The sequence below is a fragment of the Sorex fumeus genome, unplaced genomic scaffold, assembly GCF_029834395.1.
Source record: "Sorex fumeus unplaced genomic scaffold, SorFum_2.1 ptg000122l, whole genome shotgun sequence".
NCBI lineage: Eukaryota > Metazoa > Chordata > Mammalia > Eulipotyphla > Soricidae > Sorex > Sorex fumeus.
Window position 1 is genome coordinate 62,755,121 of NW_026606179.1, and position 60,948 is coordinate 62,816,068.

At 66.9% G+C, this 60,948-nt stretch overlaps 2 protein-coding genes across 3 annotated transcripts; both read right to left on the reverse strand.

Annotated features, from left to right (window-relative positions):
- Positions 1–43,211: 43,211 nt before the first annotated feature.
- CUNH16orf95 (chromosome unknown C16orf95 homolog) lies at positions 43,212–47,117 on the reverse strand. The gene is made up of 7 exons (XM_056136152.1): positions 46,991–47,117; positions 46,717–46,840; positions 45,822–45,867; positions 45,185–45,325; positions 44,556–44,678; positions 44,063–44,331; positions 43,212–43,315 (listed from the first exon to the last, which is right to left on the reverse strand). Exons 1-7 carry the CDS (start codon positions 47,115–47,117, stop codon positions 43,297–43,299), a joined length of 849 nt encoding a protein of 282 aa, XP_055992127.1. The 3' UTR covers positions 43,212–43,296.
- A 569-nt stretch (positions 47,118–47,686) lies between these two features.
- On the reverse strand, positions 47,687–56,669 carry FBXO31 (F-box protein 31). Of its 2 annotated transcripts, none has more exons than XM_056136991.1 (9): positions 56,350–56,669; positions 53,658–53,729; positions 52,537–52,613; positions 51,512–51,679; positions 51,208–51,282; positions 49,322–49,431; positions 49,085–49,199; positions 48,696–49,003; positions 47,687–48,622 (listed from the first exon to the last, which is right to left on the reverse strand). In XM_056136991.1, exons 1-9 carry the CDS (start codon positions 56,654–56,656, stop codon positions 48,400–48,402), a joined length of 1,455 nt encoding a protein of 484 aa, XP_055992966.1. In that variant the 5' UTR covers positions 56,657–56,669; the 3' UTR covers positions 47,687–48,399. The 2 variants fall into 2 exon arrangements, with proteins under 2 accessions (XP_055992966.1, XP_055992965.1); XM_056136990.1 differs by having other exon boundaries at positions 49,085–49,238.
- Positions 56,670–60,948: the final 4,279 nt, after the last annotated feature.

Below are 60,948 nucleotides of genomic sequence, written 5' to 3' on the forward strand. Positions count from 1 at the left end.
CATGTGGTCTGCGAGCGGCACTTCCTGCCGTTATAAAAAGCAAAAGCAGGGCCCAGCGCAGGCTGAGAACACCCACGTCGGCCCAGAGCCTAATCCGTTCCATATGCAGCCGCACGCACGCCCCTCCCCGCCCGCCAGCGCCCGGCCCCCACGCCCGCGCCAGGCCCCTGGGAACAGGAGACAGACGCCCCCGAGCCCCACGCGAACTTTCCACGGGTTCTGTTTGGGTTTGAGAGCCGCTGGCGTTGCCGCGGCCCCGCTCCACTTTGAAAATAAACTCGAGGAAGCATTAATGCAAATACAACGTAAACACTGGGAGATGCTGACGGCTCCCCGGGTGTCTCGCCCAGCCTGATGCGAGAACCAGATGGACCTTTGAACGGGAAGCTCGCGCCCTCAGCGCCAACAGACAGCTGTCCAGATGGGGGCCAGGCCCCGAGAGCCGCGCTTCATAACGCTCCCATTGTCCTTCTCGGGACCCCGGGCCCGGGAGGTCGACTGGGGTCCTTTCTAGCAATCCTGTCAAAACACGGGGCGAGGCCCGGGCGCGGATGGGGCAGGTTTCCGGGCCTCCGTCCTGCATTCCGGGCAAACGTCCGAGCCGCTGGCGAGAGGGGGGGCAGCCCCCGGCCGCGAACACTCACGGCCACGCACGGCCACGCATGGCCTCCGCACTCACCGACCGCCCTCGCCCTCCCGTCCCCGACTTCCCGTTCCCGGCCACGGGCGCGATGAGAGAGGCCTGGGCTCTGTGGCCTCGAGGGAGCCGGGCCGTCTCACGGGGCCCTTGGCTGGGGCTTCCCACCGCCGGGCCGACTGACTGTGCTTCGGTTGTTCTGGGTGACTTGACAAATGAGAAGAGTAAATTTTAGGTGTCTTAGTACTAAATTAGGTCATTTGTTTCAGGAGCCGACCCGCTGCCCAGAGCCTGACCCGCCCAGCGGGGCTCAGTGGGGCCAGGTCAGGGCCCACCGCCCCCACCTCCCTCCTCTCCGACTGCGCCCGCCGCCTGCGCCTCCATCTGCCGGGACCAAGGGGCAGAGGAGCCCCATCTCGGGGCCGCCCTTCCCGCTCTCGCCAGCACTGACTCCCACCTCCCTGCCACCACCACCACCACCCCTGGCCAGTTCACTGCCCCCCCACCCGCACCCACTGCCCCTCCCCCCAGAGCCAAGGGAGCGTTTCCTTCCTCCTTTCCAAGCAGGGGAGCAGCCTGAGAGCGCCGACCCCTGCCCTGCCACCTCAGCCTGCCCTCGGCCTCACGCTGGCCCGTCACTGTCACTCTTATTCGAGACGTGAGGCGGACAGCCCTGTCCTTGATGGGGTTCAGCCCGGTCGCGGCTCTCCTGCCCACACCTGGACATCCCAGTCCTGTGGGCAGCTCCCCGGCCTGGCTGGCCCTCAGCCCCGACACGGCTAAAAGCCTCAGTGCGGGGGCCGGGGAAGCCGAGCCTGACCCCTGAGGTGGGATGGGCACGGGGTCGGATGTGGGACGGTGACTCTGGGTGCCAAGGTCCACCAGGGCCTACGGGCACAAACCCCAGCCCCGCCCACCAGGCTCCCGGCTGCTTCTGTGCCACTGACCCGGGGCAGGGGGCACTTCCCACGTCAGACAGGGCCGAGTGTGGGGGCTCACGGGAGGATCCGCAGGCCAACCCAGGGAGTCTGGGGGCTACTGCGACCTCCAGCCTGAGGGCACTGCCCTACGCTCTTCCTAGCGTGAGCCACAGGCGACACATACACAGCACCTCACATGCACACACACATATATGCACACACACGTGCACGCACACACACACTCACATGCTCACATGCACACATACACATGCACACACACATGCACACAAACCCACATACACACACATACCCACATGCACACACACATGCACACATATGCACACAACCCCCCCACACACACATGCACAAAACCTCACACACACACACTCAAACCCCCCCACACACAGCCCCGGGATACACACAGTCACACCCCCAATGAGCGCGCACACACACACACACACACACACACACACACACACACACGACCCCCAGGCACACTGGACGGCTTCCCACCGAGGGTCTCGGTAGTCACTGTCAGTGGAGTCCCCTGTGCCGGCCTCCAGAGCTTGCAGACCCCAGCACCCGCCCCCATTTAAGAGCCGACCGCGGCTCAGTGGGCACCTGCCCTTCTCGTGCCAGGACCCACTTCCCCGAACCGTCAGGGTGGCCAGCGCAGCGTGGGCGCCCTCTGCATGCCCCTCATCCCACGTGCCCACGCCCAGTGGGCCTGCCTCCGCCCAGCTGGGCGTAGGGGCTCGGAGGCCCACGGAAGGACGAGCAGGGCCCCGCGGCACCAGGAGCAGGAGGAAGGTCACGCTGGTGCTGCCCGGGCAGCTGCCCGGTTTCTCACTGACCGCTCCCCGTGGCCCCGGGCCAGACCCTCCCGTGCTGAACTTTGCCCCCAGGCAGGTCCAGGCTGCTGTGACCAGGTCGGGGAGCCCACAGGAAGTGAGTCAGGACAGGGCTGGCCTCGTGGTTCCTTTCCCAGCCCAGCTCTCCGCGCCGTGCCAGCCGGCGAGAATGTGGGGAATGCGGCCCCGCGCCAGGGGAGCAGCTGGTTCCGGCCATTGTCTCCGATAAGACCCCTGGGAAGGCTGGGGGTCCCCGGGACGGCGTGGCCGTGGGGCTCCATCCCGCAGGGCAGAAAGAGGCCTCGACCCTGCTTGCGCGGCTGGTAGCCCCGGGACTGTGGAGCCCTGCTTGACCTGTGACTCGGGCTGCAGCGGCCGTCGGGATGGCGAGCCTGTATACTCTGCCCTGGGCCCTGCAGTGACTGGACTATGGGGGTCACTACAGCCTCCAGCCACGGGGCTCTCTGGACCACAGGGACACGCCCAGCATTTGGAGAAAGTCCCGCCCACTGCCCTCAGAGCCCCGCCTACCGCCCTCAGAGCCCCGCCTACCGCCCTCAGAGCCCCGCCTACCGCCCTCAGAGCCCCGCCTACCGCCCTCAGAGCCCCGCCTACCGCCCTCAGAGCCCCGCCCACCACCCTCAATGTCCCGCCCACCAATGCCCTGTCCACAACACTCAGAACCCCACCCACTGCCCTCAGAGCCCCGCCTACTGCCATCAGAGCTCCGCCCACTACCCTCAGAGTCCGCCCACCGCCCTCAATGCCCCGCCCACCATCCTTGGCACCTGGTCCACCCTCCTCAGAGCCCCCTGTGCCTTTCCAGACTGGGGCTAGGGCCCAGCAGGAGCCTCCTGTGGCACCCAGCACGAGCTGCGTCTTTTCAGGGTTCAGGGGGCTTTCTGCTCTGGGGTGATTCCACCCCATCGTCCCAGAATTGAGGATGTTCCTTTCTGTCCGCATCCCTAAGGCCATCTTGGTGGTCCTCAAGTTTGGGCCTCAGGCCCGCGTACAGACTTCCGGCTGAGGAGTCAGTTCTGTTGGGTGTTTGGGGGGATCTCTCCGGCTGCACCCCCGTCTCTGAGCAAACTCCCCAGGAAGTGCATGGGAAGTGGGGTGCTGGGACCCTCTCCTGCTCGGTGCCCCCTGCCAGCCCTGCCTGCGTCCGCCCCAACCTCCCTCTCCTGGGTTGGCACGGCCACCGGGAGAGGTGACCCCTTGGCCACACCTGGGCTGCAGACCTCCAGGCTAGGCGAGGCACACCTGCTCGCTGTGTCCAGTCATGCCCGGACACCCAAGGCCCACAGACAGCGAGGCAGTGCCCTGGTCAGCCCTGCACCCCCAGGACTTAGGGGAAAGGGGAGGGGCGGGCCGCTCTGTCTGTCCCCGGGTCTCCAGGGCTCAGCTGGGCATGCTGGGCTGCTCTGGTCAGCGGGCACCCCTGCCCCGTGTGGAATGGGGTTTCAGCTCGCCCCAGCATACGACTCCAGCCTCCGTGGGCAGTTTGGGTGGCAAGGTCCTCCCTGAAGCCCCCTCCCTGCTGCCCTGCCCAGCTCGTACCACATTCACAGCTGAGGGGCCTGAGGTAGGGAGGGGGGCGTCCCGGGGGCAAGCCAAGTGCCCCTCCAGCCGGGGGATGGGCAGGACCCGGTGGCCGCAGTGAAAGTCGTTTGGCTCTGCCCAGCTGGCCGGCACTGCCGCTCCCAGCTGCCGAGGCTCCGGAGGGGGCAGCTGACCCACGTGCCTGTTTGGGGGCGTGAGTGGGGCCCAGCACCTGCGGGCCCCCGCTGCCTGGCCTGGCCGTGGTGGGCTCCCCAGGCCAAGCGTGAGGCCGTTTGACCCTATTGGAGTGACACCCAGGCTCTCTGCGGCTGCTGGTGGGATCCTCCAGAAGAACTTCCAAGTGTCCCCCTTCACGTGTGACGGGCCCTCTGTCCCTGTCACTGCGCGTGGCACAAGACGGACAGCCCCTGTGGACGGCCGCAAGCCAGCAGATGAAGGGGCAGAGTGAGGTCCTGCCCTCCTGGTGGCCGGCGGCTGGCTGGCTCACACCCGCCCAGCAGGGGCCGAAGCGAAGATCCAGCGCGGCCAGCAGGCCAGCCGTCAGCGCCCAGCCCGGCAGATGGGACCCTGTCGGCCATAAAGACGCCCCCCACCCCGCGGCCAGCCGGGAAGGGAGGGTCGGCGCCAGGCACGCCATAAAAGGCTCCGGCTGTCACACGCGGTAAATCTTCACGTGGTAACAGGGGGAGCTTGGGGTTCCCAGTCTCGGGTCACAGGTGGGCCGGGCACTGATGGACACTTGGGCGGGGAGGTCGGAGGGAGCCGGCCCCCCGCCCGGCCTCACTAAGGCCTCCTCCTGTGCAGCAGGAAACGCAGCGCTGGGGACAGAGGGACCTGTGGCCTCCCTGGACAGCGCAGACAGGCGGCGCGTGCAGCGGGAGGGCCAGCTTCAGCGGAGAGGACCCTGGGGCGCTCGGAAAGGCCTGATCTCCACAGGCTCCTCCACGCTGGCCTCGGGAGCCGGGACACAGGGGCACCGGCCGCTCGGGAGAGCCGAGCCCGGCGCCTGGGCCTACCCCGCCCCCAGGGCTGCAGGCAGCTCTCCATGCCAGCCCATGTGCCACCAAGGGACGCCCGTCCAGCACCCCCATGCCACAGCGGGCAGTGCTGGGAGAAGGCGCTGAGACAGTAGGGGCCCGCTACGGGACTCAGGACTTGGGCCTGGGGCGTGGGTGGCGGGCAAGGGCTCTGGAGGCCGACGGTGGTTCCCAGAATTTCCACCAGCAGAGTGGCGGGTGGGGAGTGGGGCCCACCCACGGGTGCTCGGGACGCGTCAGCTTGGATGAGGGGACACACGAGCAAATGGAGGGAAGGTGAGGCCCGGCTCGGGAGCACGAGGGCACGCGGGCACCATCTCCAGGCCAGCCAGGGCCAGCACGGGCTCCCCGGCGCCCGGCGGCTGAGCAGGCGGGCAGCGGCAAGCTGGCCCTGGGCGCTGTCCGGGGGAGGCGCGGGCGTGACGGATGGCGAGGGCCGCGGTAATGAAGCCGCATAAATCTCACGGCTGGCCGGCGGCGGGTCCCCCCTCGCGGGCCTGAGAAAGAGCAGCGTCCAGGTTCAAGGCGTCAGAGAAGCTGCCCCGACGCTCAATCAAAGCCCCCCGGGACGGAGCCGGCTGGGAACACGCGGGGGCTGCGCTGCGGGCGGGCCGGGGGAGGGGACCCCACGCGGAGGACCCCGGAGGCCCCTCGGGGTGATCCCAGGCCACAGGCCTCGCCCACGGCCCCCCAACACCCGGGGAGAGCCCCCCAGGCAGCGGCACCCCTGCCCGCCCCGGGCCCCCGCCCCGTCCCACAGCCGCCCGGGGGCTCGGGCCCTCCCAGGGGCTGTCTCTGTGCCTGTCATGAGACCCCCCTCTCCCGCTCCGAGGGTCTGCAGGAGGCTCGGGGGTCCGTAACCTGAGCCGGAGCCGGGCCTAGGGGCCGAGGGAGGGACCCTAATGCTTCTAGCAGATGCCGCAGGCGACCCCCAGCTGCCCCCAGAGATAACCCCTGACCCGTCCCCCTCAACAGTGAGTCCAGCAGTTGGGCCCCAGGGAGGCCATAAATCCTGGGGTGTGGCTGCGAGACCCCCGCCACCCAGGAGGAGGCAGCCGGGCTTCAAAGGCCCCCGGGCGCCACAGGAAGCCGTTCAGTGGGGACCCACCTGGGGTCCTGCTGGGGCTCTCGGACACGAGAAACGGTGGAGTGGACGCTGCCTGCCGCAGGACAGTCGGGCGGGCTGGGCACCGGGGGCGAGGGGCGAATTGTGGAGTCAGACCACGTCAGGGACACGCGTCAGCAAACACGCTGTCCTCCCCTCCACTCCCCTCCCTATCGCCTCCCCTCACCCACCACAAAGCAGGCCCTCAGGCCCAGAGGTGTGCAAGCATGTGTGTGTGTGTGTGTGTGTGTGTGTGTGTGTGTGTGTGTGTGTGTGTGAGCACAGCGTGGGCTCCTGTGACTCTGCCCTCACGGCCACACGCTGCCCTGCAGAGTCCATTTCCAGCCAGCTAGCGAGGGCCAGCACTGGGCCCTCCCGCTGTCCATCTCCTGCCTTGCTGTCCTGGCAGTGACCCTAACTGGTCACTTGCCGTCATGTCCACCCAGGCGGCAGGTGCTGGCCTCGCGGGGCCAGGTGGAGGCTGCAGAGCTGCTGGACTCCGCAGAGTCCCGGCCGGTGGGTGGGCACGCTGACCCTTATGCCAGTTGGACAGGCCACTCCCGCTGGACCCAGCCCTGGGTCTGCCCTCGCTCCTCCCACCCAGGGTCTCGTGACAGCGTGGGCTGGGTGTAGCGGCCCCCCGGACCCCGGGCCTCCTCCCAGAGCCCTTTGCCCAGCTGCCTCTGCTGGCCCTGAGCTCTGGGCTCCCCCGCCCTCTCCCACGGGGACCGTGGGGCTTAGCTGGGGGGTCTGAACTCTGTCCGCGTCCACCCAGGCCTTAGCTGGCCTTTGCTCAGACACGCGTGGCCGCGGCCAGCCGGAAGCTCCCGAGGGCAGCCCCCGTGGGACGCGCAGGGAGGGCAGGGCTGGGGGTGCGCCCCCTGGTGTCCATCTCGCCCAGCGACTTCCTGACGCCCGGGCCGGGACTCCACAGCCTGCGATAAGGCTCAGACATGCTCGGGCGGTTCCTCCCGGCTCACACCCCCGCAGCCTCCCCTGCCTCCTCTGCAGCCTGTCCTCAGCGATGACCAAGATGCCGCATGCTGGACCCTCCCCACACGGTGCCCACATCGAGAGCACTGCCCAGGGAGCCCAAAGGGTCAGCGGTGATGAGCACTGAGCAGGGAGCAAGGGGGGAAGGGCAGGAGGGGTGGGGAGTTGAGGGGAAGGACGGTTGAAGGGAGGAGGGGCAGGGGAGGTCGTTGGGGAGAGGGCAGATGCATCACACAGAAAGTCACGGAAGCCCAGGAGAGAGGCCGACACGCTGCCGACCCAGCCTCAAGCCCAGCACCCCCTGGGGTCCCCGAGCCCCCCAGGAGTGACCCATGAGCACAGAGCCGGGAGTCATCCCTGAGTACAGAGCCAGGAGTCAGCCCTGAGCACTGCCAGGCAGGGCCCCAAAGCAAAACCCAAAGAGAAAGTCTGTGACCCCGTGGTGCCGGGCCCGGGCAGACCCGCAGCACCTCAGAGACAGACCAGGGCCCCGTGGGTGCAGCCCCCGACCCTGCCCCCTCCCTTACCCCCAGGACACCCCACAGAGCACCCGGCACAGCCCCCCCCCCCGCCCTTCGGGAAGGTTCCGCGGCTCCAGCGCCAGGTCAAGGCCAGACCCGCTGCCAGTTCTGTTTCCTGGCACCTGCCGGGCCGGACGGGGCCACGGGGCCTCGGGCAGCGCCAGGGCCCCGGGGACACACGCTCCCACGGGCCCTTCAAAGCAGCCGATGTTTTCACAAACAAGGGGTCATCGGCCACAGGCCTTTGAAACCGCCCAACAACAGAAGCGCCTGTTTCCACAGGAGCAGAGCAGGAAGGGCCGCGGAGAGCGGCCAGCCCGGCCGGCCACGGGGCTGGGGGTCTGCCGTGCCCCGGTGGCACCGGCCGACAGGCGCGACCCTGGAGGCTGAGTTCGGCCCGGTGCTGGGGCAGGACCCGGTTCCCCACATTCCAGACGGAGACGCCCCCGGGCCTCCGCCGTGCCGGCCTGACGGGAGAGGGGGAGGGGGTGACGCGGCAGGACTCGGGGCCCGGGAGAAGGGGCCACTGCCGGCCGTGCTCCGCCAAGTGGAGCACACATCGATTGGTGTGAGAGGACGGAGGGGCACTGAGCCTTCCTGGAGGCGCTACAGCAGTGCCGGGGGGCGTGGGAGGAGCGGGAGGAGGGGGGTGAAGGAGCGTGGAGGGGTGCTCGGGGGGAGGCGTGGGGTGTCGCAGGGGCGAGGGGCCGGGGCTCTTGGCCCGAGAGTGCCCGGGAGACGGAGAATGAGCCGTGCCCTTGTGGGCCCCGCGGGGACGAGGCGCAGGGCCGCCCACTGACCCCGTGCGCTGCCCATTGCGTTTCCCCTCTGGGTCCGGGGGCTGAGGACGGGGCAGAGCACTGGGCGCCAGGGACGTGCGTCCGTGTCGGAGGGGCCAGGACACGGCCCGCTGCCCACCGGCAGGCTGCATGTCCCCACCTGGTACCTCACCCCGGTCCCTTGCTGGGAGTGGACAGGCGGAACCGGGCTCGGGCCTGGGAAGGTCGTGCAGGCGCTTTGGGGAGAGTGGCCGGCACCAGCTCTGCCGACTGGTCCAGATCGGCTCAGCAGTGCCCGGCGCGGGAGGGGACGGCCGCCCGCTTCCTGCCTCCCTCTCAGGGCCCCCCTGCCCCGGCTGCCCGGCAGACACGGGCCTTTCCGGAGAAACCTTGTCCTGAGGCGGGATCGAGAGCCGTTTCCACCTCTGCCGGGCTGGGCCCCTCAGCGCCGCCCCACCCGCCCGTCCCTGCAGGTGACTGCAGAGAGATGGCCGAGAGCCAAGGGCCCCGCGGGGCCTCCGGACGGTGCCGGGCCTGCCAGTCATCAGCACCCTCCCCGGCCTGGCGGTTCCTGAGGCGCATCCTGGGACCCTTTGTGGACTGTTGCCTCTGTGACGCCAAGCGGCCAGGCTTGCTCAGCCTGGCACATCCCAGACGTGGAAACCAGAGTGAGTGCCAGGCTCCGGGCAACGCGTCCCACCAACCCTGGACCCAGCAGCACCAACTTCATGGCTCTGTGAGCCATGGCCCCGTGAGCCGTGGCCCTGCGAGGGCGCCATGGCCCCGTGAGCCGTGGCCCTGCGAGGGCACCGTGGCCCCCACGCAGGTGCCCTTGCTCTGATAGAAACAGCAGTGGGGCGGGACTGAGGCTCCCCACAACCAAGTCTGGCTTCCCCAGTCAACCACCCTGGGCTGTGGGGCTCGGGCAGTGGACACGCACCTGGCCGGAACCCTGGGCACTGAGCCCCAGGCAGGAGGCGGGGCCCGGAGCACCCGTGACCACCCCCTTCAGATACCCCTCCCCCAGTCCCAGACCCTGAGAGGCGGACACAGGCGGAAGCTGCAGCCTGCACCCCATCACGGCCCTGTGCACAGGCTGTGCCCATGTCACCACGTCCTCATTTCAGGCAGAGGAACAGCTGTCTCCTTGGCAGGCCCGCGCCCCTCAGCCGGAGCAAACTGCAGGGAGCCCGGGGGTCCGAGTGTGACCCAGGGGCGCGACAGCCACAGCCACACGGTCACCGAGTGGCCCTGGCGAGCACTGCAGGGAGTCCTGACACAGAAACCCACAGTCCGTCCGGGGCTGGCTCCCGGCCTCCCCCCACCACCACCACTTCTGGAAGGTTCTGACTCTGCCCAGCAGGAGCCCCGGCTGCCCCAAGATCCTGTCTGAGCTGCGCCGTGGCAGCACCCCGGGACCCCCGTCAGGATCTGCCCCTCCGCCCGCCGTCCCGGCCCCCAGGGAGAGACACCAGAGGCAGGCCCACGGCACTGCCAGGCAGCTGCGTCTCAGTTCCTGGGAGACCGTCCCCCTGCTGACCACCCCAGTGAAAGGTCAGCCCTTCTGGGGCGCCCGGGGGACAGACGCCGCTCGGACAGGGACAGGGCTGCAGGGGGGCCGCAGGCCCGGAGCCTCCTGCCTGCTGTCGCTGAGTGGCCCATCAGGCCCTGTCCCCAGGGGCCACGTGGGACAGACACCCCTGGGCAGCAGCCAGCCGCCCCTCTGCAGAGACGCGCCAGGGGACGCCCTTTCCCAGGGCCTCGGGACAGGGGACGCTGCAGCAGGTCCGTCCTGAGGGAGGCGGCAGCCGGTGCTGGGCTGGGCCCTCGGGGCCTTGAGGAAGAAGCGCCGGCCCTGGGCTCGTCCTCTCCCTTCGGCCCCACGTCCTGCGAGCTGGTGAGGACCCGAGGGGCGACCCAGGGGGCAGCACGCAGAGCGTCCGATGCACTTCCCTGCGGCCAGGGCTGGAGGCAGGGTCTGTGGAGCAAGGCTGGACGGGGCGATGGCGGGACAGTGGGTGGGTGGGTGGGTGGTGGACGGCGGGTGGACGGCGGGCGGATGGTGGACGGTGGATGGAGGATGGGTGGGTGGGTGACTGGCCCATGCGGGGAGCTTGCAAGCTCAGGAAAGGCCCGTGGGTCCGGGCGCTAAGGGCCTGCGAGCAGACAAGATCCTACAGGCAGGGCCCGGCAGGAAGGAAACGGGCCAGGGGACAGACACAGACACGCCACAGACACACCGGGCTGCCGGATGGGGTGCCCGCGGGTCACGCAGGTCATGCGGATGCTGGAGTGAGTGACCACACCCTGGTCCCCTGAGTGCAGACACCGGAGGGCCTGACCTCTGCAGGGCGGCCTGAGGCCCCACCGCAGGCCGTGCACCCAGGCCTCCCGGTGACTGTCTCAGGCCTGTGCCCCCACCTGGCAGCAGTGGCCGCTCAGTGTCCAGGCACTGGAGGGCAGCCCTGGTCAGGCCCCTCCTTCGCTCTGCCCTTCTCCCCTGCTGCTCTGTGCCCGCCTCCCCACCCACCTACCTCCTGTCAGGGCTCAGTCCTGCCCAGGGAGGCGCCTGCTCACAGCCCTGCGTTGAGCAAGGACCCTTCTCTGGACATGCCACCGCCACTAAGGCCAGGCCCGCTAAGGCCACCTGTCTATGGCCTCTCCCTTAAGCCACGTTCACTAACACCATGTCTGCTAAGGCCACGCCCACGGAAGCCACGCTCACCAAGGCCGTGCCCACTAGGGCCACGCTCATAAGGCCATGCTCAAAAGGCAACACTCACTAAGGCCACGTTCACTAAGGCCACGTTCACTAAGGCCACGTTCACTAAGGTCACGTTCACTAGGGCCACATTCACTAAGGCCACGTTCACTAAGGCCACGTTCACTAGGGCCACACTCATAAGGCCACATTCACTGAGGCCACGCTCATAAGGCCACGCGCACAAAGGTTACGTTTAAGGGCTCTGCAGTAAGGACTTGTACCTCATCGGGAGACAGGCCCACACTTAGTCTCCCGTGGAAGCCCAGACCCTGCTGGCCGTGGCCCTGGCCCTGAGTGTCCTCATGCTCACTCGGGGACGTCCCAGGCCCAGTGAGGCAGGGGAGAGGCCAGGCTCAGTCTGGCCTGAGCTGTGGGGTGGGTAGTCACAGGCACAGACCAGAGCACCCTGGCACCGAGAACCGCCCGGAAGGCAGACAGGGAGCTCCAGTCCCAGCACCACCACCCCCTGCAGCCCTCTCAGGGCCTCAGTTTCCCCGCTGGGAGCATCGGCATCCAAGGAGCGCCTCGCACCCAGGGCTGCCGGGCAGAACGTACTGGGACGGCCAGCTCGGAGGTCCCTCCAGTGGGGCAGCCACTGTCCCCGACTTGTCTCCTGCCAGGCCCCAGCCCACCGCACTCTCCTGCCCCTGCCTGTGGCAGCCACCACTAAGGCGTCGCGTCCACCCCCAGATCCAGTCACAAATGCGCACTGGCCCGCAGCCGCGCCTGACAGAGACCCACCTGTTGCTCCCCCAGCAGTGCTCGGGGGCTGCCTTGCTGTCTCTAACCCGGTGTGCGCCTGCCCGGGGCCGCCGGTGGGGCCATGGGGCTTGCTCCGCGGTGGACATGATGTCACACGGCTCTGTCCCCCGGCGGGGCAGGGAAAGCGCCGAGACGCCGTCGCTGGCCCCGGCCAGTGGTGGGGAGTCGGCGGCAGGCGGGAACAGACTCCACCTCTTCACAGCTGCCCCCACATGTCTGCAGACGAGCGGGCCTTTCGCGGGAGGGGCGTCTCCCCCATGGGGCCGGGTCCCCCAGGGCTGCCCTCACGCCAGCCCCCGGCCGCCACAAGGGCACCCCAGCAGGAACCGACTCCCCTCGGCACTCCAGGCCCCGCGTCTGGCCCGGCCTCCAGCTGGCCGTGCCCGAACCTCGCCTCCCGCCCACCCCACACACACTGCCGCCACCGCAGCGTTTTGGCGAAGCCCCCAGGCAGGCCGGAGAATGTTCTGGAATGCTGGCCGCCACCCAAAGTGACCGCTGAGTCCCCGGCAGCCCCGGCCAGCCCTGCTCTTTCCTGGGCGGGAGATGCCGAACCCGTGCCCCCAGCTGGTGCGCAAACACCCAGAGGGGAGCGGCCCCGGGTAGGCCCAGGGAGGGCGGGCAGCTGGCACCCAGCGCCCTCGGGGGCACCCGCCCACGCCCAGCGAGTCCTAGGCAAGGCGCTGCGGAGGCATCTGGAAGCAATCTGGGGGGGGTGTGGGCTCCGTCAGGGCCGGCCAGGCAAGGCAGAGCCGACCCGACAGGAACCCCGAGCGGCGGGGCTGGTGTCAGGGCCAGTTTCCAGGGAGCTCCGGGCCCAGCTCTGCCAGGGAATGGGGCAGGTGGGGAGGCAGTGAGCAGGGAGGTGTCGGAGGTGAAGGTTGGTGGGGGTTGAGCGTGGGGAGGGCGAGGAGAGGTGTGCGAGGGGAAGTGAGTGGGGGAGGTGAGTGAGGAAAGCTGCCTATGGGGAGGGAAGAGGAGACGTTTGTGGGCGGAGGTGAGTGTGAGGTGTCCCCAGGGAGGTAAGTGGGGAGGTGTGTGAGGGTGAGTGAGGAAGATTGGGTGAGGGGAGGTGAGTATGAGGAGGTGAGTGTGAGGAGGTAGGTGAGGGGAGGTGCATGGGGAGGTGTGAGAGGAAATGTCTGAAGGAAGAGATCTGAGGGAAGGTGTCTGAGGGAGGTGAGTGTGAGGAGGTGAGTGAGATGTTTGTTGGGAGGTGTGTGGTGGGAGGGGTTTGAGGGAAGATGTGTGAGGGGAGGTGTGTAAGAGGAGTAGTCAGAGGGAAGGTGCCTGAGGAGGGGTGAGCATGAGGCAGCGAGTGTGAATGTCTATAGGGAGGTGAGTAAGGAGAGGCCGGTGAGAGGAGGTGAGTGAGGAGAGATGTCTGAGGGAAGGTGTCTGAGGTGAAGTGTCCGAGGGGAGGTGAGAATGAGGAGGCGAGTGTGAGGTGTCTTAGAGATGTCTGTGAAGGCAGCTGTGTGAGGGGAGTTGAGTATGAGGAAGTGAAGTGAGGAGGTGAGTGTGAGGAGGTAGGTGAGGAGAGGTGTGTGGGGAGGTGCGAGAGGAAATGTCTGAAGGAAGAGATCTGAGGGAAGGTGTCCGAGGGGAGGTGAGTATGAGGAGGTGAGTGTGAGGCAGTGAACCTGAGGAGATGCCTTCGGGAGGTGAGTGGGGAGAGGTCTGTGAGGGGAAGTGAGCGAGGTGGGTCAGAGAAGAGATCTGAGGGAAGGTGTCTGAAGGGAGGTGAGTATGGGGGGGTGAATGTGAGGAGGCACCTTTAGAGGTGCGGGGTGGGGGGAGGCGTGAGGGGAGGCGTGCGGGCAGCTTTCTGCTCTCCCAGCCAGGCCTCTGAAACGCCTTGTGAACAGTGGCCACGGCCGGAAGTGGCGCTCTGGCTTGCAAGAGGAGCCCTACTGGGAAGTGCGGTCCCCCCCAGGAAGGGACGCCACCACCCACGCCCCCCGGAGGCTCGTGGAAGTCACCTCCTCCCGCAGCACCCTTGGGCCCCAGCATCGAGAGTGCCACGAAACCCAGTTCCCACGATCTGTGGCCCCTGAACGCCCAGTGCCAGGCCCCAGATTCCCTGAGGATGTTTGTCCATGAGGGTAGGGCACGCGGTGCTGTCCACCCGGGCTCCCCGCGCCGGTGACACGCAGCCATAAACTGTGTCGATGGGGCCACATGGGCCCCAGAGAGGCAGCACGTGCGGGGCCCCCCGACAGCTGGAGGGGCTCGCGCCGGTTGCCACCGGGTCCCCAGGGCCACGGCTGCCCTTCCTTGGAGCCCAAACCCTGCGTGACCCGCAGGAGCCCCAGAAACTGGCGGAATCAGAGGCCACGCAGGCCGAGGGGCTCGAGCGCCCCGAGTTCCCTCCTGAGGAGCCCAGTGCGGCCACGGCAGGACACGGGGGGGGGGGGGGTGTGGGCGGGCGGCGCCCCTACCTGCAGCCTCGGGCGAGCGCGGCCTGTAGGTTGGCGCTGGGGTGGGGGGGGCGTCTCGGACGTGCAGACACCGGCCGTCCCCGCGAGCACCCCCAACCCGCGCCCACACCCTCTGCAGCCTCGAGACGGGGCGCGGGTTCCGAGCAGGAGGGCCGAGCCCCAGACCCCCCGACCACCGCCTTTGTCCGACTGCGGGGACTCGAGACCAAGTGCAGATGTGGAGAGGCCAGAGGTCAGGGGTCAGCTAATCAACTTAGCAAGGTCACGTATACTTGACCGGGCCCTGGGCGGGCGGGCAGCCTGGAGACCCTCTGTGCTATATTTAGACCCGGGGGCCACGTGGTCTGACCACGACCCCCGGGTGGCCTGCGGGCCGGGCGGGGGACCGGGGGGGGGGGCACACGTCTGCAGCCCCCCTGGCCCGTCTCCTGCGGTCTTGGCTGTGAGCCAGCTCCCAACCGTGGGGAACTGAGGCACAGCAGAAGAGGCAGGAGCGGCCCCAGAAGCAGAGTCCAAGGACTGTGTCGGGGCTCGCATGGGGATGCTCTTGGAATAGGTGACGGGGCGTCACTGGGCGGCTCAGAGGGGCTCCCTGTCGAACCCACCGCGGCCTCTCGGCCCGCCCTGACTGCCAGGTGAGGGGCAGCGCTGGGCTCAGGTGCGCCAAGACCTCGTGGGACGGCAGCAGCCACATGGCAGACGACGGGTGCCCACCCTCGGCCTCTGGGCACAGCGACAGAGCTGGGTCCCCGGGCTCCATCAACAGCCCCCGGGCCGCCCCACAGGAGGGCAAAACCCAGCTCCCGGGGGCTTCCTCCAAACAGCCGCCTCACCATGGGGGGAGAAGGAGGAAGGAGAGACCAGGCAGAGGAGAGAAAGAGGAGCGAGGAAGAAGAGGGAGCCGAGGGAGGAGGGGGAGGAGGGAGGGGAGGAAGGAGGGGAGGGGGAGGGGAGGGAGGGGAGCGAGGCCGTGGCCTTATCTGCTCCGCTGCCTTCGGGGTCGGCCTGAGCCCACAGCCCGCGTCCCTGTTATTCTAGGAGGCTGACGGAAGCCCACCCAGCAGAGACCCCCAGCGCAGGCATATGGACCCCATTAGCTGGCCCTCACACCTCCTGTGAACCCGCGGCCCAGCAATTTCTGAAATGGGCCTGATGAGGCACGGCCAGGCAGCGGTCGCCAGCTGGGTGTCACCCAGGCGCAGCCTTGGCAGCTCTGTGCCTCAGTTTCCCCTCCAGCCCTCTGAGCTCAGCCATGAGCCTCAGCACTGAGGCCCCACAGCCCCGGCCCCGCTCAGGGCCTCACCTTCCGCTTCCGCCTCATTTTCCCCCAAGTTTCAGCGCCGCCGCCAGAGGAGAGAGGCCATGGACCGGAGCCCCAGCCTCCTGGGAGACCCGGACACGAGCACCCCTGGGTCCTTGGGCGGGGCAGGGGGCCGAGAGGCAGAGCAGGTGCCGGGTGCAGACCCCCGAGGGCCAAGAGGAAAAGGAGAAAGGACTCGGCAAGGCGGAGGGTCTCCTGGAAGAGCACGGCCTCGACAGAGCAGTGCAGGATGAAGGAAAGAAGGTTCTAGAAACACTCGAGTCCTGTTCAGATCACAGGTATCTGACCCGGTCAGTGCCTGTGCAGGCGTGTGCAGGGGGTTGCAGGCGTGCGTGGGTGTGCCCCGCGTGTGCAGGTGAGAGCACACGAAGCCCTGGCAGGTCCATCGCCTCTCCCGGAGGCTGACACAAGCCCCTGCGTCCGTCCACCCGCAAGTCTCGCCGCGGTGAGAGCCGGCAGGGGCGCTGTCGGCGCGGGGAGCCCGGCCTCGGCCCGGGCAGCGCCGCTGTCCTTTCTATCTATTTTTGGTTCTGATCCTTGAGGCAACTAATATCCATGTTCAGGAAACCCAGCTATGAAATCAGGCCAGCTTTCGTGCTCGGAGCGAGGCGTGCGTGCGAGCCCCCCCGGATTCCTAACATCTGTGGCCGCGGGAGGCCAGTCCTCCAGGAAAAGGCCCCTGCCCTAATTAGATTTCTCTTGGCTTATTAGTAAATCTCATTCAGTGATTTAATGAGAAACAAAAGTTGTGTGATAAAAGAGTCACAAGCAATAAAACGTGAGCTAAATTTATACGGCAGAGGGCCGAAGCAGTCCCGTCGCACCAGCGAGCAGCCGGCGCGGTGGAAACAGGAACTGCCGAGCCGGCTCTGCCGCGTGGGGCTTCCCCGCGCGGGCGCAGCTCCAGCCCACAGTGTGCAGGGAGGACCCGGACCCATGGGCATGCGTCGGCCACATCACAGAAGGGAAACTGAGGCCCAGAGTGCAGCACGGGTGCGGGGCAGGGCGGGCTCCACGGGGGCTCTGGGCGAGCAGTGTGGCCCACGGCCCCTGGGGGCGGCTGGGGGAGCCCCCGTGTCGTGCGGACCCCAGAGCTCTGAGCAGGCAGCAGCCAAGCCCAGTCGGCGGAGCGTGGACCTGGGTGGCCGTGGGGCTGCGGGCAGTGCCCACCCCACAGGCCGAAGCTTCTGAGGCCTGTCCTCCCGGGCTCTGCAGGGACTTCTGGGAGCCGGACCCGGGGAGGGTCCTGGGGAGGAGGGTCTGAGGGAAGGTCCCGGGGGAGGGTTCGGGGGAGGGTTCAGGGGAGGGTGGGGGGTCCCGGGGATCCCTGCTGGGAGGAAGTCAGTCTCTGGCCAGAGTCTGAGGTGAGTCCCTGAGCCCATCTCGTGACCCCAGGACAGCCCAGCTGTGACCGGCCCGAGGCCCCCCACCCCACCCCAGGCCTGGCTCACTCCTGGACGCTCCCAGCTTCGCGTTTTGGTTTGAATGTCGCATCCGAAGGTGCTTCCCACGACGACCCTGGTGCTGATGGGCTCTGGACTCAGACCAGGCGGGTGGCCGCTGCCGGCCTCGCCCACTCCGCAGTGCCCTGGCCATGCGCCTGCCCAGCCTGCAGGGGGGTGGGAGGGACGGCGCCTGCAGGGCTGGTGGAGACGGGCTGGGCGGGCGGCACTCCTACCCCGCCAAGGCCAGAGGGAGACCTGGGCTGGCGGCTATTTCTGGAAGGATCTGGACGGATCTGGAAGGATCTGGAAGGAGGGTCACTCCGGCCGCGGGGACAGCGAATTCCGCCGGGAGGGAGCCCGGCCCCCACGGCCAGCGCTGTCCCGGGAGCCGCCGCGGAGAGGGAGGGCCGGGCCTGCACCTCCGACCCCACATTCCCAGGCCTGACGTCACCGCGGAGACCACCCGAGGGAGGGAAACCGGGTCACGGGGAGGGCGCGGGGGGCGGGGGGCCTGTCTGCTCGGCGCCGGCTGAGGAGCAGCAGCTTCTGCGGGAGGCTGCTTGGAGCCCCAGGCCGCACCCGAGCAGAGGGTCCCTCTGTCCCCGCGACGGCCCCTGACCCTCTCCCACCTCGCTGGGCCGGCGCCCGGCCTGCACCCTCCAAGCAAGGGAAAGTCGGTCTGGAGCAGATGGGGTCAGGATGGCCATGTCGAGCGGGGCCCGTGGACAGAGCGGGGGCGGCCACCGCACTTCCGGCCCAGGACAAGCCCGTTTCACTTGGGACCTTCTCGTGACGAATGTTCCTTTCTGGAAAAAAAAAGAAAATTTAAAAAAGTCCATGTTTCTTTCCAACTCATCCAAAGGTGGGGGGTGGGGTGGGGGAACCAGGATGTAATTTCAAATGTCAAATTCAAACCCAGGACTAGTGAGCCTAGTTTTCTAGCCTGAGTTTGTCTGGAACGGAGGGTATTTTTGGGCCGTCGTGAGCACGCGGATGCAGACGCGTTTGGACTTCAGGCTCAGCAGCAGAAAACCCGACACTTCTGGGCAGCCAGGGCTCCCCACCCGCCCCCCGCCCGCCCCCCAGGCCCTGGGAGGAGGTGTGGCCTGCCCGCTGGCCCCTCGGCACCCCTCGGGCCTGGTGCAGACGCTGCGGGCCAAGGAGACCCGGGTTCTCACACGAGCCTGCACAGGCAAAGTGGGTCTCGCAGGGTCACGTCTGAACCAGGGGCTGTTACTCCGCACGAGGAGCGACAGGAAGAGAGGCCCAGGCCCCTCTGAACGATGCGTGTGCCGAGAAGGGGGTCTACACAGTCTGCGAGGCTTGGAAAATACTCAGAAGTCGACGATGGGACCCAGGGCCCAGATCTGGCCCCCCACTTGTGTTTATAAATAAAGTTTTATTGGCACAAAGCCGCACGTGCTCACACCCATGCCATCTGTGGCTGCTTCCTGCAGCCAGCCAGAGCACGGAGCCCACCAGGTCCCACGTGCTGCCTCACTGGGCCTGTGCCGGCCAGTCACTGACTCTGGGCCGAGACCGTGGCGGCCACCGGACATCGCAGCACCTCAAAGGCCCAGAGGCTCTGCGGCAAAGAAGCAATTCCCGTCAGGCCTGCCCGGGTCCACCCTCGCCGCGCCTGCCTGTCCCCACCACTGGGGAACCAGAGGCAACCGCATGGGCCAGACCCACGTCAGCAGCTCCAGAACCAACCCCAGAGGGTCGGGACACCCAGAACCAAACGGCCGCAGCTCCGGGAAGGGCCGGGGGTGCGTGAGAGGGGATGGAGGGGCTGCCCTCAGGGCCCCGCACCCGGGCAGGACAGGGAATAGGGAACTTTCTTCACGTGTCATCTGGTGGATTCACTGGGCATAGGCGGGCACGGGGCTGAGTGTCCCCGTGGCAGACACAGGGCGGACGCCTGCCGCATGGGTGACAGTGTGTCACTCACAGCATGACAGAGCCCGGCCACCCCCACGTCAGGCCTGTGCCGTTCCAGGCTTTTTGGCTGGGGCCCACACCTCCGCACCCCTGCACCCCTGCACCCGTGCATCCCACACCCCCACACCTCTGCACCCAAACCCCACATCCCTGCACCCCTGCACTCCCACAACCCCATACCCCCGCACCCCCACACCCCTGCACCCTCGCGCCCCTGTACTCCCCACACCCTACACACCTGCACCCTGCGCCCCTGCACCCCTGCACCCCTGCACCCCCACAACCCCACACCCCTACACCCTCGCACCCCTGAATCCCTGCACCCCACACCCCCAGACCCCCGCGCCCCACACCCTTCACAGCCCCTCTGCACTCCACACCCCTGCACCCCTGCACTCCTGCACCCCACACCTCTGCACTCCCCACACCCCTGCACCCCAACAACCCCACACCCCGCACCCCACACCCTGCACAGCCCCTCTGCCCCCCACACCACACACAGTCCATCTGCACCCCACACCCCTGCACCCCACTCACCTCATACCCTGCACCCCTGCACCTCTGCAGCCCCTCTGTTCCAAGCAGGAAGCCCCTCACACTGTGCCTCGGCCCCACCCTCAGACCCAGCTCACAGCACTCGGTGACGCCCACAGCTCACCCCGTGCACCCGCCCACACCCCCAACACTCCTCCTCTCCCCTACACCTCCTGTCCGCCCCCTCTGTGGCCATCAGGGCCATGGACGCTGTCCGGGCGGGGGCACTCGTCCCCGTGGGCAGATTCCCCAATGCTCTCCCGGCCAGGGAGTCTGTGCCGTACTGGGTGGGGTTCTGCCACAGGCCCCCCGGGAGAGGATGCACACGGGGAAACTGAGGCCCTGGGGCAGGGCCCCTCACCAACCTCCCTTGCTTTCTCCTGGCTGTGGGGTCTTCCCTCCTGCAAACAGCCGCTCTCAGGTGGGGTCCACACCAGCTGTCGGGGGCGCACGCCCACCTCCCTCTGACAGGTTCCCGGTGCTGGGACACAGAGGGGCTGGTCTCCTGCCCCACCCCGGAGCCCCCCCCCCCCCCCCCAGGGAGGCCCAGGAAGCAGCAGGCACTTTTCTGGCCGAAAAGTTGTTCTTTTCGGCCTTTGTTCGCTGTGTCTGCATTTCACACTTGAGAAATCGGGGCCCAGAGAGGCAAAGCAACTGGTTCAAGGTCACACAGCAACGGATGCTGGATGGGGACTCGAACCTGGGTCTTTAGACAGCTTGTCACAGACACATGCGGCCGACTGGCTGGCCTGGAGTCTGTGGGCCCACTGAGCCCCCCAAAGGGAAGTGGGGTGACAGGAGTCCCGGGAGGGGGCAGGGACCTTGTTCTCCAGAGCCCACGCAGGAGCGAGACCTCGGCCCCCCCGCCCCGCCCATGGCTGTGTGTCCCCTGGCTGGGCTGACCGCAACAGGCTGGTCCGACCGCCGGCACTCTGGCCCCCGAGCGAGAACAGGGGTCGCCGGGCTGAAGCCCTCGGGGGTCCTGAGCACGGCCCGTCCCAGGGCTGGGGCCCGCCAGCCGGGTGGGGGTTAATCTGGGGTTCGGAGGTGCTGGCGGCCCCCGCGGCCCCTCTGCGGCTCACGTTCGCACTTAATCACCCGGGCAATCAGGCACCGCGAGCGCCCACAGCTGTGAGCTGTTTATTTTTTTTCCTCGGCCCGGGAATGGCTGCAATTTAAGGGTTCAGATCTCGCCCCCCCGCCCGGCGCAGACCCGCTTAAACACTTCCATATTGCAGGGGTGCGGCTGCGGAGAGCAGGTGCTCCTGGTTACCGGCTCCCGGCGCCCGGCCCCCTGCACGGGCGGCCCCGACCCGCACCAAATGGGGTGATGGCCCAGGTGCGCTGCGCTAAGGGCCGCCCGGCCAGCTGCCCGCCCGTGAAACCCGAACCCACGCTGGCCACCGGGAGGCCAGCCTTGGACTCTGCAGCCCTGACAAACGGCCACACAAACGGGCGACCCCCGGCTGGGACCAGCCCAGAGCCCCTGATGGGTGGGGGGGGGGCACAGGCAGGACCCCCACCCGGCCGCGGCCTCCCACCAACGTCCCCTGAGCCCACGACTGCGAGAGGTGGGGGTGTGGGCAGCACAGCCCCCTGCCCGGAGACCCTCTGTCCCAAACCAGTCCCTGAGCTGACTGTTCCACTCAGAGGAACCCAGACACAGCTCAGAGAGGCCGAGTGACTTTCCCAAGGCCACACAGGACGTCAGGGACAGCGCACGGCAGGGCCGGGAGCGAGGGCTGGCCCGAGGCCCTGGGGGTTCAAGACGTGCTTCACTCTGCGGTGCGTGGCAAGGGTCCCCGCACTTCCCGACAGACGCAGACACACACAGCCCTCGGCGGCCACCTCCTCCTCCCCGTCCCTCCCTGCTCCTGCCACTCCAACCTCGCGGCCACAGGGAGCCCCGACACCTATTCATGGCCCGAAAGGAGCCCCACCCCCACCCATGCCCAGACCCACCCCCCAAATCCCCCACCCCCACCCGGACCCAGACCCACACCCACGCCCAGACTCACACCCAGACCCACACCTCACACTCCACACCCCTGCCCAGACCCCAGCCCTAGCGGGGGCTGTGGGGGCTGCAGGCAGAGGCCGACTCTTCTTCCCGTCCGAGTCAGGGGTGCCCCTGGCCCCTCAGTACTGGGTCCGAGGCAGGCATGGAGCTCGCGACGCCTCTCTCAGGAAGGGCGCAGGGCCCAGCCGAGGACAGCGCCCCGAGGCCTGGCCGGGCACCGCAGGCCCCAGGCCCCTCCCTGGCGGGGACCCCCCACCCCCACACGAAGAATGGACGGAAATGGCCAGGCAGGAACTCGACCCGGCCTGTCACCGCGGCGGCCGGCACAGGAGCGGACAGCTGAGGCCAGGACGCCCCGCCGGGCAGCCCCGGGGCCTGGGAACCAAAACAAGCCCCCCCAAAGTGGGCTGCCGCAGGCCCTGGAATCTGCAGACTCATCACGGTGAGGGACCCGGGCGGGCGGGTCCTGCGCCGCAGAGATAAGAGAATTCCCAGGTTCCCCCCAGCCGGCAGGAACGTGGGAACAGCCCCCACACCCCGCGCGCCAGAGCTCCCTGGGGGAGGGGCCTGCCTTGAAACCCCCCCAGACCTGCAGGCACCGTGCCTCAGTTTCCCCACCTGCCAAAGGAATGTGTGTGTGTTTAGTATGGCGTGCACGTGTGTTAGCATATATGTGCGTGAGTGACTTGCACATGTGTACACATGGCTTGTGTGAACATGCGTGTATTTAAACAGGGGTGTGCCGTGTGCACCCATGCATATGAACGTGTATTGCATGTGGCTTGTGTGCCTGCCTGGTAACGTGTGTGGCACTGTGTGTGTGCAAGTATCAACACGTCTGCGCGCGTATGTGACTGCGCATGCGTGCACATTTTGTGCGTGTTCATGTGTGTCTGCGTGGCTGTGTGATGTGGGCAATGAGCCGGGGCCCCGAAGCCATGGGCGCAAACCTGTGTGTGTCCACCAACATGCCCTCTGGAGACAGAGCCGGTTATCAGTGTCCCCGAAATGTCCCCCTGCGAGTCCTGGGTGCCACAGACAGGCCAGGGGGCGGTGACTGCGGCTGCAGAGACCCCAGTACCGCGCCTCCCAGAGACCCCGCGCCGGTGTCCCCAGCACCCCGCGTACTTTTCCGTGCTGGCCTCGGAGCTGAGTGGTCTGGGGGAGAAGGCGCGGCTGAGGCGAGGGCGGGCGGGACGCAGCCTGAGAAAGGCCCCTGGGAACCAACCCCGAGGGTCCTGAGACTCGCTCCCCGGCCCAGCATCCTGCGGCCTCTCGCTCTCGCGTCGCTGTAGCCAGTGCTCGAGGCCGGAGCCCACGGTGCCAGCGACCGCCTGTTTGCGCCGACCCACCCCAGAGGCTCCTCCGGTCGGATGTGGCTCAAGGAACCACGTTGATTTTTTATGGGTTAGTGTCTTGCTCAAGAAGATGAGAACTAGGGACTGGAGTGACAGCACAGCGGGCAGGGCATTTGCCTTGCACGCGGCAGACCCGGGTTCGATTCCCAGCACCCCATAGGGTCCCCCGAGCACCGCCAGGAGTAATTCCTGCGTGCAGAGCCAGGAGGAACCCTGAGCATCGCTGGGTGTGACCCCCAAAAAAATGAGAATTAAGTTTCAGGAAGATTTATTTTCACTGTAGCCATTGTTCCCGGTCAGCCGCCGGAAAAGACTTTCTCCCCAACGAACAGCCGGTGCTTTGGAACAGACTGTCCGAACGTCGGGCCTGCAGGCCACCTCGCGCTGCCTCGCCACCCAGTGAGTGGCACCTCCTGGCTGCAGGCCCTGACGGAGCGGCCCTTGGAGGGCTTTGGAGGGAACGTCTGGACCGGGCCAGCAGGCCTCGGGCGCGTCCCGGCTCCCAGGAGTCGGCACATTCTGGAGCTGAACGACTTCCTCCCCCCGTCCCCAAGAATAAATCACATCATCTTTAGGAAAGGAAACGAATCTTTCTGCCTCGGTTGCACTTCCCTCTGCCTCGGCAGCTGGCCACATGCATCCGATTTCTTTTCCACTGAAAGAACTGACTTGGCCACCGCGGTCCAGGCGTCCGGAGCCTGGCAGTGTCCCACGGGAACGGCCCAGCAAAGCTGCCTCGCCCGCCCTCACCACTGCCGGACGCCCACAAGCCGGGGAAGGGGCTCCAAGGCATTTGCAGCATTCTCCCGGGGAGAATGCTGGCCTCGTCCGAGCCCCCTGCGGGTTCCCGGGGACCCTGGCCCTCCCGCCCGGGCCCAGGGAACGCCACGCCAGCAACAGCTGTGGCCTGAGCCTGCCCCGGGCTGGCCCTCCCGAGCCCTGGAGAGGCGTGGGCACCTTTGCTCTCCCCATCACGGAGCAGACGGCATCGCTGAGAGCGTGGCAAAGCCCTCGTGTCTCTGGAACCCAGCTGACGCTGCCCCCAGCCACCACGGAGCCTCTCGGCCCGAGTCTCTCTGCACAACCCGACCCGGGCACTCGGCAGCACCCTGCGGGGGGTAGAGCCAGCCCAGGGCGCGGCTGGAACGCTAAAGTAACATCGCCACCTGCCGGGCAGCAGGGGACGTGCCCAGGGAGGCCGCCTCCCACCCGCGCAGCGGCACCCGGGGCTCCCCCCACCCCCGCCGCTGACCCCGCCCACTGCCCCCCCTGCAGCCTCCCCAAGTCGGGAAGAGGCAGTTCCACCTTGAAGGGTTTGCACGTCTTCAAAACTTGTGGAGTGAATGTTTCCTGTCTCTACCTGGGGCCTAGGGAGACACAACAGAAATGTCGCCCGGCACACATATACGCACGCCTGCACGCACAAACGTGTGCCCACACATGCATGAACACACAGGTACACAGGTACTCGCATACCCGCGTGCGTACAGATATGCGTGGACACGGTGCAGCCATGTGTATAGACATCCATGTCCACATATGCGTGCACACACGTACAGGGTACAGGTACGTGTGCACAGAACCACGTGTGCATCCATGCAGGCACACGTGTTGCCTGTTCGCCTGGTGTCCTTTCTGGATTTTCTGCATATAGACACGATTGTCACTGTCACTGTCCTCGCGCTCGAGCGGGTCCAGTAACGTCCCCATTGGAGACTTTGTTTTTACTGTGTCTGGCATATCGAATACGTCGCGGGGAGCTTGCCAGGCCCTGCCGTGCGGGCGAGATACTCTCGGTAGCTTGCCGGGCTCTCCAAGGGGGTCGGAGGAGTCGAACTCGGGTCGGCCATGTTGGCTGCCTGCAAGGCAGACGCCCTACCGCTGTGCTATCGCTCCAGCCCAGACACGATTGTAGACGTGCAGAAAGGCGAGTGTGCACGGTGTGTGTGCATATGGACACGCATGCATGCGTATATGCAGACATGCAAGCAAGCATTCGCATCTCTGGGGTCTCTGTCAGGGCTGAGGGAACCTGGCTAATCCAAACACGACTCTGTTCCGGGTTCGAAGCAGGGCGGCTGCTGCCTCGTGCTTCCAGCTTCTCCCCGAGTGCGGCACCCTCCGGGCGCACGTGTGCCGGCCGCCTTGTCCCCCCTCTCCGGCCCAGTCCCCCCGCCGCCTGCGTTTGCCGGAATCCAGAGCATGACTCACCTTCCCTGGCAGCGGGCGGGTGTGCTGGGAGCGACAGTCTTGTTTGCACAGAGTCCCGAGCCGCGGGAGAGCCTCGCGGCGGCTCAGAATCTGAACGTGTTTTCTTTTCCATTCTCCGGCTATTCGACAAATGTTCAGGAATTGTGGCGGGTTTGCTTTTGAACCAACAACGTGGGTCAACAAATGGAAATAACAATCGAATTTATCATCGCCATTTGCCATCTTAAAGGAGAAACATTTTGCTGACCATAGTTCTCTTTATTACACATCATAAAAAAATCGCCTCATTCTCAGGGCCCGGCCAGGGCTATTGTGTTACAGGGCACACTGCTTCATTCCATACATAGATCCTCGGTGCATGCGGAGAGGCCAGAGTATTTACATTTTGTAACTTGATTTCTCACTCAATGGAGTTTGAAAGATCTGGACATTATAAAGGCAAGCGCGTTTTCTGCTGGAATGAAACGAGAAAATGAAATTTTTTAATGAAATTTTTAATGCACTTTTATTAAGTAAATTCAGTGGGGACTCGCCGTGCGCCCCTGAGATAAACCAGCCACTCCCTCTGTTTACTTTCGCCTTCTTTGGGGGCCTGAAAATGAGAAGTGAAGGCCCTGCGGGGAAAGGCCCCTTCCTGTCCGGGGCAGCTGGCAGGCGCAGAGCTGGAGGGGCTGTGGAGGGGGGTCGGCCAGGGCCACAAGCGTCCCGAGACTCAGCGTGGTCAGCGTCTGTGTGTCTGCCCGTCTGTCCATCCATCTGTCCATCCATCTGTCTGTCCGGCTGTCCAACTGTCTCTCTGACTGTCTTCCTGTCTGTCCGACTGTCTGTCCAACTGTCTTCCCATCTGTCTGTCTGTCCAGCTGTCTCTCCGTCTCTTTCCTACAAGCCATCTGTCTATCCATCCGTCTGTTCATCTGTCTGTCCGTCTATCCAACTGTGTCTGACTATCTTTTCCATCTATCTGGCTGTCTGTCCGGCTGTCCAACTATCTGTCTGACTGTCTTCCCATCTGTCTGTCCATCTGTCTGTTCGTCTGTCCACAGTCCTGGTTGCATCTCCCCAGGGCTTCGAGGCGGGACGTGTGGAAGTCTCCTCACAGCCGCTCTGGTGCTGCAGGGCCTGTGGGCACGTCGAGGGGGTCAGAGGGGTGGAGCCGTCCAGGAGGACAGGCCTGAGCCCCTTTCTCCCCCTGAGGCGCAGCGCCTGGCCGGCTGCCCCCGAGGGTGCAGAATCCCAGCTTGTGGCGGCCCAGGGCCCAGAGCTCGCTCCGCCCCCTTCAGGCCCGCCACCACCTCCAGCAGAGACCCTGCCACTGGGACAGAGGGTCCCCGGGAAAGCCGAGGCTGGGACTCGGCCCAAACACTCGGGCCCCCCTGCCCAGCCACCTCGGACCCTCCTCTGGGGCGCCCGGCATTACGGCGCAGCCGTCCAGCCTGGCCGGGCAGACAGGGCAAGGGCCTCGAGCAGGGCGAAGGAAGGAGGAGGCACACGTGACCCGGCACCCAGGCCCCAGGCACGTGTGCACCAACACACGAAGGCGACACACCACATGTCACACACGCAAGCACCAGGCCCGCCTGCAGGCCCGCCACGCCCTGCGCAGACTCTCACGGGGCTACTCTGCTCAGAGTCAGCAAAGGCACCCCCCACCGCCCCTCTGCCGGAATCTTCCAGAACACTGTCCGTGTGGAGTGCGGGAGAGCCGAGCGTCTGACCGCGGTCTCCCTGCCGCCAGCTGTGGTCTGGCCCTGGCGGGGCTGGGTGAGCTTCTGGGGACCTGCGGGCACTCATTAGGCGCCTGATGGGCTGGACATGGGGCCCTCGGCCTCTGGGGCGGCCAAACACTCGAATCCCGTTTTATGAAGCTCATAAAAGAAAGGAGCTTCCAGCTGCGGGGTGGGGGGCTCCCCAGCCCAAGGAGACGGGGAGGGGGGTCTGCAGGCGGCCGAGGGAACAGCCGGGGAGGCTAGGGGGCGTCCAGACTCCTGCGCCCGCCGGGCTCGGCACCTCCCAGGAGTCAGCGCCCCCAAGCTGGGTCACCCCCAACGGAAGGCCTGGCCGGGACAGAAAGCGCCGTGTCCGCCCACGTGAGCAATCCCAGCTGCTTCGGCCACCACGGGCAGAGCACGGCGGCCAGCACGGGGCCGCCCCAGCTGCTCGGAGCACAGACACACAGACGCAGGCAGAGCCGGGGCTCAGGCGGGGCCCACTGTCCTTCAGCCGTGGCTCCACCAGGGGGCGTCAGCAGACCCGAGGGGTGGGCAGCTCCAGGCAGGGGTCCTGGAGGGCCTGGAACGCCAAAGGGTGGCGAGCAGCCGCTGAGCAGGGCTGTGGCAGGCGAGGGAGGGTCCCTCGGGGGCACGTGTGCCGGGCGGACCCGACCGTGGTCCCCGTGAGAAGGACCTCGGAGGCCGAGACCTCCCAAGTGAGCGTCCGCGCCAGGAAATGAAGGAAACCCACGGAGCGGGAAATGTGAGGAATGCAGAGAATTCCACCGACACGGCGCTCATAAATACTCCCAGCTCCCCCCGGCCAAGCACTCGAGGACAAGGACGAGCCAGCCCAGACACATGCCACCGTCCCCCGCAGTGCTGGGGGAGGCCCCAGGTCTGACGCCAGCACGCCCCGCGCCCCCCTTCCCCCAGAGCACACCGGGCGGCTCTCTGAGGCCAAGGCTGAGCTCGCACTGGCCAGGTCCCTGCAGTGACCCACCACGCCACCCCCTGAAAATTAAGCCGTCCGAAGAGGAAGAAATTAGCCAAGAATCCTATTTTCCCGGTGAGTAAAATCGCAGGTTGCAGGAGAAGCTACTCCAGACGCAAGACAAACGCCCTCTGGCCAGGATGGCTGGACTGCCGAGTGGGCCTGGCCGTCTCCTGGGAATCCAGGGCACAGAGGCCGCTCACACAGAGCCAAGCCCGGTGTCAGGCTCAGTGACGGACAGAGCGCTCCCCAGGGCTGGCAGGGCCGTCTGGGGGCCACGCAGAGGGGCTGGGACGGCTGCTGGAGTTGGCCCGGGCATGAGGGGCCTAAGGGGGGCACCCTGGGGCGGTCACTGGCTCTGTGGAGGAGGCCTTTGCCCACGTGGACAGCACTCCCTGGGACCCCACGTCAGTCTTGCCTGTGGGACATCTCTGGGCCCCCCCAGCCCTGGACACTGGGCGGTGCCTCATTCCTTCCCCCAAGCCTCAGAGGCAACGTGTGTGACCCCCAACCCGCCTGAGGCCACACCCGCTCCCAGCAGCTCCCTGGGCTTGGGGGAAGGTCACACGCCAAGAGGGCAGTTCAGGAAAGTTCCAGTGACAGGGGACAGCTGGGACCATTCACTTTGATTCAGCTGGCCAGTGGCCACAGAGCACCACACACACACTCACACACACACTCACACATACACACACACATCCACTCAGACCCACACATTCACACTCGAATACACACTCACATACACTCACACACACAGACACACTCACACTCACATACACTCATATACACACACCCGCTCACATACTCATATATGCTCCCATACTCAGGCATACAGACACACACACACCCACTCACATACTCACACGTACAAACACATTCACGCACACATTCCCAGGCTCACAGTCACTCATGCCGATACACACTCGTGAATTCAGACTTGCACACGCGTACGACTCATACGTTCCTGACTCACTCAGCTCACACTCCTGCATTCACTCACAGACATTCACACTCACCACACGTGCATTCACACGCACACAGAGCCAGCATTCACATGAACTCGCGCAACTCGCGTGCATTCGCACCCACTCCCAGCCCTGCGATCACGCGTGCGCATGTGCCCACGTGCACGGGCCGCGTGCACACCAGGTGCAGTGCTGGGGTTTGAAGTTCCAGCCCGAGCCTGGCTGCGCTCCCGGCCCCTCTGTCCGCAGGGCGCCGCCGGCCCGCCCGGCCCCCGCAGGCCCGCCCCGTGGACGGCCAGGCTGGGCCAGCGCCCTCGGCTCCCCGCGGCGTGACCCTCGGGCTGTTTACTCGGCCCTCCGGCCAGCTCCGGCCAGCTCCGGGCCCCTCGCCGAGGCCTGGAAGCCGCAGGAGGCCGGGGGTCCCCGCGGCCGAGCCTGCAGCTGCCCGGCGGGCCCCGAGCTCCCCTCCCGGCGCGCAGGCTGCAGGCGCCGCGAGGGCACTGGGCACTGGGCACTGGGCACTGGCACTGGGCGTCGCGGGGTCTCCGGGCGTGGCCCGTGTGTCACAGGCACCTGTCCGAGCTGGCGGGGCAGCAGGCTGGACGGCGGGCCCAAAGGCGCCGTGGTGGCCTCGGCCGTCTCTGTGGACCCCACGCTAGCTGCCCAGAGGCCGGGTCCAGCGCTGGGGCTGCAGGGGCCCCAAGGACGGAAGCGAGCAGCTGCGATGAGCGGAGCCAATGAGGCGCGGCCTGGGGCTGAGCGGGCCAATGAGACGCGGCCTAGGGTTGATCGGGCCAATGAGGCGCGGCCTAGGGTTGATCGGGCCAATGAGGCGCGGCCTGGGGCTGAGCGGGCCAATGAGACGCGGCCTAGGGTTGATCGGGCCAATGAGGCGCGGCCTAGGGTTGATCGGGCCAATGAGGCGCGGCCTGGGGCTGAGCGGGCCAATGAGACGCGGCCTAGGGTTGATCGGGCCAATGAGGCGCGGCCTAGGGTTGATCGGGCCAATGAGGCGCGGCCTGGGGCTGAGCGGGTCAATGAGGCGCGGCCTGGGGTTGATCGACCAATGAGGCGTGGCCTGGGGCTGAGAGGAGCCAATGAGATGCGGCCTGGGGTTGAGCGGGCCAATGAGACGCGGCCTAGGGTTGATCGGCCAATGAGGCGTGGCCTGGGACTGAGAGGAGCCAATGAGATGCGGCCTGGGGTTGAGCGGGCCAATGAGATGTGGCTGGCCCTGAAACCCTCCTCCCCGGGCCTCCCTGCTCTGAAGGCAGAAACTCGGCCTTGGTCAGGGTTCGGGCAGGCCAGGGCAGGGCAGGCCAGGGCAGGCCAGGGCAGGGCAGGGCAGGGCAGGGCGGGCCCGGGGGTGGGGGGCGGGGTCTGGACACCTCTCGCATCTTGGCGGCCCGAGCTGCATTCGGAGAGGCTGAGCGCCTCGGTTTACACCCCCTCCCGCCACAGCCAGGACGTGGCACCCCACGGAAGGTTCCAGAAGCGTGGCAGCGGCTCTCCCACTGCCTGTCCCCAGAGAGGCCAACCGGGCGTGGGACCCCAGCAGCTCGGGCAGAGGCGCCCGCCATGGGAGCTGGACACGTCCTGGTGGCAGAGGTGTGGGAGCACTCACACATGCACACACACACACACTCACACACATACAGAATACACATACACAGTAACACATGCACACACATACACACATGCACATACATGCACACATGCACATACACACTCATACACATACACGCACTCACACATACACACACATACGCAGACTCATACATACTGACGTACACACATACGCACATACACACTGGCACACATACACTGACAGAGACACATACACATGCACTCACTCGGACACACATGCACTCATGCACACTTGCACACAATCACACTGACACATATACACACACTGACATACGTACACACACTGACAGGCACACATACATCGGCTCATGTGCACACACACAACACACACACACTGACGCACACTCATACTTGCAAACACACACACTGACACACATGCACGCACTTGCGCACACACCCGGCCTCTCAGTGAGGCATCCACGCTCACACCCACACAGGCTGGGGTGGGGCCTCCTGTCCGGTTGAGAGCGCAGGGGTGAGGTCAGGAGGCACAGGCTGAGAGGCTGCTCTCAGCCAGGCCCCGTCCCTGCACCCCGGGGTCCTGAGCATCCCTGGGAGCACCAGAGACCCCCTGCCCCGTGCCTGGCACCGAGCCGCCTGCCCCTGGGCTGAGTCCCCCTGGGGCCCTGAGCACCACTCGGGAGACCCCCAAAGATTCTTTTTCAAAAGGAAAGACGGCTCGGGGGGCCCCGCGCGCCCTCAGCCCACAGCCCTGCAGCCGAGCCCGTTCCCAGGACCCACAGACCCCGGCAGGAGGGTCCTGGCAGGCGGCGGGACCGCATGCAGAGGCAACTGATGTTCTGATCTTTTCCCTCCCTCCTGCGAGTCCATCCAGGGCAAACACGGGTGAAAACAAATGTGCGGCCCTGGCGGCCGAGCAGCTGTCGGCAGAAGCCTGCGGGGCTGTTCCACAGCGGGACGCTGCCTCTGCGGCAGGGCGGGGCACAGCGCCGGCTCCTCGCTGCCAACAGCTCTTGTTTTCCTGTCCTTGGGCTTGAGGCTCGGCCAGCTCCACAGAGGGACCCCACCTGGGTGGGCGGGCGGGCCACAGCGAAGCAGGCGATCAGAGGGTCCCCTGGGAGCCCCAGGGCCTGGGTCTGAGCCTGGGGGGGCACAGTCGGTTACGTGCCTTGGGCATCTCCCTGTGGCGGTCACACCCACTGGCTGGCGGTCACTGACGTCCATTGCGCTGCCCCTTTGCTTGTTCAAGGGTGGAAGTACAGTGTGTTCCCCACCTCCGGGGGTGTCCATCACCCCGTCCAGCTCTGGTTTTCACTGTCCCCAGAGACGTCCCTGCGTCCACCAGCTGTCACCCACCCCATGCACGCCACCTTGTATCAACCAGGGGTCACCCCTCCCTTCCTTGCTCCCTCCCAGAGCACTGAAGGGTGGATGTGCCCACCCAGCATCCACTATGACTGAGTCCACAGGCACCTGGACATGGCCTCGTCCACACATCGGCTGCTCCCGGGGACCTGGCCACGGCAGCTAGCCACGGGGAGCCTTTGGGGGCTTCTGAGCTGGCCTGAGTCTGCCAGCCGTGGGAGGCAGGGTCTGGCCAGCTGAGGTCACCTCCTGGGGTTCCCCCTGCCCATTCCCGCCAGCTGGAAGCAGAAGAGGTGTGAGGGCCGGGTGTGGGCAGGGGCTCCCCCGTGCTCCCGAGGAGGACTCTGCCAGACCAGGAACCGCATTGCGGCCATACTGGACTCCTGTTTGCTAACATCTGATCACCACCCCAGGGACGGCCACTACCCCGGGATGGTCACTACCCGGGACACTCACTGCTCAGGGACAGTCACTGCCTGGGGACAGTCACTATCCTGGACGGTTACTACCCTGGATGGTCACTACCCAGGGACGGCCACTACCCGGGGATGGTCACTACCCGGGGACGGTCACTACCCTGGATAGTCACTACCTGGGGGTGGTCACTGCCCTGGACGGTCACTATCCTGGACTGCTCCAGGCAGCAGCCCCTGTCCTGCTTGTTCCTGACGCGAGTTGGTGGCAGGCACTGTGGTCACTCTGTGTGTGTGTGAGAGACCGTAATAGATGTTTCTAGAAGTGGAAACCCCAGGTCAGAGACTTCCGAATCGAGCGGGACTTTGGCAAAGTGCTTTTCATTTTCATGGCGGCCACACCCAGGGCAGCTGGTCCTTGGGGTAGGGCCAGGTCGGGACCCAGTGCCCTACTCGGAGGGCTGCCTGGCCTGCTGCCCCGGCCCCTTCTTTCTTACAGCGGCTCGCGACGCCCCCACGCTGAGCCCACCTGGCTGTGGAGCTTGCAGCTGGGGCCCGGCCCCCCTGCGCCCAGCGGGCCGCATCACTTCCTTCCGTTCCTTCTGCTTCTGGCCTGAGGTCCCGGCAGTGCTCGGCCCAGGCTGCGCTTTGGGGCTGCTCTGGCCTTTGAGCCTCCCCTGCTCTGATTCCCGAGTCCCAGTCGGTGGGAACAGCCCCTTGCAGTATAGCGGGCGCAGGGCCCCCCGACAGGGGCTTCGGGGCCTGTTCCCCGACTCGTGCAGGTGTTGCCGCCTCGGCCGCCCCCAGGGCAGGCGACAGGCTCGGTCCACATGTGGCATGGGGGGCCCTGGGGGGCAGTCTGTGTGGCTTCGGTGCAGGCTCGGACCCCAGGAGCACTGTGGGGTGGGGTGAGGTGTGGGATTCTGGGGTGCCGGGCGCAGCGTGTCAGGAGTCAGGTTCAGGCCAAGCAGGGCCAGCAGCCCCCCAGGCCTGCCGGGGTGACCCCACAGCCGCGCGAGGTCCTGGCGTGAATCCGCCCCATCCTCCGCTGCCCCAGCCCCCAGGTGAGCCGGTTCCTGCCGGCCCCCACATGCAGGAACGCAGCCTCTGCCGCTCAGCACGCCCGCTGCTCGGGGACCGTCTGGGCAGCCAAGTCCCTCCGTTCCCGGCACTGCTCACCGCCTGGTCCCAGCTCCCTCGCTGGCCCTTCTGCTCCACGGACGGACGGACGGACGGACGGACGGGCCTGTGGCTACACCGGACCCCGCACGGCCTTGCGGGGAGGAGAGCTTCCTGCCAGGTGGCCGCCATGGCCCACTCACTGTCCTGCTCGCCGCAGAACCTGCCCCTCCCGCCGGGGAATGCTGTGGCCCAGGAGGTGAGGGACAAGCTGTACACTCAGGTCGCCATGCCCGGGCTCCCAGGCAGTGTGACAGGGGCTCCCTCTCCCCGGAAGACATGCCGAAACTGTGGAGGTGGGACACATTTGGGTTTTTTTTAACCTCAAATATGGTGGTGGTGGTACTGGTGATGGTGGTGGTGGTGGTGAAGATGGTAGTGGTGATGGTAGTTGTTGGAATCAAGGAGCTTAGGTTTATCAGGTTACACCCATCACAGTGCTCCCGAGTCACTTCCATTCCTTTGTTTATCTGTAACCACGTCTGTGCTCTCTTCCCCAGCCAGTTAATCAGCTTTCCCCCTAATCAGAATCTGTTAATTTGTAAAGGTCAAATCCTTCTAGGACACTGAACTTGTAGGTTAATATTGCCTTTCTCCTCTCCTTATGCCTTTTGAATTGTTTACTTTAATACAATGGCCTTTTTGTATAGATACAGGAAGACAATATTATACTTTATATCTTAGGATTTAATTGGCTTTGAATATTATTCACTCCCAGGCATCTGCCTTCTCAACTTAAGCCTCAGTTGCCCTCACTTCCTAGCACCCCAAGGGCAGGGTCCCGACGTGGGACTGGATGGAACCAGGGCAAGCCGGTAAGTTACGTGCCACCCTGGCATCACGATGGGCCAGGCCAAGGTGCCACGATTCTTAACTATAGGTTAAGAGTTTGATCATAGGCAAATGCTCTCATGATCCAAAAGTAACGACGAGACTAGGACCCTGCTGCTAGAATAGGAAAGATATCCGACCTGAGCACTGCAGTCCAAGATTGAGATTCCCTAGGAGAGCAATTCTATGAACTTAAAGTATTTCTTACTGTGTCCATACAAAATGATTTATATTACGTATGCTTATATGTTGGTCGGACAAGGAGAGGAGAAACACACCCAGGGAATTCTGTTCTAGGGTGGGTTTATCTGCTAAATGAGAATCTGTCCTAGAAGCAGCCTTCCTGTTTGTCCTGACTAGCTTGGATGAGATTGAACATTTCTCCCCTTCAACTGCCTTCAGAAAATAATTTCAGCATATTGTAAGAGGCAGCTTTCCTTTTCTCACAGTAATCTAGCAGGTCTTAGATATACAGATCTCAGGTGCTAGCCACTCAGGTGATCTTTGGGATGTAGATTCCGGGCTCTAGGCAGGCTAGTCTTTGGGATGCAGAACCCAAGCTCTAGCAGACTGGTCTTTGGGATGCAAATCCACGTGCTTGTAGCTTGTGACAGTGCTTGTGAAGGGTCTTAGTTTTGTATCTTCTTTCCTGAGGCCAAAATTACTGGCCTGCTGATGTAAATAATGGATGTTTTGCCGCCTCGATGTTCTTTCTGTAACTCCTTTTGATGACCTCACTTCATTGCGCCCTTTAGAGGTACCACGATCTATATAAGGAGATTTTCGGGGCTCTCTGGGGCAAGCTGAGAGAATCTGGGAGAGACAGGTCTGAGAGAAGGCGGACACAGGCTGAGAGAATCTAGGGAACACGTGCTTGAGAGAACCTGGGCCCTCCATGACATGAGTTTCTTCCTTGTAATAAACTGCTACTGAGACCAACCAGCCTGGCCCTCGTTTCCTTCCTTCGCCTGCCCATCGACATCGACCTCCCTGGAGTGGGGGAAAAGGCCTGAGACTACCGAACGCGGGCAGCGGGAGAGATAGGCCGCTGTTGCCGTCCCTTTTTGTGTTTACACAGGTAGTGGTGATGGTGGTGATGGTGGTGGTGATGGTGATGGAGATGGTGACGGTGGTGATGGTGGTGATGATAGTAGTGGTGATGGTGGTGGTGGTGGTGATGGTGGTGTGGCGACAGTGATGGTGATGGAGACGGTGATGGTGGTGGCGGTGGCTTTGCTGTTGCTGGTGCTGATGGTGATGGTGATAATATGTTGGTGATGTTGGTGGCGGTGGTGATGGTGATGGTGGTGATGGTGGTGGTGGTGATGGTGGTGGTGATGGTGGTCATGGTGGTCATGGTGGTGATGGTTGATGGTGGTGATGGTGGTGATGGTGGTCATAGTGGTCATGGTGGTGATAGTGATGATAGTGAGATGGTGATGCTGATGGTGGTGGTGGTGGTGGTGATGGTGATGGTGGTGAAAGTGGTGGTGGTGGTGATGGTGGTTGTGGTGGTGATGGTGATGGTGGTGATGGTGGTGGTGATGGTGGTGATGGTGATGGTGGTGGTGGTGGTGGTGATGGTGGTGATGGTGATGGTGATGGTGATGGTGGTCATGGTAGTGATGGTGGTTGATGGTGGTCATGGTGGTGATGGTGGTGATGGTTGATGGTGATGGTGGTCGTGGTGATGGTGGTGATGGTGATGATAGTGAGATGGTGGTGATGATGGTCGTGGTGGTGGTGGTGATGGTGATGGTGGTGAAAGTGGTGGTGGTGGTGATGGTGGTTGTGGTGGTGATGGTGATGGTGATGGTGGTCATGGTGGTGATGGTGGTGATGGTTGATGGTGATGGTGGTCGTGGTGATGGTGGTGATGGTGATGATAGTGAGATGGTGATGGTGATGGTGGTGGTGGTGGTGGTGGTGATGGTGATGGTGGTGATGGTGGTGGTGATGGTGGTGATGGTGATGGTGATGGTGGTGGTGGTGGTGGTGATGGTTGATGGTGATGGTGGTCGTGGTGATGGTGGTGATGGTGATGATAGTGAGATGGTGATGGTGATGGTGGTGGTGATGGTGATGGTGATGGTGGTCATGGTAGTGATGGTGGTTGATGGTGGTCATGGTGGTGATGGTGGTGATGGTTGATGGTGATGGTGGTCGTGGTGATGGTGGTGATGGTGATGATAGTGAGATGGTGATGATGATGGTCGTGGTGGTGGTGGTGATGGTGATGGTGGTAATGGTGGTGGTGGTGGTGGCTGTGTGGTATGGTCATGCTGATAGTGGCAGGTGGTGTAGTGGCCGAATGATATGATGTGACGATGGTGATGGTCCCAGTAGTGGCAGAGGTGCAGATGACAGTGATGGTGATCATGAAGGTGTGGACCATGTGGCGATGGAGACATTCTACACGCGCTGAGCGCTTCCGTGAACCTTTGAAACTCGGCTTAATTTCTCGAGTAGGATGGACCTCTGAACGCCAGACTCTCATCGCGATCATCTGAACTTCTTGTTCGAATCCAACTTCCTGAACAAGCTTCAGTCGCTTTGTCGGCATCTCTTGGCCAAACAGATGCCCGCCAGCGCAGCCAGGCGTCAGAGGAAGGAGCTGCCCTCCTCACCAGAGGCCCGTCCGGTCCCTGCAAGCCAGCAGCTCAGCCCAGGCCCCAGGCCCCTGGGGCTCCCGCCTCGCTGCCCAGCTCCCGGTCAGTCCGAGGCTGCAAGGAAGCGGCCTGCGTGCAGTGGGCTGGGGGTGGCGTGCGGGGCCCAGTGCCCAGCGTGACGTCCCCAGGAGGTGAGCGTAACCGCTCTGCTTGCCCCCATGAGGACTCGCAGTGGGTGCCTGCAGGGCCGCGGCGTGGCTCCCCCCACACCAGGAAGGGTTAACAGGGCGCCCACACACAGCCGGAGGCCCGGGTGGCCGCACACAGGCGCACGGGGTGGGCCGCTGACTCACTGGCCGGCCGGCCGCAGGGGCGAGGTGCAGCTCCCAGGGACCCCACACCCGCCTTCCCCAGGAGGGGGAGCCAGCCCGGTCAAAGTGCGCCCCCAGCACTGCAGAGCAGGATGGGCGGTAACGGGGCGTGTGTGTGTGTGTGTGTGTGAGCGCGCGTGGGCAGGGCTGGGTCTGAGTACATGAGCGTGCGCGGACACGCGCCCACGTTTAGAAGCACGTGTGTACACTGTGAGAGGACTTGTACGTACAGGCGCATGCAGGAGGATGAGCGTATGTGTTCTGTGCGCGGGAACACGTGAGTGTGCGCTCGTGCGGGGGTGTGAGAGTGTGCGTGTATGTGTGAGTGGGTGGAGGCGTGTGAGCAGAGGCTGTGGGAGTCTGTGTGTGTGTGTGTGTGTGTGTAAGCACACATGTCTGAGTGTGGGCACAGTGTTGGTGTGAGGTAGCTGGGTCTGTGTTGTGGGTGTGGTGTGGCCAGGAGGGGGGCAGTGGGGGGGGGCAGGGGGCCAGGCAGGGGGCCGGCGGCAGATGACCCCCAGGCCCATGGGAGCCCCTCAGCACCCCTCTGGACATGCTCTTTGGGGTCCGAGCACCCCCTGCACGGCCCTAGAAGGAGCAGGCCGGGCCAGGCAGACACCGTGGGGGTCAGAATGGGGAGGGGGCTGGAGGCAGGCGCACCATTGGGATGACGCTGGGACCCCCCAGTACCGCGCCCTTGGGCCCTCACCTCCCGGACGTGTCCCCAAGACGGAAGAGACCAGACCCCGGGCCCCGAGCGTGGCTCCCGGCTCACGTGCCCACTGCCCCCTCCTCAGGCCCTGGACAGTGAGAAGCAAAAAGCCTCACGCCACTGTCCCCGCCCTCAGGCCTGTTGCCCCCCAGGGCTCTCTGGCAGTCCCCGCTGCGTCCGGGGGCCTGAGGCTGCGCGTCCTGGTGCCCGACATGCTGGAGATGAGCACTCTTGGAAGATGGGGTGCGGGAGTGGCGGACGCTCAGGGCCCCCTTCTGTGGGAAAGGCCCAGAGAGGCACATGTGGCTCCAGGCCGGGGAAGGCACGAGGCAGACACGGCGGTGGGTGCAGCTGGGAGCCTGGGTGCCGCCCGCAGGGTCTCAGGCCAAGCGGGGCCTGGTGGAGGCGGGTGCCATGATGGACCCTCCCTGCCCAGGAAAGGCGCTGATGTGCTCAGCTGTGCCCTAGTCAGAGGCCCAGAATTCAGGCAAAATAGACTTTTTGGGGGAAGGGGGGCTTTCCAAGCCCGGCTTGGGCGGGGAAGACTCTCCCAGCAGTGCCCTGCAGCCAGGCTGAGACTCTTCAAGCAGTGCTCTGCAGCTGGGCTGGCGCAGGGGTGGACTCTCCCAGCAGTGCTCTGCGGCCACGCTGGGGTGGCGCCATTCTCAATGCTGCTGCCCAGGAGTGCTCGGGCCGTGCCAGGAGCCGAACGGGCTCACGCACGTGCACAGCTCCTGGGCCCAGCAGGCCCAGATCCCGGAGTGTCTTTCTTGGGAGAATCACTTTGCTGCCGTCCAGAGGGTGGGCAGTGGTGCCGTGTGGCCTCCGGGCTCTGCAGTGCCCACCTGGGACCTGAGGAGGGGCGGTTTGGACAGTGGGCAGAGCCGGTGGGAGCCTGGCCCGAGAGCCCGTCGCCACTGAAGGTTCCTTCCTTCTCCTTCGGCTCCAGCTCTGGAGAAGAGCAGGAGGGGTGTGGGGGGTGGGGGGCTGGTCAGTGCCAGGTCTCGGCCTCTCCCCAACCCTGTCAACGCAAGGCCCGGGGGCGCAGCCGTGGGAGCAGCTTGAGCTGGGTCGGCAGCCCCCAGGTCGTGCCCATCGTGTCCCCAGACCCACGGGCTGGTTTCTTGATGGAAAAGCACCAGCCACGGGGCTCAGGCCGCCACTCACTGACCTTCCTGCCCTCACCCGAGGGCGCGGGCCAACGGCGCTTCCTGTCTGCTGGAGGCGGCTCTTGGCGCCCGCGGGTGAGGGGTGCGTCCCCCACCCTCCGCCGGCTCCCGGCAGCCCCCAAAGCTGGCCACTGGTCCGGCTCTCCAGGACCCCCCCCCCCCCCGGGCTCGCTGCAGGGGGTGTGGGCGGGGCAGAGGTCGGTGGGGGCTTTCGTGTCTGGGGCATTTCGTTGGGGGAGCGGAGCATGCGAGAGGCAGAGCCCAGAGGCGCTCGAGAGGCCAGGCGGGGACCCAGGGGCCGTGCAGGAAAGAGCCCCCCTGCGTGCCCGCTCACTGTACAGAAGCTGGGGCGGTTTCTGTGGTGTCGGTGAAAGCCGTGGTCTCGCGGGAGCCTCAAGTGCTCGCCCCGATTTCCCCTGGGCCTGTCTGTCGGCCACGGCCTCCTCCGGGTCCACCGGGAGCAGGCAGGCTGGCAGCCCCCGAGGGCAGGGAAACTGAGGCCCAGGGCCCGGTCCCTCCCCTTGGGGCTTAGCACTCCCTTGGACGCATCTGAGCCACGGGAGAGTGTGGCCCCTTGGAGACCCTCTGACTCACGGTCCCAGGCCCGGCCCAAGGCAGTGACACTCCCTGTAGCCTCTGCCCGTGGCTCTGGGGGCGCTGCCAGTCGTGTGCCCCCCCCCCTCTGTGCACACCCCCGTGTGCCCCCAATCTGTGCACGCCCCCCCACCCCTTCTGTGCGCTGCCGGCCTCATCCTCGCCCGGCCTCCGTCCTGACCCAGTCTCTGCCTCCCCTGACCTTCCCCCTTTCCAGCCTTCGGCCCTGAATCAGGGCTTTGTGTTTTTTGTTTAAAGTCTCCAATTTCTCCTGAAAATAAAGAGGCCCTAAATAAATGCTTGTTTCCTCCACTGTCAGACCAAATACGTTAAAGAAAGCAAGAAAGAGAAAACTAGTGAAAGGCAGAAAATTTCACGGGGGCCCAGAGGGACCAGACCCCGACACCACATGGGCGCGTCACCCCCGAGCACCAGCGGGAGGGCACCCCCCAAAGAGAAAGGACTTTGCCCTAAAATGTCCAACCCAGAGTAAATCGACACGGCGAGGCCGGACCTTCACAGCGCAGCCGGGGCCCCCACTCAGCCTACCCCGCACCGCCCGCTGAGCACTGCGGAATGAGCCGCCAGCCCCAGAGTGACGAAGCCCTTGAGCACACGTGGTGTGAGCCCAGAGCTGAAACCAAAACCGCAGCGATGGCCTCTGAGGAACAGGAGGCCGCCCGCCCGCCTGCCCCCGCACAGGGGTCTCAGGCCGCATCTGGGGGAGCCGCCAGCTTGGACTGGAGGTGTCAGTGGAGATGGACACACGCTGTGGCTGTGGCCCCCAGGCCCCGGGCCCTTCACTCGGGGCAGGCGCTCTTCTGGGGCTGAGTCTGGGGACCGAGAGCTTGGGCTGCACAGCAGGAGGCGTCCAGAGCTGGTCAGGACCAGTTTCCTGCCTGTGAGTGCGGGGAGCCCTCACCCGCCTGTCAGGTGCCACCGTCCTGCCAACCCTGCTGCTGTCAGCGCCTCCCCCCACAGGGAGCAGAAGGCAGGGAGGGGCTCCCAGCTCAGAGCGGCTGGGGGTGTCCACGGGGGGAGGGGCTGCGTGCCACGCCTTGCCCTAGGGGCTGCACCATGGCGGGGCGAAGGACCCCGCACTCACGGCTGTGTGAGGGCCAGGACGGCCCCCACGGCTCCAAGGGGAGCAGCACCCCCTGCCCCCCACGTCCTGCTGACCCAGACAGCACGACCTCGGCCGCGCCCCGACACCCCCACTGTCTCCCCGAATCTGGAGGCCCAACCCACAGGCCACCGTCCCAGATGGGGCCCCTTCCCCAGGCCCCAGACCAGACCAGGCAGGGTCCCCTCTGCTCAGGACGCCAGGGCTCGGCCCGGGGACACAGTGCGAGGGGAGGACTGTCCTGCGCCCACCCGGGGAGGGCATGGTCAGGGTCCAATCTCCGGCATCCCTCTGGTCCCCGAGCACTGCGGGCAGCGGCTCCTGCGAGCAGAGCCAGGAGGAAGCCCCGAGCATCGCTGGATGCAGAGCCGGGATGCTCTCCCTTCTGGGGCCGTCCGCCTGGACCCTCAGCCGCCACGTGTGCAGGTTCTGGAGACACAATCCCCCCAGGGCACAGGGGGCTGCGACCCCCGCACCCCCAGGCTCCCGCTGTCTCCCCACAGGGCACTTGCTGGAGGCGGTTTCCAGCTCGTGGGCGGCGCCACCTGCTGGCCAGTGGGACCACGACAGCTGGGCCAGCGGCACCTTCAGCCCCTGAGGAAATGCGGGCAGAGCCTGCGGGGTTTGCCTGCGGGGAAGGAGTCGGGACAGGCACAACCCCGGGAACAGCCTGGAGGCCCCCCAAGGGGGAGTGGGGGGCCGGACACAAGGCCGTGTGCTGTGGGCACAGTGGACACACGGACGGGCCCGGCTGCCCCTGCCCCTTCCTGCCCTCCCTGCCCCAGCAGCAGAAGCAGATTCGACCCCCAGCGGCCGGACGTCAGCACCAGGCTCAGCGCCAGCGCGGGCGATGGTCCCCGCTCCTGGGGGGACGCGGCAGCAAAGGCACCCGCCAAAGAGACGCGGCTGGGCACCAGCAAGGATGGACGCCCCCCCCCCCAGAACCCCGCAGCCTTCCAGCCCTCCCGTGAGGCTCCAAGCCACACCGACTGGGTGGACACCCTGTCCCCCAGCTGCGTCTGGGGGGCTCCACCCCCCCTTTGTGGCTGAGACTGACCCCAGGACACCATCAGGGTGCAGGTGAAGGCATCACACAGGGCTGGCAGCAGCAGGCCCCAAGAGGGCACACCCGAAGCCTTGTGAAGGGGCTGGATGGTGGGTGGATGAGGGTGGATGGGGGTGGATGGGGGGTGGAGGGTGGGTGATGGATGATGATTGGATGGATGGGTGGTGGGTGGAGAGAGGAAGGGCTGGAGGGCCTGCAGGAGAGAGCTGGGCGTATGGACTGGCCGAGGGGCTGGTATCAGCTGTGGTGGGAGGAAGGAGCCCAGCCCTCCCTGAAGAGCAGAGCCAGCACTGCCCCGAGCTCCTTCTCCAGTGCTCTTCTACAAGCCCCACCTCCTGGGCAGGATGGCAGCTCCTCCTCCTCCCTGTCAGTGACACAGAACACCACACTCTTGAGGGTCAGCCCTGCCACAGGGCTCCCCCGAGGGACACCCCACACATAGACCCCCCGACCGGGGGTCCCTGCTATGTCCACAGCCGTGGGGGAGGCCCCGGTGCATGCGGGACCCCACAAGGGGCCATTCCAGGGCTCCTGAGACAGACCCCACGTGTCCACTGGGGGGGGCGACAACCCGCAGCGACCAAGGGCAGCCGCATTGTTGGGGGTTGGGACACACCCCGCAGTGCTCAGGGGACCCGCAGGAGCCCAGTGGGGGGCGGGCCAGGCAAGCGCCCCCTGCGGTGAATTGTGTGAGCAGAACTAACCACCCAGCCACGTTCAGGTGCAGCCAGGGGAGCCGGGGGCCCCGATGTGGATGGGGGTGGGGGGCGTGGTCAGGACACCTCCTGGGCCCTCCGTGAGGCCCCCCTCTCCCTCCCGGCTCTGATCCTGCCACTCTGAGCCCGTCTGCGCATCCCCCTCCGAACTGGGTTCTCCCGAGCAGTATCAGGGCCCGAGGCCACAGGGCGACACTAGGCCAAGCTGGCAGGGGGTGCAATGGGCATCAGCCAGGCGGCCAGGGCGGCTCTGTTCCCACCCACACACTGTGGCCCAACCCAGATGGTCGGTCACCACAGGAGCGTCTGCCCCCTGCAGAGCAGCTGTGGACACGGCGCCGTGGTCGTGGTCGGGCCTGAAGGCTTGATGGGGACGCAGCCTGGATGACCAGAACCCCCTGCACACAGGCTCAGACGCTGAGATCGGCTGCCCCGGGGGGGGGGGGCGGAGAAGCAGCCAGTGGGGTCAGAAGTCAAAGGTCAGCCAATCCCGGGGGGCATCCCAGGTTTTGCAAATAGCGTTTATTGGAGAATTCAGGACAAACTCAAGATTCCCGGCTCGGCACGGTGACGCACTCCCGACGGCCGCTGTGAGGCGTGAGGTCTGGGGCCGTGTGTCGGCCGGCATTCCACGACAGTGGTGCTCCTGCTGGACCGAAGGTCCCAACGTCAAACCCAGAAGAAATGTCTGGAAGGCAGAGATGGGCATTGCCAGGAGGTACCCGCTGGGGAGCCCGAGACTCACCGGCGCTTCCCTGGGCGCCCGACACCAGCGTGCACCAGCCCAGAGCGGACGGGAGGCCTTGGAGAAGGCCCCACCCGCCAGAGGGAAGCCTGGGTCCGGCCGCCCAGATCCCCGTGTTCAGCCGCCCAGATCCCTGTGTCCAGCCGCCCGGCTCCTGTGTCCAGCCACCCAGATCCCCGTGTCCAGCCGCCCGGATCCCTGTGTCCAGCTGCCCGGCTCCCTGTGTTCAGCCGCCCAGATCCCCGTGTCCAGCCGCCCGGCTCCTGTGTCCAGCCGCCCAGATCCCCGTGTCCAGCCGCCCAGATCCCTGTGTCCAGCCGCCCAGATCCCCGTGTCCAGCCGCCCAGCTCCCGTGTCCAGCCGCCCAGATCCCCGTGTCCAGCCGCCCAGATCCCTGTGTCCAGCCGCCCAGATCCCCATGTCAAGCCGCCCAGATCCCCGTGTCCAGCCGCCCAGATCCCCGTGTCCAGCCGCCCAGCTCCCATGTCCAGCCGCCCAGATCCCCGTGTCCAGCCGCCTGGATCCACGTGTCCAGCTGCCCGGATCCCCATGTCTAGCCGCCCAGATCCCCGTGTCCAGCCGCCCAGATCCCCGTGTCCAGTCGCCCGGCTCCTGTGTCCAGCCGCCCAGATCCCCATGTCCAGCCACCCAGATCCCCGTGTCCAGCTGCCCCGGGTCGCAGCCACTCACCGCACGGCCAGGACGACGCGCAGCAGGGCCTGCAGGAGGGTCAGCAGGCTGAGGCTGAGGGGCAGCAGAGGGGCCCAGCCCGGGGCCTGCAGGGACCGCAGCTTCCGCCCCTTGAGCAGGAGGCGCGGGTCACAGCGGGTCCGCCAGCGGTTGCAGCAGGGCCAGGCGTCCGGGGGGCCATCTGCGGGGCGCGGGCAGCTCGGGGCCAGGCAGGCGTCGGGGCGGGCGTCACCTGGCCTGCCCTGGGCTCCTGCGGCCCCGCTCGGCACCTGGCCGGGAAGGACACAGGACGGGCCAGTGGGCTCTGCCGTCCCCCGGCACGGCCTGGGACCCTCTGAGGACAGGCGGGGGCGGCTGCACCCAGTGCCCGGCACCCACAGGTCCCCAGTGCAGAGCCGGGAGTGCACCCGAGCGTGGCAGGTGCGGCCCCAGCCCTAAACGCGTTTTCCAGAGGCTTCCTGATCCTGCCCACTGCGGGAAAAGCCGCTCTTACCTTCCGGGGGAACCTCAGGACGGACGGCACCCAGTAGGGCAGCACCGCCTGGTCCCGGGGAGCCGGGAAGCGCCCCCCGAAGTGGCGGCGGGGGCAGGAGCAGGCCCCGGCCACCTTCCAGACCTGGGGGGGAGCAGGCGGCTGCCGGGCGGGTCGCACGAGGGGCCCACGGTGCCCGGCCTGGCCCGTGCCCCGCTCCCAGCCGGAGACGCGCCCGAGAGGCCCCACCAGGCCTTCGCAGGCCCCCGATTCCCAAGCACCTGCGGGACAGTCCCCAATGGGCGGAGCCGAAGCAAGCTGCCCCCCTTCCGCCCTCCCTGGTCCAGCACTGGGCAGTGAACAAAAGAAGGAATGTTCCAGAAAGGGGGCAGGGGCTGGGGGAAACCGGGCTGGACAGCACCCTGACCCTGGCTCAGTGCGGGGAACTCAGCTGCCGTGGGGTGGTCCGGGGGAGGAGGCAGGCGCCCTCCCACCCCAGGGGTCTGCCCGCTCGGGGTCGCCAGGGACCCCCACGACCCTTGGGAGCCGCCACGGGGGCAGTGCTCGGGGGCTGCAGGCACCAGGCAGAGGGGCTGGACCTGCCCCTGCCCCCCACAGCCACCGCAGGGCACCGGCGCCACGCCGCCTACCTGCTGGCGGGGTCTCAGGGACACAGGGACCCAGTAAGGCAGCGCCACCTCGGCCCTGGGCACCGGCAGGCGGCCCCCGAACCCGCTGGGGCACCCACAGCCGACGGCCCTTCGCTCGGCGCTGCTGGGGTCAGGGCACACCTGAGCGAGAGCCAGAACAGACCCCAAGTCGCGCGGGCTGCTGGTCCCCAGAGGCAGCGGAACCCTGGGCCCGCGGAGATCAGACCAGGGGGAAACAAGCACGGCCACCCACGGGGACGGAGGGCCGGGGGCAGCGGCGCCTCCCAGCCTCACCCCACCCTGGCACTCTCGGGCAGCGAGGCCAGAGGAGCTCCCAGGCCTCCAGGGCACCCTTTGGCCGAATGCACAACCGCCCCAGACGCTCCCTGCTGCCACACCCCTGACTCCTGCACCCCTGACCCCACAACTCTGCACCTCGGACCCCACAATTCTGTCCTCCACACCCCTGCACCTCTGCACCCCACAACCCTCACACCTCTGCATCGCTGTACCCGCCCCCCGCCCCCCTTACCCCAGACACCCACACTGCCCTGTCCCACACCCCGCACCAACATCCCTTACCCCAAACACCCCCACACCCCGCCACGCCGGCCGCCTGGTCCCGACCTTGCCTTACCAGGGGGGCCTCGGGGCTGGGGTCCTTCCCTGGGGTCTGGCCTTTCCTAGAAGACCAGGAGATTCAGAAAGTTCCAGACTGACCGGCAGTGGGTGCTCAGAGCCGGGCAAGCCCCTCCTCAGACCGACCCCTCAACCCTGCACCTGTGGGGCCGGGCATCTTCGTTCCCGGACTGGGCCCTTTGTTCACCAAGAACCTTCCGGAACGCGAGTTGCAGGGACAAGCCCAGGGCCCGGAGGACACGCGGCCACCCGGGCAGGACGGGCTGTCCGGGGAGCTGCTCCTGCCCCCGCCCCCGGGAGGGCGAGGGGCCCTGGGGGGCAGGGGTCGCGGGGCGGTGGGGACACGGGGGTCAGGGAGATGCCAGGGCGGACAGGGGCTCGGGGACGAGGGGGCTTCTGTGGGGGACACGGGGGGACAGGCCGGGACGTGGGGGGACGTGGGGCCATGGGGATGCGGGGACCAGGGGCTGCGGGGGGAGGGACGGGGCACGGGGGTCGCAGGGGGACGCGGGGTGAGGGGCGGGGCACGGGGGTCGCAGGGGGACGCGGGGTGAGGGGCGGGGCACGGGGGTCGCAGGGGGTGTGTGGGGTGAGGGGCGGGGCACGGGGTCGCAGGGGAAGGTGGGGGTACGTGGGGCCGCGGCGGTGAGGCCGAGGGACCCCAGGCCTAGAGAACGGGGTGGGGGCGGGGGTGCGCCCGCGCCCCGCCCCTTCCGGCCCGCCCGCGCGCCGCTGATTGGCTCCGGCCCCGCCAATCGGCTGCTGCCTCCTCGCCACGTGACCCCACGGGCCCCGATCGGCCGGGCCGAGGCGTGCGCGGTGCGGGCGGCGCTGCCGGGAGCCGGGGTCGGGGTCGCGGGTCTGGGGTCGCGGGCCCGGGAGCGCCCACTCACCGTTTCCCGCGGAGGGGCCTGCGCTCCCCCGGGCCGGGGTCTCGGCGCGCGGGGCCGGCGCGCGGGGGGGGCGTCCCGCGCCGGGGCCGGGCCAGGTCCGCCTTCAGCGCGGCGCGGCGCCTCCCTGCAACGGGCCCGGTGCTGACCCGCCCGGTGCTGACCCGGTGCCGGCCCGCCCTCCCGGCCCTGCGCCCTCGCCCCGAGCGGCCTGCGCGACCCCGGCCCCCGCCCCCGCCGCCCCGGGCACGAGCGCCCCGACGGCCTCCCGCGCGACCCGACTCGGCGCCCGGACCCGCAGGGACCCGCAGGGACGTGCGGGGTGGCGCGGGCGCCGTCCGAGGGGCCCGAGCCGCGCCCCCACGCCGCCTCTCACTCCTTCCCGGGAGCGCCACGGGCTTCATGCTGCCCCCGCGGCCTCGCTCTGCTGCTGGCCCTTCCCCTCCTCGCTGGCCTGCACCGGGACACGCTGGGCTCTGCCCCCTCCAGTGGCCAGCGCCAGCCCGGGGGCATCGATCATGGCCAGGCCCTCTCCCGGTCACCAAGTGTCCTCACGGAGAACATGGAACGTTGGGGACAGAAGCTCCATGGAGACCGCTGGGCCCGCGAGGGCAGCAGGAAGCACCCATGCATGGGGGGGGCAGACACCCCCCAGAGGGGCCCGCGAGGGAGGCAGGAAGCACCCACTGCACCTGCCTGGTGGGGGGTGGGCAGACACCACCCACTGCCACAAGGTGCAAATTGAGCTCCCGGGAGCAGTTCGTGGGCGTCCCAAGACTGTCCCACAGGAAGGCTTGCCCTGGGAAAGGCTGTTCCCCCACTGGCCAGTGGCTGACCCCATGTCCCTCAGAGGGGACAGGGCACTGGGGACCCAGCCTTGAGGCGGGCCCAGTGGGGGGTGACACTCGGTACTGGCCACTCCCCGCTGGGGCCGTGCTTTGTGGTGCCGGACACAGGCGCTCAGACGTGCTGGAAGGCGGGGGGCACTTTTATTACAAGGTGAGGGGTTGTGTAGGACTCGCAGGGACCCTCCTGGCCCCTGCAGGAACCGCCAGGTCCTAGCTGGGTGCGTTAGCCCTGCCCACCCCACAGGGATGAGGCATGGCGGGCTCTCAGGGCCCAGCCCAGCCTGGCCACGCGCCCCTGCAGGTGTGGGGGACCCCCAGGGGCCTGACTGCACCACCACGGCACACGGGGCAGGAGCGGAGCTTGGTTCTGAAGCTGGAGGGCACGGCCGTGGCCTGTCACGCGTCCCCTTCCCTGGATGCGAGCCAGGGCGGAAAGTCTCCATCCACCACCCAAAGGGCCGGCTGCTCTGGGGCACGCGAGGACCCCGGCTCTGTCCCCGGCAAAAAAAAAAAAAAAAGTCTACCCAGGCAATGGCATAGAGCAGCGGAGCCTCCGACCCCGCCCGGGCTGCCCAGGCCTCCTCACTCTGCCTCTGGGCGGCCCCAGGCCACCAGCACGTGCACACACCCGAGCTCACACGCACACGTCCATGCATACTCACGCGTGCAGGCACATGTTCATGCATGCTCACGCGTGCAGCCACACGCGCGCACACACCCTCTCTGTAACGCCCAGGGGCGGGGTCCCTCGACAACGGGGCGACTCCGGCGCCCTGGGGCAGGACTCGCTCAGCAGTGCTCCCGGGCGCGCAGGCCCGAGGCGGGGGCGGGCCGGGGGTCAGGAGGCGAGCGCCTGGATGTTCTTGAGCATGTCCTCGAAGGCCTGCGGGGAGGGCGCGTCGGCGTGGCGGAAGGCCACCTGGACCCTGCTGTACAGGCTGAAGGACTTGAGCTCCAGCCAGAGGAAGCCGAAGCGGTCCTGGTCGAAGAGCACGAAGACGCCGGGCGTGCGCTCGGGGCTGGTGAAGCCGTGGCCGGCGATGAGGCCGGTGCCGTAGAAGCTGCGGGCGGGGCGGGGCGGTGAGCGGCGGGGACGGGGCGCGCCCCCCACCTCCAGGTCGCCCCGCGCCTCACCAGGCCCTGCAGGTGCGCGGGTAGCCGTCGTTCCTGGAGCTGACGCCGGCAGGCAGGACGAAGGGCTGGCCCTGGCCAGGGCCGGGCGGCGCGGGCGCGGGCGCGGGGCCGGGGTCCGGCGGGCGGGGGTCGTCCCCGGGCGCGCCCTGCTGCTGCTGCTGCTGCTGCTGGCGCACCTGCTCGCGCACCTCCAGGACCAGGCGGCTCAGCTCGCTGAAGCTGTGCTGCTGCTCCCCGCCCGGCAGCTGGATGCGGCGCGCCAGGTCCACCTCCACCGTCTGCTGCCCCGCGGGGATGTTGGGGTCGCCCTGGGGGCGGGGGGGATGAGCTCGGCCGCCGGGCATGCCCCCCAGCCCAGCGCAGCCAGCGCAGCCCAGCCCGGGACTCACCGTGACCTTGGTGCCGCGGGCCCGCTGCCCGTGGAAGCTGAGCATGACGATCTCCAGCCCGTGGCTGCCGTAGGTGCCTTTGAAGAGGCCGGGCGGGATGAGGTCGTCAGGGCGGCTGGGCGGGAGGTAGATGCGCCGGTAGGTCAGGCAGTTGCTGCGGGCGGGCGGGGCGGCAGGTGAGGGGCGACCCCGACAGGCCGGCCCGCCCGGGCGCCGCGGGGCCCGCGGGGCACTCACTCGTACTGGCTGGTGTAGATGAACTTCATGAGGATGAGCTCCTGCATGTGCTCGTGGAAGATGTCCTCCAGCGTGCGGCCCCACTCCTCGCGCAGCCACGTGCGGAACTCCTGCGAGGGCGGGGCCGGCCGGGCGGGGCGGGGTCAGCCAGAGCGGGGCGGAGCCAGCCTGGGCGGGTGGGCGGGGCCAGCCGGGCGGGGCCAACCAGAGCGGGTGGGCGGGGCCAGGCTGGACGGGTGGGCGAGGCTATCCGGGGCGGGGCGGGGTCAGCCAGAGCGGGTGGGCGGGGGCCAGCCGGAGTGGGGCGGGGCCAGTCAGAGCGGGTGGGCGGGGCCAGCCTGGACGGGTGGGCGAGGCTATCTGGGGTGGGGCGGGGTCTGCCAGAGTGGGTGGGCGTGGCCAGTCGGAGCGGGCGGGGCCAGCCGGGCGGGGCGGGGTCAACCAGAGCGGGTGGGCGGGGCCAGCCTGGACGGATGGGCGAGGCTATCCGGGGTGGGGCGGGGTCAGCCAGAGTGGGTGGGCGGGGCCAGTCGGAGCGGGCGGGGGCAGCCAGGGCAGGTGGGCGGGGCCAGCCGGAGTGGGGTGGGGCCAGTCAGAGCGGGTGGACGGGGCCAGCCCGGGAAGGGTGAGGTGGAGCGGGGTCAGCCTGGGCAGGTGGGCGGGGCCAACCGGGTGGGGCAGGGTCAGCCAGAGCGGGTGGACGGGGCCAGCCCGGGAAGGGTGAGGTGGAGCGGGGTCAGCCTGGGCTGGTGGGCGGGGCCAACCGGGTGGGGCAGGGTCAGCCAGAGCGGGTGGAGTGGAGCCAGCCTGGGCGGGTGGGCGAGGCTATCCGGGGTGGGGCGGGGTCAGCCAGAGTGGGTGGGCGGGGCCAGTCGGAGCGGGCGGGGTCAGCCAGGGCAGGTGGGCGGGGCCAGCCGGAGTGGGGTGGGGCCAGTCAGAGCGGGTGGACGGGGCCAGCCCGGGAAGGGTGAGGTGGAGCGGGGTCAGCCTGGGCAGGTGGGCGGGGCCAACCGGGTGGGGCAGGGTCAGCCAGAGCGGGTGGAGTGGAGCCAGCCTGGGCGGGTGGGCGAGGCTATCCGGGGTGGGGCGGGGTCAGCCAGAGTGGGTGGGCGGGGCCAGCCAGGGCAGGTGGGCGGGGCCAGCCGGAGTGGGGCGGGGCCAGTCAGAGCGGATGGACGGGGCCAGCCCGGGGAGGGTGAGGTGGAGCGGGGTCAGCCTGGGCAGGTGGGTGGGTCCAGCCGGGTGGGGCAGGGTCAGCCAGAGCGGGTGGAGCGGAGCCAGCCTGGGTGGGTGGGCGAGGCTATCCGGGGTGGGGCGAGGTCAGCCAGAGTGGGTGGGCGGGGACAGCCGGAGTGGAGCAGGGCCAGCCAGAGCGGCTGGGGCGGACCCAGCCTGGGCAGGTGGGGCTATCGGGGTGGGGCGGGATCAGCCTGGGAAGATGGGCGGGGCCAGCTGGGGAAGGGTGAGGTGGGGCGGAGCCAGCTGGGATAGGCGGGGCTGGCCAGAGTGGATGGGCGGAGCCAGCCTGGGCAGGGCTATCGGAATGGGCGGGGTCAGCCAGAGCAGGTGGGCGGGGCCAGCCGGAGTGGGGCGGGGCCAGCCAGAGCGGCTGGGGCGGACCCAGCCTGGGCAGGTGGGGCTATCCGGGGTGGGGCGGGATCAGCCTGGGAAGATGGGCGGGGCCAGCTGGGGAAGGGTGAGGTGGGGCTGGCCAGAGTGGATGGGCGGAGCCAGCCTGGGCAGGGCTATAGGAATGGGCGGGGTCAGCCAGAGCAGGTGGGCGGGGCCAGCAGGGGGTGTTCAGGTGGGGCGAGGCCAGCTGGGGTGGGGTGGGGTCAGTCGGGGCGGGGCTGGGGCTCACGAGTACTGCGTGGACACAGGCTCACCTCCTGCCTCCCGCCCGGCATCCTGTGGTGGTCAGTCTCATTGCACTTGGTAGAAAACTCGTCCTTCTTCACGATCTGGAGAAAAGGGCAGCTGGCTGGTCACCGTGCTGGACACCCGTGGCCAGCCCAGCAGGAGCAGCAGGAGGGCTGGCGTTCAAGCATGTACCCCCAACAGAGGAGGACAAGGAGCCGTCTGGGCATCCCCTCGCCCGCGGGGTGTCCATCGGCCAGAGCCAAGCTGAGGCTGGGCCGCCTGTCCAGGACCAGAGAAGAGCTGAGTGCGGGGCCGGGCAGCGGCTCTCACCTGGATGTGGCCGTTGTGCGGCCCGTGGTGGCCGTACATGCACTCCACGGTGGCCCCCTTCTGCTCCACCAGGTGGATCCTGAACAAGGGCTTGAAGCGCATGGGGTCGTCCACGTGGGGGTCATGGGGCGGCAGGTACATCCAGCCGACGATGACCACGCCGTCCACCTGGGCCGGCACAAGGGCGAGCACGCGGGTTCCGGGGGCAGTGGGGGGCCCACGCCAGTGGGGATCGAGCAGCCCCCCAGCCCCTCCTCTGGGAAACGCTGAGCACACAGGTGCCCCCGAAGATGGGGGGAAGGGGGCCGGGGCGACAGGACAGAGGGGCACCTGCCTTGCGCGCACCCACCCAGGGTCTGTTCCCAGCACCCACACGGTCCCCCGAGCACCGCCAGGAGTGATTCCTAAGTGCAGAGCCAGGAGGAGCCCCGGGCATCGCCAGGTGCGGCCCCAAGTCAGAAAGAAAGAAGGAGGGGTAGCAGGCGCCTCCCGCCAGGCCGATATCGGGGAGCTCGGCCAACGCACTCACTGGCGCACACGGGCCCCCAGGGAGCTCTGTGCGCCCGCTCCTGGCCTCCGGGAAGCAGTGCTGGGGCTCACAGGGCCTCAAGTATGGGGCCACTCCGAGTGCAGGCCAGAGGCCCGGCTACAGGCGCTAGGCCCCAGGGTGGGCTCCGAGCACTGCTCAAGCACCCTGTAAGCTGGGACTAAACGCTGGGTGGCTGCTGGCCTGGTGGTTCCTGTGGGCCACCACGTCCCGGCTGTCCCAGCACAGAGAAGGGTCGGACGTGAGGATGGGCGCCAGCCCCACCTGTCCCCGAGGCGGCTGGACTATCCTGCCGCTCCGCCCCGTTCACTGCGAGCCCAGCGCCTTGGGCCAAACGCCAAGCACCGATGCGGCGGGTGTGCTGGCCACAGGCCCCCTCGAGCCCGTGGTGGGTTCGCAGCACCCAAACCTGCGCGTTCCTGGGGCTCGTGCCTGAGGGGGCGACCCAGACACGGAGCAGCGAGGGCCCAGCACTCACCACCACGTTGAGCAGCCCCCCATACGGCCCGATGTCCGGCTGCCACAGCCCCAGGATGTGTCGGTAGCGGTGGAGCACTGAGGAGAGAGTACCAGGCAGAGTGGCTGGAGCGTGTCGGCAGGCTGTCCAGGCGCTGGCCCTGCTCCTGCCATGCGGCCCCAGGTGTGGCCCCAAACAAGCCAAGCAGGACAGACAGGCCTCTCCAGAGCAGGATGGCAGCGGGCGGGCCTCCGTCCACCCTCACAGCCCAGGGCTCCGCACACCAACTCCAGGGACGAAGCCTGCAAGGACCTCCCTGTCACAGGCCCCGCGCGCCACAGCCCAGACGACACGAGAGTGACTGGCAGACAGAGTCAGTGGGCACCTCTCCAGGGGGCTAGCAGCGCCCCAGGGCCGACCAGCCCAGGAAGCAGGAACCAAGGACGCTGCCCGCAGCCTCGGGGACACACGAGCCCAGCCAAGCTGGGCCCAGCAGGACGTGTCCTGGTCCAGGAGCGGCTCTCCCGCTGGGACGCAATGGCCAGCACTGTCCTCAGAAGCCCTGCGGGGCCCGGGACAGCAGGGTGCTGGGTGGGGGCTCAGGCAGGACTGCCCCTCACCCGGGCACCCTGATCGGGCCCAGGAACCCAGGAGTGTGCGTGCGGGAAGGCCAGAGGAAGGGGGCTGAGTGCAGAGGGGCCCTGCCAGGCGGGGGTGGGGCGGCCCTTCTCAGTCCTGGGTCTCCCTGACCCCAACAGTCCATGCCTGGGCTCCAGCCAGTGGGACAGGGGTGCCCCCAAGAGGCCACTCCTCAGCCTCAGGCCAGCCAGCACCTGTGGGTGCCTCGCACAGCCACCACCCGTCCCTCTAGCTCAGTGTGGCTGATACCCTCCCCCCCCTCGCCCCCGCGGGGCGGTGCTGGGGCCTGGGGTGTCGGGGAGGTGCCAAGTCTCTGCTCTGACTTTCTGGCTCACGCCGGTGCCCGCAGGAGGCTGACTTGGCCCCAGGGGCCGGACCTGAGCTCCCGAACTGTGTTTTGCTGTGGACACAAGAACCCATGGCTGGGCCAGCACCCTGGCAGCCCCCAGGAAGCGCCGCTGTTCCCATGTGGGGTCGCCCCTTGTGGGCACATCTGTACTCACGCTTAGCATAGACGTCCCTGCAGGACACGCCCGCGGCCTCCAGCCCCCGTGGGTCCTCGCACGCGCCGTACTCTGCATGGAAGAAGCGTTGGCTGGCATGAGTGCGCAGGCGACCCCCAGCCACGCTGGGCAGCACAGGGCTCCTGCCCGGCCGAGACCACCCCACCTCGGCTCCTGGCACACCGCCCAGACCCTCAGGGAAGACCTCAGCCTGTGGGGGGAGCGGGACACGGGACTGGACTCCCCACACACTGGTCAGTGTCGTGGGGGAGGGCGGGTGAGCTGGGCCCAGAGCAGCTGCAGACAAAGGCCCTTCAGGAGAGCCCCGGGTGGGGGAGGGCGTGGGGGCCGGGCATTCGGGGCTCTGACGGGCTCTGGGCAGACGGAACATTCTAGGGACTATGAAGACCCCACAATGGGCTGCACTCGCTACCGTGGCGGTCAGTAAGAAGGCCGCCTCGGAAGCCGCGGCCACGGGCACCGAGAGGGCCGCGCGGGGAGGGCAATGGCGGGGGATGGACGTGGGGCCCAGCACTGCCTGCCACGGAGGTACCCGGCCCCCGCCACACACACACACACACACACACACACACACGGTGTCCGTGCATATACATGAGGATGCCCACATGTACGCACACACGTACGCACACACACACACAGAGGGCACTTGCACACACACGCGTACACACACACACACACACAGTGCTCTTCCCTTCTGAGGAGCCTAATGCTGTGGGGGACAGCAGGAAGGCCAGCAGGCCAGGGCGGTGACACCCAGAGGAGCACCTGGGCACCCCCAGTGAAGGACATGGGCACTGGGGGCACCCAGAACCTGCACGTGCCGCAGACCCCCAAACACCCAGAAGATATTCAAGAACATGGGCCAGCACGGGGGGCTGGATGGCCGTGCTGTCCACACAGCACTGGGGGGGACAAGGCCGCTCCCCTGGACACTCAGTCCGCCCAAGAGGCACCCAGAGGCACCCTGGGGAGGCAGCACCCTCCCACACCTCGAACAGAGTGGAGCCCCGTGCAGACAGCAGCAGGAAAGCAGTGAGGGGACCCACGCACACCCACAGGGTCCCGGTGGGAGGTGGAGCTGGAGGCAGGGACCCAGTGTGGTGGGGGGGGGGCTTGCACACAGCTAGCCCAGAGGCCCCAAAGCATCACCAGGAGTTGGCCCCGAGCACAGAGCCGGCAGTCAGCCCCGAGCACAGAGCCGGGAGTCGGCCCCGAGCACAGAGCCGGGAGTCAGCCCTGGCACAGCTGGGTGCGGCTCCAAAACAAACCACAGAAAGGATGCCAGGTCCCCGCAGGGCAGCAGGGCCTGCTCTCGGCCAGAGGTGCCCCCTCCCACCAGCAGCGCAGGCCAGGGGGGCAAGTCCAGCGGCCACCCCAGGACACCACAGCAGCCCAGACCCAGACAGGTGCCAGCCCACAGAAGGATGTGCTCCTGCGCCCGCCCATGACCAGGAGACGGGGAAGGGGCACGCAGGCAGGGGAGCACCGGCCTCCCTCTCTCCTCCTCTCCCTCCCTCCCTCCTTTCCTTCCTCCCTCCTCCCCTCCTCTCAGAAAATCTGCTTTTGGGCCACAAACCAGATGCTCAGGGCTCACTCTTGGTTCGATCCCTAAAGACCACGCAGGGCGGCCACGGGCAACACTACGCTCTGGCCGGCGGACGACATCCGCGAAAAGGGACTTCAGCCCCTTCGGAGTGACTCGCTGTGGGGCTGAGATGGGGGGGGGGGGGGTGGGCGTGTGCCTTGCATGCCGCTGACCCACACAGGCTTGGTCCCTGGCACCGCAGGGTTCCCTGAGCCTGCCCTGCTGGGTGTGCCCACCCTCCGAAAGCGACATGCAATCAAGATATGATGTGCATGGTGCTCCCTGGGTCCCGCCAAGCCGACCCGCTGCCGCCGCAGAGGCTGGGCCGGACTAGGCCTCGTCAGCCTTGGGTGGATGCCAGCACGCCAGGAGTGCCGCGCAGGAGCCAGGGAAAGCGGCTCCGGGTCAAGGGGCAGGTGCCCAGCACCCCTCCCAGTGACCGTGACTTATCACTGGCCCTGCCAGCGCGCTGGGAGGGCGCCACAGCTCCTCTGCCCTGGACAGGGCCCGGCCCGCGGGACCAGGGGACTTGCCCAGAGCTCGGGGTCTGCTCTCCCCGGACCACACCAGGGGCTCGACCGACAGGACAGCGGGGAGGGCGTTTGCCTTGCATGCAGCCGGCCCGGGTTCGATCCCGGCATCCTCTACGGTCTCCCAAGCACCGCCAGGAGTGACCCCGAGCATCGCAAAACACAAAAATTCGAAAGCCACGAGGCCGGCTCTGCTGATTCACTCCGGCCGGGACCACCGCCGGCCCTGCCCAGCGGCCTGTCCCCGTGGCCCCAAGCACAGCAACCCCACGCAGGGCCAGCAAGCGCCCGGCCGGGAGCCCGCAGGGTGGACGAGGCGGGGGGCCGGGGCCGGGACGCGGAAGCCGCGCTGCCCGAGTCTCGGGCCGAGGCCGCGGCCCCTCCCGGAGCACCGCGCGCCGAGTCGCAGGCCCTGAGCCCGCGGGTCCTGGCGGCCGGCCAGGGAGCGGGGCGCTGCAGCAGCGCGGGGCGCCGCGGGAGGGGGTCCCCGGGGCGCGCGTGCAGGGCGGGGCCGGGCCGGGAGTGCGGGCCGCGGGCCGGGCGGGGCCTCACCCACCCTCGCGGCAGCGGCGCCTCCAGATGGTGTCGGTGCGCAGCAGCCGCCGGAAGCGCGAGCAGACCTGGGCCAGGCGCGGCAGGTCGGGCCCGGGCAGCGCCGCGAAGATCTCCACCAGCAGCTCGGGCGGCAGCTCCAGCAGCGAGCGGCGCGAGCCCGCCGCGGGGCCCGCCTCGATGCGCTCCTCCTCGGGGTCCGTGTCCGGCCCGCTGTCGGCCGCCGCGGGCTCGGCCGCGTCCCGCCGCTGCTGCCGCCGCCGGCATCCCCGCGCCGGCCCGACGCCGCAGAGCCGCGCGCACACCGCCATGCCGCCGCTGACGGCCGCCCGCCTCTGCGCACGCGCGCGCGCGGCCCCGCCCCCCGCCGCCGGCCCCGCCCCTCGGGCGCCGCGGCACGCCCCGGGCGGCCGGGACACGCCCCCGGGGGGAGAATCACGCCCCTCGGGAATCGTGATACGCCCCGGACAGCCGGGACACGCCCCTTGGAGGATAGCCACGCCCCTCGGGAGCCGTGATATGCCCCGGACGGCCGGGACACGCCCCTCGGGAGCGGCGGCACGCCCCCGACGGCAGGGACACGCCCCTTGGGGATGGCCACGCCCCTCGGGAGCAGCGATACGCCCCGGACGGCCGGGACACGCCCCTCGGGGAATAGCCACGCCCCTAGAGAATCTGTTACGCCCCGGGCGTTCGGGACACACCCCTCGGGGAATAGCCACGCCCCTTGGGAGCAGCGGCACGCCCCGGACGGTCGGGACACGCCCCTGGGGGAAAGCCACGCCCCTCGGGAATCGTGATACGCCCCGGACAGCCGGGAGATGCCCCTTGGAGGATAGCCACGCCCCTCAGGAGCCGTGATATGCCCCGGACGGCCGGGACACGCCCCTCGGGAGCGGCGGCACGCCCCCGACGGCAGGGACACGCCCCTTGGGGATGGCCACGCCCCTCGGGAGCAGCGATACGCCCCGGACGGCCGGGACACGCCCCTCGGGGAATAGCCACGCCCCTAGAGAATCTGTTACGCCCCGGGCGTTCGGGACACACCCCTCGGGGAATAGCCACGCCCCTTGGGAGCAGCGGCACGCCCCGGACGGTCGGGACACGCCCCTGGGGGAAAGCCACGCCCCTCGGGAATCGTGATACGCCCCGGACAGCCGGGAGATGCCCCTTGGAGGATAGCCACGCCCCTCAGGAGCCGTGATATGCCCCGGACGGCCGGGACACGCCCCTCGGGAGCGGCGGCACGCCCCGGACGGCCGGGACACGCCCCTTGGGGATGGCCACGCCCCTCGGGAGCAGCGATACGCCCCGGACGGCCGGGACACGCCCCTGGGGGAAAGCCACGCCCTCGGGAATCGTGATACGCCCCGGACAGCCGGGACACGCCCCTCGGGAGCGGCGGCACGCCCCCGACGGCCGGGACACGCCCCTTGGGGATGGCCACGCCCCTCGGGAGCAGCGATACGCCCCGGACGGCCGGGACACGCCCCTGGGGGAAAGCCACGCCCTCGGGAATCGTGATACGCCCCGGACAGCCGGGACACGCCCCTCGGGAGCGGCGGCACGCCCCCGACGGCCGGGACACGCCCCTTGGGGATGGCCACGCCCCTCGGGAGCAGCGATACGCCCCGGACGGCCGGGACACGCCCCAAACGAGAGAGACACAGGAGCAGAGAGCGCACAGTCGAGGCGCACACGCGAGGGACGAGCCCCGCCTCTGCAGAGGAAGAAGAGGTGCGCCGGCCCCACCCACAGAGAGCACCATGCCCCTGTCCCGCTGACCCCTGTGCTGCGGAACTTGCGCAGGGCAGTCACCCTCAAGTCAGGAGGCCGCCCCTCTCCGGGCAGACGCGTGCGCGAGACCGCCAACCCTGGGTAATTCGAAGACCATCCCAGACCATCCCAGAGGATCAACCCTAGGATCAATCCTTAGGCGTCCCCCCAGCCCCCAGGATGCCTATAGACCCCCTCCCATCCTGAGGACTCCGGGAGGGCGCTGCAGAAAGGCTGCCTCACGTGATCAGAGGAATGGTGCAAACGTTTTCTTTCTGGGGCCACGCCCACTGGTACTTAGGCTCAAATCTCGTGTCAGTGCTCTGGGGCACCTGATTCCTGCCGAGCAGAGCACCACACCCTTCTGACACCCACACTGCCCAGCAGTCCTGCTCTGACCTCCAGAGGGAGGGGCCTCCCTTCCCAGCTGGTTCCCGGGGGCTGCAGCGCTGACTGCCCCAGGGGGTGAGAGAAGCACCTGCCGACGAGTTCCCAGGCACAGAGGCCCAGGGAATTCTGCCTGGTGATGCCTGGGCTCCGGGAATACATCCGCCACTGGAGTGTGTGGTGGCACGGCCTTGCCAGTTGGTCACGGCCTTCCTCGCCACAAAGCAGACCTGGAATGTGGCTCGTGCTCTGCACCTGGAGGCTCTGGGCTCCGCTCTGCACCGCCGCTTCTCCCCCTCCGAGCTCCTTCATCCGCCACAGACAGTCACTGGTCGTCCTGCCCCAGTCTGCAGAGCTGGGAACCTCAGAACCCCTCCCGCCCCCACGGGCACTGCAGGCTCACCAGGCAACTGGAGAGGCTCAGGGCCCCCGCACCGGGATGCCCACTCACAAGTCCACGCGGCACACAAGACCTGGGCCTGCGCAGCTGGAAGGGGCAGCTGCTGCCTTGTCCCCCCAGCCCTGAGTCCTGAGCAAGCAGAAGACAGAAGATACATCTGTGACACAGGAACGATGAAGCCGGCCTGCACTCCCAGCTCCAGATGCCACCCCGCACCCTCCTGTCTCATGTTTGTCCCATCTGTCCCGTGCTGTTCCCAGAAGTCACACATGAGCTGGCCATCGCGTGACTCTTCATCACGTCACACTCAGGTCTGGCCGCATTGCTGACCCGTCCACCTCCACCCAGCTGCCACCTGATTCCTTCACCAGGACTCACCCTGGCTAGTCACCCTCCGCCGCCTCCCGCTCTGTGCCACTGATGGTAACTGGTACCTTCCTTTTAGAACAAAAGTCAACAACTGCCACCTTCCTCCCGGCCAGAGCAGACCTTGGGGGAGGATGGTCTCTCAGAGAGGGATGTTTCTGCCTGTTCTGGGGCCACACCGAGGAGCGCGCAGCTCTGACTCCAGGCTCTGGGCTCAGGGGCCATCTTAGCAGTGCTCAGAGGACCCTATGCCCGCCCGGTCCTCGGTGTGCCAGGCTGCCACTGTCCTACAGCTCCAGCGCCAAGGCGGCCCCCTGTTGTCACGCACCACACTCACAACAGGCATTCTGGCACCTGGTGTGCCAACAAGCCGTGCAGTAGAAGCCTGACTCAGTGTGTGTTGAAACAGAAGGTTTTATTTTTTTTTCTCGGCAATTCAAAGGATTTAATAAAAGTTCAAGATTCATGTGACAAATGACCAAGATTTTGTCAAGAGTTCGACTTTCGCCTTCTCCCCCATTTATCTTGTTTCGTCTCGAGCACTTCCCCCGATTCCTCCCCCCTCTCCCCGCGTGCAGGTACACACACACACACACACACACACACACACACACACATTTTCTGGTCTATGATTACATGAACAGATCCCACTGTGATTTAGAAAACTTATGTCTACGTAAGCTACGTGGTTACCACCAATTTTTTAATATGCCCTTTCACTTGGCCAACATGTGCTTAATCTATGACCCTTGCCCCGTCCTTAAGCATACTTTTAAATGTCCGTCACCCTGGAGAGGCAGAGCATTTTATTTTCTAGTTTCCCTTGTTCCCAGACACATCTTAGTGAAGTTTTGGAATTCTCAGGATAAAGAGAAAATCTTACAGATTTCCAGAGAGAGGCTTTCTTACGGCTTTCTGTAGAGCAACAAGAATCCGGCCGGCAGCTGACTTACCACTGGCCACTCTGGATGCCAGGAGCAAATGGGCCAACATCCTACCAGCTCTACAGGAAGGAGAATTTAAGCCTAGAATCCTCTACCCCGCCAAACTGGCATTTAATTTTGAAGGCAAAAACGAAGATCTTTTTTTATTTTGAAGAATTCAAAGACTTTGGGGGTATGGTGCTGCCAGCAGGTCAATCTGTACCTGTGAGGTGAGTGCATCAGCAGCCTGATGGCGCCTTCAGACTTCCAGATACCCCAAAATTGCTGCTGTGCCTTTGGCCAGACCCCAAAAGCTTGGGGAAAAGTTTACCAAGAAACCACCTCTGACTCAGCTATCTAATTAGAGGCATGGCCTTTGTGGTTCCTGATCAAACTGCTTAACGGCCATGATCCCAGAGACTAAGAAACAAATCTCCGAAACCCAATGGCTTTTGGCAGAAATGTGTCTGGTCCCTGAATTAGGTTACTGGCACTGGGCCAACCCAGATGGGAATAGGTTTCATTCCTTGGCCTGTTCCCCCTTGCGGCCCAGTGGCCGCCATCCTCCAGAGGCCACTGGACAGTCAGATTTGGGCCTGCAGTGACGAGACATGCAGGGTCTCATAGGATGGGGGTGGAGTCTGCCCTTTCCTCCCCATCCCAACTAGACCCCAAGTCGCCGCCCACAAACGGCCTCTCTGGCTCCTGATCAAGCCGCTTAACAGCCATGATCCCGGAGACTCAGAAACAA

What these genes read in the sequence shown, in the direction of transcription:
- FBXO31 (XM_056136990.1), bottom strand. Translation starts at nt 56,656, where the DNA reads ATGGCGGTGTGCGCGCGGCTCTGCGGCGTCGGGCCGGCGCGGGGATGC. An exon ending in GGGGGCTGCTCAACGTGGTG is followed by an intron (nt 51,680 to 52,536) that starts GTGAGTGCTGGG and finishes GTGCCGGCCCAG; the next exon opens with GTGGACGGCGTGGTCATCGT. An exon ending in CCGCGCACCTGCAGGGCCTG is followed by an intron (nt 48,623 to 48,695) that starts GTGAGGCGCGGG and finishes CCCCGCCCGCAG; the next exon opens with CTTCTACGGCACCGGCCTCA.
- CUNH16orf95 (XM_056136152.1), bottom strand. Translation starts at nt 47,117, where the DNA reads ATGAAGCCCGTGGCGCTCCCGGGAAGGAGTGAGAGGCGGCGTGGGGGC. An exon ending in CCCTGAGACCCCGCCAGCAG is followed by an intron (nt 44,679 to 45,184) that starts GTAGGCGGCGTG and finishes GCTCCCCCCCAG; the next exon opens with GTCTGGAAGGTGGCCGGGGC. An exon ending in TCCTGAGGTTCCCCCGGAAG is followed by an intron (nt 44,332 to 44,555) that starts GTAAGAGCGGCT and finishes CTTCCCGGCCAG; the next exon opens with GTGCCGAGCGGGGCCGCAGG.